A 61,761-nucleotide genomic window follows, 5' to 3' on the forward strand; every position below is an offset into this window, starting at 1 on the left:
TTGGCCGTGCTGTATGTGGTGCACCCCAGGACACCATTGGCCGTCTTGCCACCAGGATGCACCGCTGGCTCATGTCAGCCTGGTGGCCATTAGGACCCCTAAGTCCTCTGCAGAGCTCCTCTCCAGCAGCTCAGCCCTTGCCCTATACTGATGTGTGGGGTTATTCCTCCCACGTGTAGCACCTACACCTGCCCTTGTTGAACCTCATCAGGTTCCTCTCCACCCAACTCTCAGCCTACCCAGGTCTTGCTGAATGGCAGCACGGCCTTCTGATGTGTCAGCTGTTCATCCCAGTGTTGCATCATCAGCAAATTTGCTGAGGACGTACTCTGTCCCTTCATCCAGGTCACTGATGAGGGTATTGAACAAGACTGGGCCCAGCACCAACCCCTGGAGAACACTGCTGGTTACAGCCTCTGACTGCACTCTGTGCCACCAATAGCAGCTCTCTGAGCTCTGCCACTCAGCAGTTCTGCATCCATCTCACTGTCTGCCTGTCTATCCCACAGTTCCTGAGCTTCATTACAAGGATGTTTGTGGGAGACAGTGTAAAAAGCCTTGCTGCAGTTGAGGTACATGGCATGCACCACCTCTCCTCATCTCCTCAGCCAGTGATGACATCATTCCATTGTGCATCTCCTCTGAAAAAGCACTGCATGAAACATGGGAGTTAGTGCTTTGTTGTAATGGTGTCAACGGTTTATGGGCTGGTCCGGCCCAGTTCCGTGACCAGCAGGGCGGAGGGATCTGCGGATCCGCGCCTCTGGGAAAGGGGAAGCAGGGGACCCCAAAATACTTGAAAACAACAGCACTGATCTGAGGTGAAACAAATGATTTTACTAAATATAGTATTAGTAAAATACAATGAGAGAGAGAGAGAGTCTGTTTGAATTGTATAGACCTCACCACAATGCTGGGGTGAGAAGTGCAGTCCAGTTGAGTGACTGAAGTACAGATGGCGAAGCGCAGGCGGCGAAGCGCAGGCGGCGAAGCGCAGATAGCGAAGCGCAGACAGCGAAGAGCAGGCAAAGAAGAAGAATCAGGTGACCTTGCTTGGAGTTATATCCCCTTGCTGACCGCAAAGTCTCCTGGGGAAAAGTAGTTCTTCTCCGACGGACGAACATTCGGCAGATATCAAACCCCACCCCCAATGCATTACATGATGTTATGGTGTGGAATACTGATGACCAAAAATCATAAAACCATGACAAATGGTTTCCTCCAGTACTGAGAGAACAGCAACTAACAGCAAGGGTTCCCTCATCTTCAACTTGCAAGCCTTCAGCCAAAGCACTCAGAGGTAAAGTGTTCCCTGTATGCCAGCGTCTGGGGCTCTAATCTGGGGCCCTAAAGGTGGAGGCCTCTCTGCCTCCACAGATCAAACAATTCTCATTCTTACTGGTTTGGTTTTTGGCCATCTGGCTCCAGCCAAGCCTCTGTGAAAGGACAGGAAAAATACATGAAAAAAATGTAAATTGTGATGCCACTTCCTTAAAAGTTAATGTGATTGTTTTCAAAAGTAATATTTTAGATTGATATGCAAGAACTGTGTAACTAGCTAAATAGAAGGTTACAATTTATTGGAGGTGGAGAAAGGTTCCTGAGGAATGGAATTGGTTCTAGGGAACAAGCTTCTATTAAGGCATCACATGACGTACAAGGATGGGAGTGTGTGAGTGCAGAGTCAGACAGGATGGTCAGGATGGGTTTGATTCAGAGCAATCAAAGCAGCACAGAGTACAAACTCTTGAAATGAAGAAACTTTTAAATAGTTTTTCCAGTGTATTACCAAGTATTTCCACTTGGCTGGAAATAACAGAAGAGCCTGGGTGCCTTTGTGGATCACAACATGACTAATGGGCATTGTGTGATGTGAGCTGAGTTGTGTTGGATACGGTGTTTGCAGAAGGCAGTGTGTGTGGCACGGCAGCTCTTATCTCTGCAGCCCCATTCTGATGACAGGGCTGCAAAGAGTGGGTCAGAGCAACAAGGCAGTAGAGCTGGAAGTTTGCTGAATGTTGCAGCATTTGGGTATGGTCAGATGATATCAATATCCCTCCCTCAGTGACCCTTATCTATTCATGTTTAAATCCAGAGATTATGCTGTTGAAGAGCAAGCGGCTCCCTTGTATAATTCATTCAAAATAATTCAACACTATCTTTCTGAGTATCTGCGCAGTTCCTGTGGCTGCATCTCCTGCTGAGCACAGCAAGAGAGCCGTGTCGTGGCTACCACCCTGCTGCTGGCTGCTTTCCTTCTTACTGCTGTAGCTGTCACTACGTGGCTGCTTCTGCCGCACCTACTCCTGCAGTCGCTCTGCAGTGGCTTCGCCTCCAGTGGGCGCTGGGTTTCCCATCTGTGGATCCATATATGCGTCTCCTGCAAGCATTCAGATACTTCCCTCTGTAGTCTTCTCTTCGGCCCAGCTTGAAATATCCCCACTGCAGACTTCCAGACTTCCAGAGCACCTGCTGCTGGAGCTGAGCACCTTTGTGCTGAGGAAACAGCACCGTCCTCTGCAACGTGTGCTTTCATACAAATGAGAAAACCCAGCATGCTGCAGGGCAGTGCCATGCTGACTCACAGACATCAAGAAGCCACCAGCTTGTGTCAGTCAATGGTGAAATGGATTTTTGCACCCTTCCAGCTGCAGGAGTGACCTTGCTGCGCTGCAAAGAGCCTTCCTGGTTACCATCACCATAAAACAGTATTTTCTGCTGACCCTTGCAGTGCCAGTCCCCCACTTACTTAACCCAAATGAACCCATGCCATTTCCCTGTGTTGTGTATTCTGGACGATATGCAGAGAGCCTTCACATATTCCCAACAGCCTTGAAATTGCAATTTGTTCTCTTATGAAACCATACTGATGGCTCTCCCCTATTTTTGCTGCACTCTGCAAAATGACCCTCTTTCACCTCTTCGTGGCCCTGAAGCTGAGCTGTGAGTGCAGTTTGCCAACGTTCTTTTTTCCCATATTTTATTTTTTCACTCAAACTGAACACTGTTTGGTTTTGTTTTGTTTTGTTTTGTTTTGTGGTTGCTTTTTTTTTTTTTCTTCAAAATCTTTCCCCCAGTAATTTCCAAGTTCCTTAGCAGTCAAATTCCATTCTTCAGTGGAAGTCCATTTGCATGCTGAGCTGAAGCACCTTTCAAGAACACAGAACTCAGACTGACCTCTGGGGTGTCACTTCTTGTCCCTCACTCTGCATTTAGGACAAAGGCTCACTTCTGGCAGGCAGAGTGCAGAGGTGGGACAAGAATTAAGACAGCCGATCGTTACGTGTTCCGCACCCACACAGAATTGGTCCTCTGAAGGCTTCCAGGTCCTTCCTACTCCCAAGCTGCAGTGCAGCCCCTCGTGAGGAGCCTGCTGGAGGTGGCACTGAGCAGGCTGGGCTGCCACCTTTTCTGGGCTTGGGCTTTTTCCAAGCAGCTCACTGGCACCAGAATGTCAGCAGGAGCTGCTGCTCCCTGCAAGCCTGCAGGACTGCCAGCAGTGCTGATGCTCAGCAGCTTTGTGCCAGCACTATTAATCTGCAGCTCTCTAAGCTCTTGACAGCTATTGAGTTAATTAAAGTTTACGCTCTCCCTTTGGACTGAATGAGCTAAAACCCATTTTGGTTTGATGGAGATCTTTTCAGTGGTGCTCGCTTATAGCCTGGCTCTCAGGAACACAGAAGCCTTTTCCCATCACTCTCACGGCATGAAAAGACCCTGGAGGGTTTGTAACTCACCGCTAACTTCCCTCAGTGTGATACAGGAGGTGATTAATCGGATAAATTGCCACAGAGCTGTGTTACCTGTTCTAAGCTGCTGCCAAGTGCTCCCATTAGTTGCCTTGTGCTGCGCCTCACTGTAACCCAAGGTGTCAGAAAATGTCAATTTTCTGTTCCTGCAAAAGTGTGTATAAAAAAACTTTATGACTGCTTAAATGCGATTCTGCAGCTTTTATTTCCGACAGAGAAGTCTCTGTGTTTCTATGGAAGATGTTATGGTGAGAAAGAGTAGCAGAAGCCAGCTTATTTTGATACTTTCATGGCTTCTCCAATACTTCTTCCCCTTAGCGATCCCTATGATGTATAAATGAAGCTATCCCATCTAGCAGCTCAAACCTAGTCAGAAATGCAGTTCAGTTCAGGGTAAGTCAGAACAGCTCCGATGGCCATGGGAAGACCAGTCTTGAGGCAAAGCTCAGGCCTCTGCCCTGTCTCCAGCCATGGGAGCCCGCTCTCCAGGCTGCTTTTTTTCCCCATCCTTCTGCTCCTTGCCAGCTGTGAGGCACCCGAACCCCTGTGCTTCCACCCATACAGGTGTGGGGTTTGGCTCATGCGGACGTAAGAACTGGGACCAGAGCTTGAGCAACTGAGCCAGAGCTGTTGTCCATTTCTGCAGCATCTAAGAGCATCAGCATCGCGCTCAGAGGCACAGCTGATGGGGTCACCGTCCATGGAGGTGTTCAGAGCCACGGAGATGTGGCACCGAGGGATGTGGTGATAGACATGGTGGGTGCATTGGGGTTGCTCTTAGTGATCTTAGAGGTTTTTTCCAACCTTAATGATTCTATGATTCTATGAAGCAGAGAGTTCTGTGCTTTGAGTATCCTTTGACATGCAGAAATCAGTGAATATTTTTATATGGTTGTTTAACAGGCTGGAGAATTTGGTAATGCAGTGATGCCCAGCACTGGATGTAGCTACAAAGGCATCTCTTTCTCTCTCCACCAGCTGCAATGCATGGATCAAACAGTATGCTTGGAGAAAGGAGATGGTACTGTAGTGACAGCAGAAATCAGATCCAGCCCAGATGCTTCTGTGTTGCCAGAGAGGTCCCAGGTGCATCAGCCCACTGGCTTCCTGCCTTCCTGCTGCCACCTCACCACACCAAGCAGAGAGAGATTAATACATTAATAGACCACTACTGAGAAAGAAAAAAGCTTTGTTATGTTTATGCTTGCCCTTACTGGCTGCTGCTGCCAGAACTGAGATTAATGCCATAAATCCAGTGGTGAGTTTAGGAACTGCTGTTGAGGTTTCCCATTACCTCTGTGAGATGCTGTAGGAGCTGTAGGAGTTATTTTCAAAGCAGTGGGGTTGCAGCCGGTGGAAGAGAATGGCATGGGGCATCTTGTAGGACTTGTTTTCATTGCTTTCAGCTTTGTCGTACACCAGCTGCTTGGGTTGGAGTTCCTCGTGTCTCGTACCTGCCACCCTGGGCTGCAGGGGAAGGTGAGGAGGAGAAAGCATGGGTTCAATGACTGCTGGTAGGTGGTGGGATCTTGGGCATCAGGTGCAGACCTGGGGCACACCAAAGGTTGGGCCAAGAAGGCAGAGCCCATGGAGAGGTGGGGAGATCTGCTGCCCTCTGTGCCCCTCACTGGGCCGTGCCTCCATCCCAGTACCCATCATATCCACACATTCTCGACCACATGACATCAAAACTGTTTGGGGATGGTTTCCAGGGGCTGCTGCAGACCGAGTTTCCCGGTTGCCCAGGAGATGGCAGTCCTGCATTCGGACAAGATATGCAGGCAGTCCCCAGCCGGCGCCCGTCATTTACTGGAAAAGGATCCCGACTCGTCGGCTGTGTGTTTGGCTCTGCTGGGGAGGGAAAGGGCTCTGTTTGCAGTGACTGGTGCTCTATCCTATTCTGAGCTGAACAAGAGACACTGCGGTTGGGAGGCGAGTCCTGGATGTGCAGCCCGGGAAGTGCAGCCCTTCACAGAGACTGCTGGACATTGGCAGCAACAGCTTGGGATCTAGTTCTCATCATCCTCCTACTCTAGGTACTGAGTAGGTACTAGGTGAGGATATGATACATATGGTGGGAAATTCAGGATTACTGCAATTTGTCTTTGCTCTTACAGATCAGGAGGCACTAAAATTTATTTTATTTGGATTTCTTTGATGTTTGCAAGGCAGAAAGTTGAACCTATCAAGGGAACCCATGGTTGAACCAATCTCTGTTCTTTCTCAGCAAGGGGTGGGTAAGTGATGTGCCAGCCAGGGTGCCATCTCCATGGGCACGACCGATGTGTGCCACCTCCCAGCTGCATGTCCTGGGCTGCAGCTTCAAAATTCCTCTTCCCTTTATTCTTCTCCTTGAAAGAAGCAGTCAGTGTTGGTGGTGGTGAGGTGGTGCTGCACAGAGCCACTGCAAGGAGACTTCAAATGGCAAACGTGCCACAAACAGAGCTGGTACCTGTGGGGACAGCTGTGCCCAGTGGGTTTCACCAAAAAGAGCATCTTCTCAGATGAGGAGTTCCCTTGTAAGAGAAATCAGCAAGGGAAAGAACTGACCTTCAAAGCAAGAATGAAAACTTGCCAGGATTGTTCATAGGGCAAAAACAGGACTTTCCCTTTTCCACTCTGGTGCAAAAGGCTGTTGCAGTGCTCTGCTTTGCAGTGCAAGGAGTGCCAGTGGCAGTCATGCTGCTGAGCTGTAAGCTCCCTTGGGAAATGAGGATTCTTCATCCCTTTTCTCTTTAAAATCACAAAAGCAGCAGCTCTAAGTTCCTTTATTTAAATTCCATTCTTTAATAAAAGCTCTGTAGTCTTCACTCTTTAAACTCAGAAAATGTTTACATGAAGTTAACTGAAGTTACCAGTTATTTCTTTGTCACTTTTCTAGTGGATGGCAAATGTTCTTCAAACTCTTGCAAGTCTAACATCTTCTTTCCAAATGTTTCTTTGCAAATGCATAAGATCAGTGCCTCTATGCAATCACCCATAGATGAGCATGAGATGACTCCATGTACAGACAGCATCCAAAAACCTGCCTGGAATGGCTACTGTAGAGAACCATTTAGCAAGGATTCCCTCCCTATTAGCTGGACAAGTTGTTATTTTGAGATTCCTTTGCAAACTCAGGACAAGAAGGCAACCTGTTCCTCCCTGACCCATCAGTTCTTCCATTGTTGCCTTCCTCAGGCTGAGGGCTGTAAGAAGCACTGGCATTAACAAGCAGTTTTAAAGTTGGAAGATGTAGGTAAAGGAAATAGAAATGTTTGCATTCATCTGGAACAGCCTTCCTTTTAAATCCTGGTGTGACTAAAAGGATTTATGTGAGCAAATGAATTGAATACAAGAAGGAGATAGAACTGCCTCTCGGAGGATGTTCTCATATTACCCTTTATAGAGACAGAAGCAGAGCTGCAGGTTGGACAGATGTGTGTTTAGAACGTGAGCCTGGGGAGCTGGTGACCCACAGGAGCAGGCAGCCAGTGAAGTGTGCTGGAGCCATGCTGCTGGCTCCCAAACACGGGCTTTGGCTCGCAGATCTGCTGGCTTCTTGCACTTCCTTGGGGCATTTCTTTTCTTTCCTTTTCTCCCTGATGAACCCTTGAATTCACGGGACTCTGGACACCACATTACAGTATCACAGAATCGTAGAATCACCAAGGTTGGAAAAGAGCTCTAAGATCACCATCCAACAGTCCGCCTATCACCAATATTTGCCACTAAGCCGCGTCCCTCAGTACAACATCTAAACGTTTCCTGAGCACTTCAGGGATGGGGATTATTCAGCTGTTCTCGGTATCTGCACCTGAAAACTCTCTCCTCTTGTCTTTCTGCAGCATGACAAGTGATGAGCAGTTGTTCCTGTGTCACCTTCCCCTCCTTCCCATGACTCAGCCCCCTCTGCTCTTGCAGCTGCTGGCAACCCCACTGTCCTGCAGCACCATCCCCGGGCCCATTGCCCTGGGTTGGGGGCCAGAGTTCCCACCCACCGTGCCCACGTTTGCTGGGAGGCAGCATGGGGCCCTCAGTGCATTGCGCCCGGAGCTGCAGGTAGCCCAGGGCCCATCTTTCTGATAAAAAGGAGAGAGCCAATTAATTCTGGAGCCAGAACAGCCACAGAAGAGGAGACTTCAGGGAGGATTTAGCGAGCAGTGGCCCAGATACATCAAACCGTCTGCAGCACAGCGCAGTATCCCATTAGGGCTCCTCTGTGTAACAGCTGATGTTACTTATCCTATTAGATGACTGACGCTGCTTTGATGTATTCCCAGGAGACTGGGCCATGGTTTTCCCAGGTGGATTTCTGCCACCCCTGACGTGAGGTTCGTGCCCACCAGGCAGGGTTCTGAAGTGAGGATGAGCTGCGTGGCTCTGCTCCTTCCCTTTGCTTGGAGGTGTTGTCCCCAGGCGTGCCAGCATCACTGCTCTTTCCCTGTTGCACTGGGCAGGCTCCTTGCTGACCAGGGAGGCTGCTTTGCTCTGCTGGGTCTGCTGGCCTTGCGCTGGAGCTCTCCTGCCTCCAGCCTGGAGTTAATTCTGCTGATTCCCGGTTTCTTCCCAACAACATGAGCTGTTTGCCTCCACCAAAAGGTGGAGTGTTTAGCTAATCAAAATCCATTCTGAAATTAGGGACTGGTCTGTTTCTGTTGGCATTACCTCACCCACTTCCTCCAGGTCTGCTTAATGCAGATCCCCACACATCCACTGCGGTTTTGCCATGCTGAGGGTCTGCTAGGCAGAATGAACTTGAACTTTGTTCACGCTCAGCTGGGGCTTGGCTGAGCCCTGATAGAGCAGCAGGGCTGGAGCTGTTCTCAGATTAATGGGACAGAGCAGAAAGAAAAGTCACATTGCTGCCTACCACCTGGGGAGCTGTGAGATGCAGCCTTGACCTCAAATAGTTCCTATCTGCAGGCAGAGAGAAGGGAAGAGGCTGCTGTGATCAAGTGCTGGAGCACTGCAAAGAAGCAATGTTTTGTTAAACTGATAAAACCTGGCACCCACATCGCTGCAGGGCTGCACATACTGTGAGTGCAGATGAAAATTCACTGGCTTGGAAGTAAAAGGGTGTTAGAAGTGCCTCTTTGGAAGATGGCCGCGGGGTGACATCTGTATCATCTTCTGTGTGTGGGCTTGGAATGTGAAAGATATTTCTGGAGAGCTGAACCTTACCAATAAAGCTGGCTACCTCCAGCAGCCAATAAAGCTGGTGAGCTCTGACAATCAATGAAGATGGTAAACTCAAACAACCTCGTGTCGTGTCCTTGTGAACCCATCACCCCACAGCGACCTCACATCTGCTGTGCTGTGGGGTGATGCACGCAAACCCAGTGAGGAGAGTCCATCCAGGAGAACGTGGCAGAAGTTTGGCTGTGGAATGGGACCAAAGCTCAGCATAGCTGCTGCACTGCAGTGTCATTAAACGTGGTTTGGGATGTGCAGATAACCCTGCACAGCTGGGGGACAGCGCGGTGGTCAGCGTGCAGGGAGAGGGAGAGATATGACTAGAGATCCCAGCCAACATTTTGAGTTTCAACCCCAGTAAGATTCCATCCCCAAACAGCCCTTGTCACTCTCAGCCTGGTGCCAGTGCCACTTTTCAAAAGCCACATTCCAACCTGTCCCTCTGCTGGGAGAAAGAAGAGGACAGACTCTTTAGTGGGGTCTGTTGTGACAGGACAGGGGGAATGGTTTCCAACTAAGAGAGGGGAGATTTAGATAGGATGCAAGGAATAAGATTTGTACACTAAGGGCAGTGAGACACTGCACAGGTTGCCCAGAGAGGCGATGGTGCCCCATCCCTGCAGACAGCCAAGGTCAGGCTGCAGGGGCTCTGAGCACTGATGGAGCTGTGGGGGTCCCTGTGCACTGCAGGGAGTGGGACCTGATGGCCTTTAGGGGTCCCTTCCAACTCCAGTGATGCCCTTGGCAGAGGAAACTGGCCAAGGAAACAGGAAAGGACGATGGTACAGGAAAGTGCTGCAGCACCCGTGCAAAAAGGGACCAGCAGAACATATGCAGATAAGAAGGCAAGCTTTGTCTTCTGAATTAAGGATCAGGAAATAGCAACATGGTCATAAATACTGCTTTTCAATAACTGCGCTTGCAGGCATTGAATCCATCGAAGCCTAAGAGGAAGGAGAGGTTCCTCCATGAGTGAGATTGGAACCAAAAGCCCCTTCCTCATCGTGCAGATGCTCATAGAGCCTGTAGGTTATCACGAGAACTTAGTTCTGGCCCATACTCAGATGATAGTGGATTTTTAGTCCTATCTTCCCGATACATTAATGTTTGCTTTAAACAAATCGAATCCCTCTTTATAACACCATAAGAAAGCACAGAATGTGGCATTTATATCGCAGTAAAATTTTATGTGTTTGCACAACTACTTGACAGCACAAACATCGGTGTTTCCTTAGGGGATGTGCTTTGAGGTTTCCTGTGGGGAAATGGGACCACTCACAGCTCGCAGCTGGGAGACAGGCATTTTCCCTATTGCAGATGCTCCAGAGGCCAGTAAGGAAAAGGAAATTGTCAAGGGCAAGAGCTACCTGTACAACAGGGGATTGTATCTCGCCATCAGCACACAGCTCCTCGTCCTCTCTGCAGTCACACTGGGGATCGACTCCCTCTGAATTTGTTGCTCCAGCACTGTGCAGGGGTGCGAAGCAGAGCCTGTGCTGGTGGGTGAGCTGCCCTATGGCTATGGGCATGGTGCCTCTGGAGAGCAGACTGAGTTCTGGAGAACTCATTCTGTCATTTTTCTTAGCTTGGATTTTGGCAGAGAGGCAATTCCAGGCACACCGTGCCCTTCAGAACTCTAAAAGTTCGTCATCTTCCTCATGATCCTCCACGGGTCAGAGACTCCTGGCTCCTTGGATGGGACTTTTGCGAGCCTGGCGTGGCTTCATGGCCACCCCAGTGATCAAAGATCTGGTGACTTGTGGCATCCACACGGACCCATCAAGAACCATGAAATGCTGGGCATGGATAATGTCCCATCCCTATCAGAGATGCTGTTCAACCATCTCATCTGTGCGAAAGTGATTTTGAAACATCATGTAAGAGATCATGCAGGTGGGAAAACATCCCATTTTTTGATTCACACAGTAACTTTCTGGAAATCTCCCTGGTTGCTCTGATCCAGTGGCTGAGCTGCAAGCTGGTGCCCAGGAACAGCTCTGGAGATTTCCTGAGGAGATCTGGACTTCTCCATGCAAGCAACACAATTCAATTCTGCACACTCTGCCTAAGGAGAAGGAGATTCTCCTGGCACCAGGTGCTCCCCAGGGTGATGCTTGGGATCTGACAGTGGGATACAAACAGTCTTGTGTTTCAGCTGGCCCCTGATATGACAAGGTAGACCATTTCCACCATCGTTTTGGTTCTGCTTCATGCCTGCTGGACTCCCGTTGAGCCACACAACATGTTCGTTCCAGAAGGGATCTCACTGCACCCAGCTCCTCGCCACCTCGGCACAGATCCAGCAGGAGAGACTCTGGCATGACAGGGCACTGCACTGAGCGGGGCTGCATCTCCAGCATGAACACTGAAGCGACAGGAGGGAGCTGAGCAAACATCTTGGAAAGCAGTTGGTATGTGCACAGGAGACCTGCATGGCACACAGGGAAGCGCACCGATGAGCTTTTCTAAGAACTTGCTTGCCACTCTGCAGCTGGAGCGATATTTGCTTTGGTCCTGATAAAGGCTCTTATCAGAGAAGATCAATCTGCCTGCTGTGGGGAAGTGACCGTTTGGGTTACAGCCCTGTTACTGGCAGTCATCTGTGTGCCCCAAGGTGAGCACAGGACCGGCCCTGGGGCAGCGTCAGCCGCACTCCTCCCCAGCATCTGCAGCTATAAATCCTGTGGTTCAAAGCGTGTCTCCAGACACATCCTGGGCTTCTGAGTGTTTCTGTGGAGGCAGCATGGGTGAGTGCGTGTGAAGAGCAGGGTGGGTTGCCCCCTCTAAACCCACTGCACCAGCAGAGCCCTCCCTTTGCTCCTGTGGATGGAGGACTGGCTGCCAGGGCAATAGGATGGCACCAGGTACTTCACAACAGCAGTGGAACTGTGCTCTACACTCACCTTGTCCCTTCTTCCCACAGCTTCCCAGTGTGCTCCCCTCCTGCTGCTTGCCTGTGTGGTGGCCCTGCCTGCCCTGAGTCTCACTGGTGCTGCCCAAGACCTGACCCTCCTCAGTCGATCTGTCTCAAATAGCAGTCCATCAGCTCTCAGCGTGCTGACAGACGGTAGGTACACGAAAGGCCTTCATCTCTGCAGGCAGAACCATGCTCGGGCCCCTGCACAGATGTCCTGCCCTCTCTCTGTCTGGTAGGACGGGGAAGGTTGGTCCTGCAGGGAGGTGGAAGTTGGGCTGGCTCAGCAAGCAGGTCAGAAAACCTCTGCAGGCCACAGTGGTCTGGGGTAGGGAAAATCGGGTCCACAAATAGCACCAAGTGCCACCAGTGGTAGAAGAGCATGACTGATACCCATTTGGCTGGAGGCACAGATTGCAATGCCATGCCCAATCTCTAACGCAGCAAAAATATTTGGAAATGGGGACTTTAGAAGATAAAGGCGCCTTCTCCATCTAGGAGGTGTTAAGGCTTTACATCTTACTGCTTGGGCTCCACCTCTGGAGACAGAAAGCATCTCCTGATCTGAGTTCCAGCTTTGCTGGATCTTCCCTACTTCTTCCAACTCTTCTCCGTGCTGTTGGTTTCCATGTCACAGGTAAGATCCGCCTGGTGAATGGCTCCAAACCCTGCTCTGGACGGATGGAGGTCTGGTACCACAATGAGTGGGGAACGGTGTGTGACGACGGCTGGGACCTGAAAGATGCCTCTGTGGTCTGTAGGCAGCTTGGCTGCGGGGAAGCAGTGTCAGCTCCATCTCAAGCTTTCTTTGGAAGTGGATCCGGACCTATTTGGCTGGATGATGTGAACTGCATTGGGAACGAGAGCCTCCTCACTCAGTGCACGCTGAGGGCCTGGGGACAACACAACTGCAGGCACAGCGAGGATGCAGGCGTCGTGTGCTCAGGTAGAGCGTGCTGCTCTGTGTCCCTTACTAATATCCAACTGCAGGTGTGCGATGGGATGCACCTCTGTCTTCTTCGACGGGGTCTTATTAGATTCCCCTCTCTCCTGCCACACTGGCCAGTATGGGGTGGGTCCAGTGCCACTCTGTGTGGAAAAGGGCCTCACAGCATCTCTCACCCCAACCCCACTCCAGGTTTAATGCTGACAGAGGTGAGGAAGTGCCCAGCACAGGCTGCAGTGCTCGTGTGTGTGTGTGTGTGTATGTGCACCATGCAGGTGATGAAGGCACCTGTGTGCTGGCAGAGGCTGTTCTCTCTCCTCAGCCACAGGAAGGGGCAAGGTCCTTTTCACATCCCTGTCCAGTCCAATTCTGTTTTAGCCACACAGCCCCTTTCAACATCTATATTGTTCTCCGAGTCTGATACCAGCATGGTCCAGTGGGACTGTTGCCCTTCCCTTGGGGCCACCTCCTGCCAGGTCCTGTTGGAGAAGATGAGCAAAGGTCTGAGGCCAACCCAGTCGCACTGTCAGGAGAGCGCATTGACCTCTCTGGGCTGGGACAGCTGAGAATCTGCGAGGTGCTCTGGCCAGTTGTCCGTCTGTTCTTCCACAAGATGAAGGCGTGCTCTTTTTCTGTTGCACAGCCTTTTGTTAAAGCATGCTCTCTCCTGCCCCAGGTTGGCCCAAGGACTGCAGTGAGCTCTCTGCAGGCAGCCCCAGCGGCGTCTACATCATCCAGCCCTCAGGGCTGCACCCCCTCGTGGTGTACTGCGAGATGAACGTGACGGACGGGGGCTGGACGGTCATCCAGAGGAACAGCCACAACACAGACATCACCTGGGCCGAGTCCTGGAGCACCTACAAGTACGGCTTTGGGAACGTGCGCGGCGACTACTGGCTGGGCACCGAGTACATCCACCAGATCGCCAAGCAGAAGGTCTACCAGGTCAGGTTCGTCATCTCAGACAACGCCAACAACGTCAAGTTTGCAGACTACAACCTCTTCAGCGTGGAGGACGAGGCCCAGGGCTACCGGCTGCGGCTGGGCTCCTACGCGGGCACAGCGGGGGATGCCATGGCTTTAGCCAATTCCGCCACTGTGCACGACAACATGAAGTTCTCTGCTAAGGACTTGGATCAGGACACCAACAGCGGGAACTGTGCCTCCGCCAATGGGGGCGGCTGGTGGTATTCGTCCTGTTACTCCGTACGGCTCAATTTCAAGGGCGGCTTGACGTGGAGCGGTCTGTGCAGCGGCAACTGCAGAGCTTCTGCCATCCTCATCAAACCAGCTACCTACTGCTAGCTGCATTTTCCTTTCCTTTCTGTCCAACCTGTGGCTAAGACTTGCTCGGCAAAGGGGTAGAAAAGGTAAAACGTGCCATGGCCAGACCTGATGCGTCGTGGGTCTTTGCTGAGGTTTGTGTCCCAGCTACTGAAGAAAATGAGCCGTCCTCCACTTCTCCCTCCTGTAGGTCTCTTCTGCTCCTCAATTCAGCCTTTATTCTTTTGCTCAGATCCGGGTCATTTTAATTGTGTTAATAATCAGAACAGTTGCTCCCAAAACCTGGAGTTTCCAGATGTGCAATGTGCCTCAGATAAAATGTGAAACAGCCAAACTGCAATGCATCTCTATGGCTGTGTGAGCTGATTGACATCTTTAACTTCAGACAAACAACACAACTTTCACTTGTAGAAAGATTAAAATCTCTCGATCAGGATTGCACAAATTCCCACTCTTTGCCTTCTGTACTTCAGGCTTAACGCTTGTCAAGTATCAAAATAAATCTGTATTCAAAGAACTATCCCAAGTGTTAACATCTATTTCAAGTCTCTGCTGTGCTCGCACAGGTCACCGTGTTCAAAAGCTTCCTCTGCTGAAGCCCTGCTTTCCCATAGGACAGGCGTTTGGGAAGGAGCTATGAATTAACAGCTTGTGTGCTGCGCTGCGAAGGGCAGTGGAGTTCAGCCACTGGAAATGGGAGGGGATGTCTTCTCTCACCTTCAAAACAGAGGGCGCTGTGAGCTGTGAGCTGTGATTGGAGCCATCTACACACATAATTTGAAGGATTTCAGCGGCACACAAAAAGATTGTCCTGCTGGAAAAACCGACCAAGTGTCCCCCTGGCTGTGCGCTCTGCCCTCCCCTCCAGGCAGCCAATGCCCAAGTGCACCTTGCCATCTTCAATCTTAAGCTGCTGTCTAATGATAAAGCTTTGTTATATCACCATATTACATTTCTTTCGGGTCCTCTTCAGCAAGCTAGAGCGAGTTGTTTTTAATGAGCTGCTTTGTTTGTCTGCAGTCTGGAAAAGCAAATGTGTCCTTGTGAATGGCTTTAAATGACAGCCCCAAATCCCAGGTGCACCCAGTGCAGGGTCAGGGAGCCCAGAGGTGCAGAGCTGTCCTGCTGCTGTGGAAGCACACGGCAGGGGAAAGCTTTGTGCAGCAGGCACGTAGCAGCAGATACATCAAGTCGGCCCTCTGAGCACGAAACAGTCTCAAATGTGCTTCAGTTACGGCACGGACCAGTAGGAAGCCAGAAGGCTCTGACTGGTTCCATCCCCCTTGTCGGCCACTCCTGGATGCAGCCGTTCCATCCATTACACCATCAGCCCGCCGGTGCAAAGCAGCGTTTCCCATACAGATCACAGCTTGCGTTGGTCTTCAAAGGATCAGTGTGTTTCTTTCTTTGAAGGAAGATGCTGCTGTGCTCCCTGCAGTTTCTGCCGTCCCCAGAGAAGCCCAGCCACCTCGTCCTGTGGCAGCACTGATGTCAGAGGGCGCAATAAAACGTGACAGCAATGACCAAGAAGTGATTGGAGAAGCAGGGAGTTTTGCTGCTGACTCTTCTCCAGTCTCCAGAGGGTGCCCTTGTCCCGGGGCTCCCCAGGCGGCCGTGGGGAGTGAAGAAAGTGTGGCCGTGCAGGGATGGGCAGGGAGAGCCACGAGGTATTGCCTGGCAGTTCAGCTGCAGGTTGCGATTTGCTCTGCTATTCGCCCTGCTCTGTTCCACTGGTGCAGGGTGGGATACATGGAGAGAGAGACTGAGACCTCTGGAGGAGGAAAACACAAGAATTACATCGCGCGGGTGTCAGAATTCTTTCCAAGAAGAGGAAATACAACCGTCTCTGAATTAGGGTTTCCCAGCCCTTTCCTGGAGAAGGAATGGACCCTACACCTTCCTCCAAAAGGCCTTGCTGCTCTCTCAGTCAATACTCTGCATTCTGACCCATTCCCTTCTTTCTGCCCATCTCATCTCCAAGAGCAACGTGATCCCTTCTCCTCCTCTCTGGGAATGCTGCACTGTCAGCATCCCTGTGGCTCTGCAGTGTTCTCTCCAGCCCAGGCCTCCCTACGCTGCAGGACCCAGAACTGCACACAGGTCCCCAGATGCAGCCCTACCAGTGAGGGGACCTCACCTCTCCGGCACTTGGCCACAGTGGAGCAGAGCCTGCCTGCGTGCCAGGACTGTTCAGTGACTTTGGAGTTTGTCCTAAGATTAAGGCCTTAATGTGACCCATATAACACAGCACTGAGCCATCAGATTGCTGTCTAGGCAACAAAACTGCAGCACTGCCTCCTGCTTTCACTTTCTCTATCCTCTGCTGAGTTCTGGGTGGCTTCTGAGATACTTGTTGGAATTTTCTTAATTAGAGAAAATCCTGAGAAATGGGTAACAGTGGGCAGAGTGAACCGTTTGGGGTGAGCATGGCTGCTGCTGTGGCACTTGGAGATCCAGCCTTCCCAAATGAATGTTTTCACAGCAGTGCTGTGGATGATGATGCACTGGAAGCACCGCTTCGAGTCCTCAGCTCCAGATGTGGGGCTGTATCAGCAACACCTTCATCAGGATTTCACAGACTTGTAAAATTGGAAAGTAATAGAATGGGTTGGGTTGGAAGGGACATCAAAAATAATCTGTTTCCAACTGCCTGCCACAGGCAAGGTTGCCAGCCACTAAATTGGGCACCAGCTGAGGCTGCCCAGAGTCCATCCACGGCCTGGGGCACCTCCAGGGAGGGGCACCCACAGCTCTGGGCAGCAGTGCAGCACCTCACTGCCCTCTGGGTGAAGAATTTCCATCTCGCATCTAATCTACATCTCCTCTCTTTTAGTTTAAAGCCATTCCCCCTTGTCTTATCAGCAAGACACAAGCAGCACGGCACCATCTCTTTCACCTGCCAAGGAAGAACCTCTGCAGGTACTGCTGGGTGGGCTGCATCCCTGTGCCATGCGCCAGCATCATGCAGCCCACTCTTTGAATATTAGTCACAGCTCCTCTCACCAGCTCCTGTGCATGCAATGGAAAACAGAGTATGAGTTTGGAGAGAGTTGCCTGAGGGTAGGAAGGCCCCACAGAGGGATGTGGACGGGCTGATCAATGGGCAGAGGCCAACGGGATGAGCTGCAACAGGACCAAGTGCCGGGTCCTGCACTTGGGTCACAACTGCCCCATGCAGTGCTATGGGCCTGGGGCAGAATGGCTGGAAAGATGCATGCAGGAAAAGCATGTGGGGGTGTGAGCTGATACCCACTGACCATGAGCCAGCAGCGTGCCCAGGGGGCCAAGAAGGCCAACGGCATCCTGGCTTGTGTCAGCAGTGCTGCAGCCGGCAGAGCAGGAGCTGCCCGTCCCTCTGTGCTGGCCCTGGTGAGGCTGCATTCAGTGCTGCGTTCAGTGCTGGGCTCTCACTGCAAGAAAGACGTGGAGGCCCTGGAGTGCGTTCAGAGAAGGAATGGAGCTGTGAGGGCTGTGGAGCATGCGTCTGATGGGAGCAGCTGGGGGAGCTGGGATGGGTCAGAGTGGGGCAGAGCTCAGGGGAGGCATCACTGCTGCCTGCAGCTGCCTGAAAGCAGGTGGTGGGGATGGGGGTTGGCCTCTGCTCCCAGGTAACAGCGATAGGGTGAGAGGTGATGGCCTTAAAATGCACTGGGGGAAGTTCAGGTTGGATATTAAGAAAAATTTCAAAAAGAGCAGCGATGCAGTGGCACAGGGAACCGTGGAGATGTGGTACTGAAGGCTGTGGTTATGCACATGGTGGGGTGGGTTGGGGTTGGATTGGGGACCTTAAAGGTTTTTTCCAACCTTAACGATGTTGTGATTCTAATAAAAATTCTATCACCGTTCCTTTTCCTGGTCCCCCCAGCTCTCGTGTTCTGAAAACTGCTGAACAACCATTATCAAATTATTCCTTATTCCCCTGCAGCCCTAGGGCTTTCCACGGCCTCAATCTCCTTCCGAACACGGGCATTCTGATACAACCAACCTTCTATCGCCGTTCTCACTTCTGATTACCCAACTTCCTCACCTCTGACTTTTTCCAACTGTTCATGCCGGGAACCAAACCGGCACACACCTTCTGGTTAAACAGCAGAAGCGATGTCTTCTGCTGTAAGGCCTGGGGCACCGGCAGGGATGGGGCACCCGCCGCTCGGGGCAGCAGCACAACGCCTCACCGCCCTCTGAGTAAAGAACTTCTTCCTTATAGCTGTTCCAAACTGCTCTCTGTTAGTTCAGAGCCACAGTCAGCCCTGTCCTATCCCCAATACCTGCCGGGTGTGACCGCCCGGCCCGGCACTGCCAGCCCCCACATCTCCGCACGTGCTTTCCCCTCGGCTGTCCGCAGCTCCGCAGCACGGCTCAGTGACTCCGCGAGCGTTGTGCAGAGCTGGATGCCCGTTGCTATAATTTGAGTTGTTTGCGTCCCTTAATCTGTATTTGTTCCCTCGGAAGTGCAGGGAGACGCACGAGGGCAGAGGCGCTGGGTAAACACCGCGCTGCTCTCCCTGCCGGCACCCCATCAGCTCCGGGTAAACACAGCCGACCGCCAGCGAGCGGTGGGCCGGGCGCCGGGCCGAGGGAAGGGAAGGCGAGCCGCGCCGCGGAGCCCGCAGCCACGAACGGCGGCCGTGGGCGGGATCAGCGCGCCGCTATAAGTGCGGCTCAGCGCCAGGAGCGCCTGCGCAGCCGGGCCGGGCCGCACCGCGTGGCTGGCGGTGCTGGCGGGCGAAGTGCGGTGAGCCGCAGCTCGGGAGCGCGTTGGCCGTGCCGGGGGCCGGAGGGGCGCGCGGTGCCGCGGGTTGGGCGCTGCCGGCACGCGGACCGAGGGCTCGTGACGGCGCCGGGCGATGGCTCGGGCTCAGCTGGGGCTGCCGAGCCCCTTCGCGCAGCCCCCGGTCGGACCGTGCCCCGACTCCGACTTTGACTCCGATTCCGAGGACGCGATCGCGGGCGGTGCGGGGCCCGGCGCCGGGCCGCAGAACCCCTCGCAGGTCATCCATAGCGGCCACTTCATGGTGTCATCCCCGCACCGCGACGCGCTGCCCCACCGGCGTCAGCGCCGCGCCGAGCCCTCGGCCGCCGATCCGCGGAGCATTGACCCGACCCTGACGCGGCTCTTCGAGTGCATGAGCCTGGAGTACAGGTGAGTCCCAGGGCGACTCGCTGATCCCCGGCTCTTTGGAGGCCCGGGCCCTGCTGATCGCCCCGTTGCTGATTGCTAAGTGCGAACCGATGGATGGTGTCCCGTCTGCTCTTCTGTTGGGCTGTGATGTGATGTCTGCTCACAAAATGCCGTCCTGGGAGGTTTCGGGGGGAAGGAGCTGGTGCTGGGGCAGCTGTCATGGAGCAGCTGGGGACTTCTTCCTGTCTTGGCACATCTTACCCGCTGTCCTCCAGGAGAGCTGTCGTCACCTCCTGCAGCTCTCGGCCTTTGGCCGGCCGGCCCAAAGCTGTACCCACTTGTCATGTTGCTCCAGTGCTCTGGACAGGATGGCTGCACAGTGCTTTGCCCAGGGCCTCCCGAAAGCTTCTCCCCTTTTCTCCAGCGAAGTCAGATGAGTGACTGTGCGTTCCTCTGGCCACGCACATCACCCAGGCCCGTGGGGACAGAGACCTGCCATCCCACACCTTGGTGACAGCAAGCTCCTGTTCCTTGCGTATTAGTGCCTGGGCCCGTGACCTTGGACCACATCCCCTCTTTCACCAAGACCCCTGAGCACACTCCGAACCTTACAGCAAAACTGTTGGTACAGCTTTCCCAAAAAGTCCCAGTGAAAACCTGGGATGGCAATCTGCTATTGATGCCTTGTGAAAACAAAGCCTGAGCAAAACAGGAAGTTCTGCCCATCTCCTGGTCCCACATCAGGTCTCACTTTCAGTTGCATCTCTGGCGTGGTGCACGGTGAGGTCACTCTCAGGAGCTGGTGAGAGCAGAGCTCTGCAGGAACTGGGTGATGCAGCCCATGTTCGCTCTTGTCATCGGCGTGACAGCCAAGATGTCCCCAGCTGAGTCACCCTGGGTGCCACGTATGGGTGGCACTGATGCACAGGGTAGCCCCGCTTCCCTTTTCTGTCGCAGCCCCACAGCTGCCCTACTTGCTGCATGGGGCTGGAGATGCCTGCATTGCCTTCATGTGCACTCTGAGCTCCAGAGCTTCTGGGGCAGAAAGGAGGGGGGCAGGTACACGTGGCTGGGGGTGGAGCAGACAGGAGCTGTATGCCGTCCAGAGCTCATGCTGCAGACATGGCTCCATCCCTTCAGGTGTCTTCTGGCCCCTCCTGGGCTTCTTTTCCCTCCTGCACTGAGCATGACAGCCCCAGGGCCATCACCGTGCCAAGCCGTAGCTGAAGGTAATGGCAGCCCTTGGCGAGGAGGATTCACAACAGCTACAAAGTGTTAATGGCACCCTTATTGGCCATCCCAGAGCCTGGAACATCAGCAATATCTCCTGGCTGCATTGTTCAGCATCCACGGGAGCAGATTTTGGTTGGCCCTGGATTAAGAGTAGCTGTGAGTAGTGGAATCCAGCCAGGGAAATTTTGCCTCTGGGTTGTACCCAAATTCACCCTTGGTTCTTCCCTTTCATGGATGCCTTTCTGTCCTTCCATGCTACCCCTCTCCATCTCACAGACATCATGTTCTGCAGCTCTCCAGTACCCTAAGAAGAGAGTCATACCAATCAGAGCTCAGGTTCTGCCTCCTCTGGAGGCTAAGGACTGAGAAATGGTCACTTTTCTGCCCACCCGGACTGGCGCTGTCTCTCCTGCCACAGAACAAGGAGGGGCTCTGCTGCTGCTACCTGCTGCTCCATGTGGTGGGAGGGCCAGGGGGGCTCATGTCAGCAAGGAGGGCCGTCCCTTGGCCTTCTCCCCTGCTGCAGCCCGTTTCCTTCACGCACCAACTCATTCCTTCCCCCTCCTTTTGGCGTGGACAGGGAGCAAAATACTCATTTTACCGCTCCGCAGGGGCGGCAACACTTGAACTTCTGGGCAGGCTGAGTGCATCACGGAGCAGACAGGAGCTGCTGGCTGCAGAGCCAGGGCTGGGCACAGGCTGAGCTCTGTGTGCCACAGCCGGTGGTGGGGCTCGTGATCCCATCCCTGCAGGGCAGCAGGACACCTGTGCTGGGCCAAGGTGCTGCCGCATCCCAATCCTCTTGTGGCTCAGTGCAGTGTTCACATCCATCTCCTCTGGGCAGAACTTCAGTAAAGGGTGGGGCCTCCTTCAAGGCAAACCAGTGTGCAAAGATCAGCCTGATAAGCTCCAAAACAGAAGGGAGAGATTCTCAATAATGGGAGAAAGAAAGCAGGCTGTGGCAAGGCCCAGAGGCATCTCCCCCCGTCCCCAGGTCCCGCAGCACACTGCAGCCCCACCAGCCCCACGCAGGGCCATGCACCCTGCTGCAGTGCAGGGCCGGGGCTGTGGGCTGGGGCTGCTCCTTTAAGCCAGTGGGCGGCGTGGGCAGCACCAGAGAGGAGTGTGGCTGGTAGCCTTGACCAGCAGGAGCTGGCCACGTGCCGGGGAAAGCCGTCCTTTCCATTGGCTCCTCTGCTTGGCAACGCTATGCTGTTTGTTTTGTGCCATGGGGAAAGTTCAAAATCCCTGCTGATAGCAGAGTGGCCAGTGCAGAGATAGAGCCTTAACCCTCTGCAGGCCAGAGTGGTGGGGACAGGGTCCTTCCTGGGCCCCAGGACTGAGCACAGAACCATATCTGCATCTCTCCCTGCCCTTCCTGCGGGCAAGAGCTCTGGCCCCCGGATGTGTTCCTACGTCAGCAACTGGGGGACCTGAGGGGTCTCTGCTCAGTATCTGCCTGTAGCAGGAAGAGCAGCCATGTAAGCTACTTTGCTCCACAGAGCTGAGGGACAGGATGCCCTGGGGTCTTGGAAGCAGCAGTGGGGGAGCCCTGACAGAAGCACTGCAGAGATGGGGCCGAGCAATAGCAGTGCTGAGCTCCCTAAGGACACCCTGCTGTCACCTGCTGAGTGCTCCAGAGATGTTGCGTGGGGTACGGCACACCTACCAAGCCCAGCTGTGACCTCATCTCCTCCCTGCATGCACAGGGGTCAGTGGGATCCAGAGCAGCACAGAGATCATTAAGGGACAACCTTTTGACTGGGGAGGAGTGCATGCACAGCCCTCCATGTGTGGATGCTGCCCATCAGAAGCAGCTTTGGTACAGCCGTGGGAGCAGCCAGCATCACCTGGGGAAGGTCAGGAATCCCGCAGCTGGGGATTCCCACCTCGGAGCCACATCTGCAGACTTGGGCAATCAGTGCCTCTGTGTGCCGTGCTGTGATCCCAGGGGCGCTGGAGGCCTTGCAGGATCAGCAAAGCTCCCAGACTGGAGTTGTGCCAGGGGTCCCAGCATGGTCCCCTTCAGCTCCTCCTCTCCTCGATGTTGCAGTGGGAAGCTGGTGTCACCAAAGTGGAAGAATTTCAAAGGGCAGCGGCTGCTTTGCCGGGATAAAATCCGCCTCAACAATGCCATCTGGAGAGCGTGGTACATCCAGTGTGAGTACAGGGCCGGAGCCTCTCCTGCTGAGCACCCGGCTACCCTGCAATGGCACAGCGGGTGCCCAGCCCTGCAGGCAGCCCACCATACCAGCACCCAGACACACGGGTACCCTCCCCTGCGCAGGGAGGGAGCTGCGGACGAAGCCAACTGTGTTTTCCCCTGAGCAGATGTAGAGCAGAGGAAGAACCCTGTGTGTGGTTTCATCACCCCCCTGGAGGGGTCAGAAGCTGATGAGCACCGCAAACCAGAGGTAGAGTATGGGCTCTCATGGCACCTGGGGCTGGGAGTGGGTGCGGAGGGCACAGCGAGGAGCTGCGGACACCGCAGAACTCCCATCCTCGCTTGCTGTGTTCGTGCACTTTGAGGGAGAAGGTGTTGGTGGTGTGTCCTGAGGACACATCAGGGTGCCGGGGGCAGGCATGGGCTGGCTGTGGGTGCAGGGCTGGGACCGGGGGTCGGCCCCGGGGTGCCGTATGGCCGTGAGCCCCAGTATTGCCCCTGCAGGCTGTGGTGCTGGAGGGCAACTACTGGAAACGGCGCATCGAGGTGGTGATGAGGGAGTACCACAAGTGGAGGACCTACTACAAGAAGCGGGTGAGTGGCTGTGCGCCTGCTGCTCCTGGTGGTGGTGCAGTACCTTGGCGTGCCCAAAATGGAGCTGATGGTTGTTCCCACGCTGATGGTGGCTGGGTTTTGGTGGCCCCATCCCCGGCCATGCGCAGTGCTGCAGCGCGCTCTGGCAGCCTGGATCGGGCTGGCTCTGCCCGGTGTGCTGCTCAGCCAAGGCTGGGCTTGGCAGCGCACCTGCAGTGCACGTGCTGCAGTGGGACGAGCAGCACTCGCTGCAGGGCCTGAGCTGGGCTGGGATTCGCTGGCAGCCGCAGCTCAGCCAGGCAGCACGTGTAACAAGGCCTGGTGTCCTGGTGTCACCCCGGTGTCACTCTCGGCCGTGATAATCTAGTGGTGGTTTAGGTGGCACCAGCTTTGGCTGCCCGCCACACGGGGTGGAGCGTGGTGCCAGCCTCCTCCTCGCTCATCTTGAAAAGGCTGGGGCGCAGCCCTGCACTGCTGCACTTAGCATTGAGGGCAGATGTGAAGCGGTGGCAGCCCGGGCCAGAGCCTGAGCAGGCAGCACGGTCCTGCAGGCTGCCAGGAGGTGACCGAGGGCCGGAGGACATGGCCTGCTGCTCCCTCACCCTGCCCAGCTCTGCCCTGTGCCCATCCCTGCTGGGGGCCGATCCAGGCTTTCTTCTCCTTCCAGCTCCGAAAGTCCAGCCGGGAGGGAGAGCTCTCCAGCCCGAAGCAGGTGAGTCTGCTGGGGAAGAGCCAGGCAGGGACGGTGGGATGTGGTGCACATCCCTGCACCAGGCAGCCTGGGAGAAGGGCAGGTGAAAGCTGTTGTTGGTGATGACCCCAATGGCTGTGGGAGGCATCGGGGTGCTGAATAGCTCTTTATGAGCACCAGCGAGCCAACCTGGAGGCCTCAGGCTGCCTGCAAGAAGTGCCCACTGGCTCCTTTGCACCATCTCATGCAGGACGAGGATGCCTGGAGACCAACAGAGAAATGGTGCAACCAGCTCTTCTGCAACGTGGTGCCCATGCTGCTGGGGGACCAGGAGGAGGAGCCGGGGGGTAGGCAGCACTTTGACTTGGACACATTCCTCTCGGACATCTCTGACACCCTCTTCACCATGACACAGATGCCCAGCGCCCACCAGGAGCTCCCTGAGGATGGTAGGTGACCCCCATGGGGCTACGCTCTTGCTGGAGGAGGAGGAGGAGCAGGCAAACAGCTTACTCATGGCACGTTGCTGCCTCTTGGCTTCGCTCCAAAAGCTGCAGCCTTGCCCAGAGGTTTCTGGGCCCTGAATGAGGCCTCAGACTGCTGCTGGGCAGAATGGTGGGAATGGGATATCTTCAGAGGTTGGGTCCCTGTGCTGTGGGGCAGAGTGCAGCCATGCAGGGTGAGGCTGGGTACTGGGATGGCTGTTGGTGAGGTCAGCAGTGCCAGCCCTGAGGTGGGGAGCTGGGAATGCAGCACCCTAACACTGCAGCTCTGTCTTCTTCCAGCATATATCGGGAATGCTGACATGATCCAGCCAGACCTGGCACCTCTGCAGCCCAGCTTGGATGATACCATGGAGATATCAGGTAAGAGCCAGCCTGCACACCTTGCAGCCCAACACAGAGCTGAGCTGGCCTGACAACAGCAGGTGCTGCTGGGGAGCCAGAAAGCACATCTGCTGTCTTGATCAAAGCAGAGGGATGGGAAGGGGCTGGGAGCCATGGAAAGGGGCTTCTGCAAGCAGAAGGTCACATCAGGAATATGAAGCTACCTGGGCTTGGCTGCAGACAGAGGACAGCTATCCCCACAGATGGAGGAAACTCAGGTTCTCTGACTCTGTTCCTCTCCTCACTGCACTCTTGCTGGAGGCCCTGTGCAGAGCTGCTGAGACCCCACGATGGGCTGTGCTACATCCTCTGAGGACGGGTCACGGTCCCTGCCAGGTTGGCCTTGAAAACCAAGTGGCACTGGTAGCCAGGACAGGCAGAGGGGCAAGCAGGGGACAAGCAGGCCATCCTGGCGGCACCTCCTCCCACAGTGCTACCACCAGGACCTGCCTGTGACACAGGACACTGCTGGAGCAGTGCGGTGTCCGTGAGCGCCGCAGAGTCAGTCAGGATGTGTCCTTGTCACGTGTGCGCTGTGCAGTGTACCCACGGCTGTGCCAGGGCCGGGCACTGCTGGTGTGGTGCCACATCGGAGACCTCAGATGCGCTGGAGCTGGTGGCATGGGCAGACTTTGCAGGGTGGGACCCCACAAGTGGCCTCAGGCAGCACCAGGCCTTGGGAGCCCTCGGAACACGTCCATGCCCTGCACACAGCCTGCCCAAGGCTCCTGCCGTGCTGCAGCCGCCTCCACCTCCCACTTCCCTCTGCTGGAGGAAGCACAGGCCCTTGCACCACACAGCCGCCGGCTGATGCAAGACCAGATGCTGGTGGGGAGCAGGGCAGCCATGGGGCAGGCTGCTGTGCCAAGGTGGGAAGCCCAGGGCTCAGCCCTCACAACTTCTTGCCCCCACATGGCCCTTTGGGCTGAGCCACAAGCAAACCTCAAAGGGGTCAGAATGACACCTGAGAAGTGTCCTTCCCCTCGCATATCCTGTGTGGTGCCGGAAGGCTGTGCTGACCCCTGAAGCAGCACCTCCTGACAATGACGCAGACCCAGTACCTCTGTCCGTGGGCAACGTTCCCTCATGCTGCTGGTGTGAGAACAGCGTGGCACAGCCTGGGAATGGCACGTGGCACCGTGGTGCCCATCCAAAGCAATGTATTTCTATGTGCATTTTCCCCAGGGTGCTGCCTGGGATAAAGCCCCTGCACTGTGATGCACAATCACAGTGGAGGTGTGGGTTGTGCAGGGTTGCAGCTTTGGCCACAGGACTGTGGGGTGAGAGGATGAAGAGCCCCTTTCAGGAAGAGGGCTGCTGCCAAACTCTGGGCGCTGCGTGCCAGAGCTGAAATGCCCCCAGCCCTGAGTGATGCCCCCGTGGCCACTTTTGCTGGCACTGTACACAGGGCCTGGGTCTGTGCCTCACAAACAAGGCCAGCGGGGCAGAGTGGGGGCTCGGGGCTCCTGTAGGGTCACGGGGCCATTCTGTGTCTGGGGACCGTCACCGAGCTCAGTGCCTGTCAGTCAGCAAGCACAAGCCAATCCCTAAATGAGGAACCACGTCGTGTCCTCAGTGGGTGCCAGAGCACAGTGTGGGGCGGATGGAGAAGTCCTGATGGCAGAAGCGAGGGAGCAGCCCAGCCCAGTGCCTGAGTGCTGCTGGCACTGCGCTCCAGGTAGGACCTGCACTGGGGCCCTGGGGCCAGGCTGTTGGTGTGGCATGACCCCATGGCACTGCCGTGCTCTCCCGGAGCCAAGGGCCAGCAATGGAGTGTCCCAGCCTTGGGAGCAGGCTCTGCAACAGGGGTCTCTTTGGAGAGCAGCCTGGTATTGGAGCAGAATGCTGAAGGCATGGTGTGCTGACCGCATGGGCTCTCATCCCCCAGGTGGCATCATGCTCTGGCCGCACTGCACAGCTTGGCAGCAGGTCTGGGCAGAGTGAGCAGAGAGAAGCATAGGTGAGAGCTGCAGGGTGGGGAAGGGATGGATGAGGTGGAGGGCAGGGGGCTGCCACCTGTTGTGCCAGGCAGCATCCACCACCCACTGTGGCAGCACAGCAAGCGAAACAAGAGGAATCGAATCTGCAGAGCTGGCCATCAGAAATGCCTTAAATGCATGCATAGCTTCAGTGCTGGTAGCAGGAGATGGCACAGCATAGGCACAGATGAGGGCTGGGGGCAGTTTGTGGGGCCAGGTGCTGCACCCCATTGGGCTGCAACCATGCCTGGCTGTGCCCCTGGAGGGCAGCTGTGGCTCTGTGCTGCTCTGAGTGTTTGCTGTGTCCCAGCCCCAGCCTGGGTGGGACTGGGACCAGGCAGAATTCCGCTCTGAGGAGGATGAACTGCTGCCCTGGAGGACAGTGGAGCTGGGAGGCTCTGAGTGTCTTGGAGGCCATTACGAGCATGGGAGTGCTTGGCAGTACTGCATACAGCCGACTGCCTGTAGCCGTGGGCTGGAAGAAGGAGGGTGGCAGTGCTGCTGCCCGCCCCTGTGAGGGGTGTGCAGCTGAACACCATTCCCAGACAGGGCACATGGGCTGCAGCTGCTGTGTGCAGGGCGGAAGGGAAGGGGCCGTGTCAGGGCTGAGCAGGGCAGGTGCAGCGTGCTGTGTGGCACTGCTGGGATGGTCACGGCATTTCCCTCTGGAGGAGCATTTGTTCCTCAGGTGTAGATTCAAAAAGTTGTCAGGTCCAGAGGCTTTGGCTGTCCCAGCCAGGGCGCTCCAGGCATGGGAGCCTATGCCAGAGCCTGGAGGAGCCCCTGCAGCACGGTTGGCACCAGGGGCATATTGGATGGGCAGGAGCAGCCCAGATGGGCTCAGGGCAGTGAGGGCCTGAGCTTGCACTGGAGCACGCACAACGGAGGTGTGAATGCTCATGAGCTGGAGAGCTGCTTGGATGCAGACCCTGTGCCAGAGGCTGTCAGGCGGCTGCCTGCAAATCCACCTATCACTCCCACTCTATCTTACAGGGAAATGCGTGGCCAGCAGCCCCATCCTCCCCAGTCACCTTCACCTTCTCCTGGTGGCAGTGAAACTGCACTGGCACGGTGCTGGCGGGCCCCGTCACTGAGCAGAGCTGTGTGGGGTGATGTGCCTGCAAAGCGTGTTTCAGTGGGGAGGTGATGCCCCAGGCAGCAGGCAGCGCTCCGTGCCACGGCGTCTGGGCCTGCGGAAGCATCAGGGCTGTGGGAAGGAGACAGGAAGGGAGAGGGAGTCGTGGCTGGGTCACGGGGCTCAGCTTCGGGAAGGCCATGGGATGTGGTTAGCCACAGGCAGCACGCACTGCAGCACTGGGGCTGGGAGGCAAACGCTTGCCCCAACTCCAGTGGGACCGTCCCCTGCGGCTCCAGGACAGTGCGACCCACAGGGCTGCCCCACATCTGCCCAAAGCCAGCTCTGCCACTGCCCCACAGCACAGGGGCTCAGTTTCTGCGCTGCTCAGGGCTGGCTGTGGGGGTGCAGGGAGAGCCCAGACCCCTGAGATGCGGTCTCAGCTGGGTGTTGGGGACGGGGTCTCCACCCCTGGGTGGTGTTCCTGGGCGGGTTTTCCTGTCCCAGTGTGCATGGCAAGGCTGGGCTGAGCGCGTGAGCTGCCTCTTCCCTCCCACCATGTGAAGCTCTGATGTTTCACAACCAGAACACCAAATCTGCCTGCAAAGCCAGGAGCTGATCCAGCTCTGCCAGGTGAACGTGAGGCCAGCAAATCCCTGCCAGTCCTGGATACAGCATGCGGCTCCCTCCAGCGTGCCCCAACCTTGCATCCCCCTCTCCAGGGGCAGAAGCACTCCCCAGGCCCCCACCACCCATCACCATCTCTCTGCTTCACCCCGCAGATATTTTCATCAGCCATCGGCCGCTGCCTGCGCAGATGCCACTGGGCTATCAGGAGCCGCCCTGCTTTGAGCCTCTCTATGGCAGTGGAGGAACTGTGCCCGCCAACCCTGATGCCCCGCTCCCACCCAGCCCTCTCCTCCAGGTGAGCGGGACCCTGGCCCGTGACCCATGGCCACCGGTGCCCGAGCCACCCCTCCTGACACAGCCGTGTCCCCCACAGCCCGGTGACGCCACCCAGCTCAGCCTCCACGGTGCCTTCTTTGGCCCTGAGCAGCCGCCGCTGGCCCCCGAGCCCCTCACCGCTGTGCCTGGCTGCCTCAGCCCCCAGCTCAAACCCAAGCCCTTGCTGCAGTATGGTTTCCCCAGCAAGTGCCTCGGCACGGAGCCACTCGGCCTCCCTTACACTGCCCCCAGCCAGGCCCCTGGCGCACCATTACTGGGCTCACAGCCGCCGTTTTCCCCTGCCTCTGCACCCCACTCCAAGTTCCCCTTCACCACCTCGCCCAGCCCCTCGCTCCTCGCCCACCCTGCATCCCCGCTGTCCGCGCCGTGCTTTGCCCAGCACACCCCGGGCCTGGGCTACGCCATGGACGTGGTGCCCCTAGGGTACCCCAGCCCAGCCGCGCCCCAGCACCTGCCCCCCGCCGCACCACCTGGGCCCAGGTTTGCTACCCCAAAAGGGCCGACCCCAGGCGAGCGGCCGAAGATGAAGGCTGGCAGCACCAAGGCAAAGAGGCCGGGTCCCCCTGTGACTACACAGCTGACAGTGTCCAATGCCTGCCTGACTCAGCTGCTGGCCACAGGTGAGAGGCAGCTGGGGAATCGAGTGATGGGGTGATCTGGAGGTAAGCAGGGGTGCTCGGGGGTGCTGGGAGAGGTGGGCTGCTTCCTGCAGCTGTCACAGCCTTCCCCGGGGCACATGGACAGATGGGCTGGTGCTCAGGGCTGGCACCGCCATGGAGCAGGAAAATGTCACCAAAGCACTGACAGCCTGATGCAGAAGTGCTCTTCTGCTCTCTGACTTCTCTCAGCCAAGCAGGAGCCAGCCTTCGATGCCCCACAAGTGCACGGCCCCGCACTCACGCCTGCGTCCCCAGCCTCTCCGGTAAGCACCCACCTATCTCCAGGTCGGGGACTGCTCCTTTTGGCGGGGAATTGCCTTCCTGTTGCTGAGGAATGAGGAGAGTGGAGAGAAAGCAGCACTGTGTGAAGCTCTTTGCAGAACAGAGTTTGATGCACATGGGGCTTGTGGCCAGGGTGCTGGGGGGCTCAGAGTGAGGCCGGGTGGGAGTCAGCCCCAGTTAGAGAACTGGCAGAGCAGGGACAGACCTCACCTTAGGGCCCTGTGGGGCTCCCTCCCCAGTCCCACTGTGGGTTTTGAGTAACCAAAGGGGCTCTGTGAACCTGCCACACATGGAGTGCTGACCCCAATCTCCTTCCTGCTTTCCTGTCTTCTCTCTGCAGCAGAGCGGAGTCCCCGATGTTCCTGCTGTCTTCCTGCCCAGAATGGCCCAGCTGAGCTCAGTGCTGTCTCCTGGCTCCAGCCCTTTGCAGGAGGTGCCTGTGATGCAGGCAGGTGCTGCACCAGGGCCGCTGCGGGTCCCCAAAGTAGAGCGGCTCTCCCCAACACCGGTGTGTGGTGAGTCTGGGTGCCCGCAGGATGCCCCATATCCTGCAGGGAGCTTGAACCAAACACAGTTGTTGGTTTTTTTCCTGAGAAAGCTCAATTTATTTTTTATTCCTACTGCTTTTAATTAACCACCTGAATGACAGTGATTTCATTCTGCTGGGGAGGGTGCCGACCTTTCGTCTGGCTCCTTCTCTGGGGAGCAAAACCATAAACAGGAAAAGACAAAATGTAGCAAGTGTCAGAATGTGGTTTTGAAAACCAGAGCTTGGTTTTAAGGCCGGAAGCACCCTGCTTTCACCCACAGAAACCAGACTGGGGCAGGAAGCTCCCTGCTCATTTCCGCTTCCAGTTGACTGCTGTAAACCACAGCCCTCAGGACTCTCTCCAGGTGGTTTCCACTCTGCTGGAAATTTAAAATGTCATGTCACAAACGCTTCCATTTGTTGTAAAAATGAAAGTGATTTGGGATGAGATGGGGCAACAAGACGTGGTCAGACACGGGGCCATCACTGAGGGGTTGACTGCCCCAGAGCCAGGGCAGTACTGCAGTGCTCGCACTCTCCTCAGCGCACCCCCTCTCATCCCCCAGGCAGTGACTGGCCCAAGCCTGGCCAGGTGTCCCCAGGAGCTGCTCCACCACCCGGTACCACCACCTCCCTGCACCACCCACCATCCCGTCGGGGCAGGCCCGACTCCAGCAAGGTATGGTGGGAGCGAGCGTTGCCTTTTACAGGGGCAGCTTCTCCTTGTGCACCCCCTTCCCACTGACCCCACATTCATCCCCACGCTTGATGCATGCTTGGGGCCAGCCTGTCTCCAATGCAGGGAGAGGCCCAAGGCCATCTCTGCTGCCTGCAGATGGAGAGCCGGCGCATCACACACATCTCTGCTGAGCAGAAGAGACGTTTCAACATCAAGCTGGGCTTTGACACACTGCACAGCCTGGTGAGCACGCTGAGTGCCCAGCCCAGCATTAAGGTGAGCACACAGCGCTGCACGGGCTGGCGCTGGGCATGCAGGGACGCGGGACATCGCTCGGTGATGACATGGCCGTGGCTGCGCCGGCGTGCACACATTGTACCTAGGGCCTGCTGCCCGGTGCCAAGGCTCAGCAAAGGAGCACGTGGCCCCTTGTACCCTGCCTGCCCCAGGAGCTCCCTGTGCCATCCCACCTCTGCCACCCTGCAGGTCAGCAAGGCCACCACCTTGCAGAAGACTGCTGAGTACATCTGCAAACTGCAGCAGGAGCGGGCGGCCCTCCAGGATGAGGCGCAGCGGCTGCGGGAGCAGATTGAGGAGCTCAACAGCTCAATCAAGTAGGGGGGCATGGCTTGGGGGGGCAGCAGGGAGCTGCTGCCTGCATCAGCACAGCCAGGCAGGACAGATGGCAGTGCCAGGGGCAGCAGGCTGCAGCATCTCTTCTGAGCACTGCCTAGATCCTGCGTTTATCTGTGTTCCCTGTCGTGGGGCAATGCTCAAAAAGCGGTGCTGTGTGTGATGTGCTGCCCTGAGAACAAGATGCTGTCTGCTTGAGACGTGCAGAGCTACTGAGCCCTGCTGCACACTGGGGTCCTCTTCCCGTGTGGGGCAGCTGCCGTGTGCCCCACAGCCTTGTACCTGTGGCCCCACAACACTGTTTGTGCCCTACAGCCTGTGCCAGGAGCAGCTGCCAGCCACTGGGGTGCCTATCACGCGCCAGCGCTTCGACCAGATGCGCAGCATGTTTGACAGCTATGTGCGCTCCTCCACACTGCACAACTGGAAGTTCTGGATTGTATCCTTTGGGACAACATGGGCTTCTCACTGCCCCTTCCACTGTACACCAGGTCCACTCTCCCCTCCAGCTCCATGTGGGATCCCTCCTGCTTGAGAGGCTCTGTGGGCAACGTGGAGGAGACATGCTCAGATGCTTAGAAGAAACTCCTGTTACAAGAGAGCAACCAGAGTAGGAATAAATGGCCACTCCTTGGGGAGCAGGGGAGTCACCACAGATCTGAGCTTGGGATTGCCATGCAGGCATTTGCTCCCAGTAAGTTGTGTTGAGATGCAGCAGCCATCTGTTAGAGACTGGGAAAGGATCAGACACAAACCCAGGAAAATAATGGTTTCACCTGGGTGGCCACCATGGCTTACCCTGGAGAATGGGGATTAAGTTGGATACAAATCTTTGCATGTTGGAAGGATGGAGGGGAAAAGGAATGGTTGCCAAGGAGGTCAGAAGGCCGGGCCATCTTCTCCATGAAGGGGGATTACACACATTGTAGCCAAGTCTGAAAAGACCATGAGGTCTGCAAATTGCCTGGCGGTAGAGGCACACGCAGAACATGCACAGACAGTAGCAAGCAGCCCCTGACACAGGTTTTGGGAGATAGGGTTCCTTCCACAGTACAGTGAGGGTACTGAAGAGGATTCCAGGATATGGGTATGGTGGAGGCACCTGCTGGGGATTACTGCACACACAGTCACCACCCCCCAGCATTGGGTGCACCCAAGGGAGCACACGTGCTGGGTGCTGCACCCTGCTCTCAGGCACCTGCAGAGGGCATGGCAGGAGCTGGCTCTAGGCCTTGTTTAGAAGAGCTGTCCTGCATTGGGGCAGCCCTGGCTGCAACATGGGCTGTGCCTTTCAGCCTCTGGTTCCCCACACACTGTGGTTCCTTGCCTGCGAGCAACAGGTGGGGCTTTGAGGGCCCCTTCCTGGCTGCTGCCACCCTGGAGGCCACCGAGTTGTACAGGGCACCCAGCACAGCTGCATTGCAGGCAGGAGAGGGCTGTTCACACCAGACAGGGCACCACAGCCATCACGATGCTTATCTTTAACCACTTCAACAGTTCAGTGTCATTATCCGGCCCCTCTTCGAGTCCTTCAACGGCATGGTGTCCACGACCAGCATGGAGAGCCTCACGCAGACGTCCCTGGCCTGGCTAGAGCAGCACTGCTCCCTTCCGGCGCTTCGGCCCTGTACGTGGCTCCGTGCGGCCCCGCCGCTCCCGATGGAAGCCGGAGGCCCCGACATAGGCACCGCTCGGTCCCTCGGCGCTGCTGCCACCGCTGCTGCTCATTTATGTGCTCGGTGCCCTCATAAATGACTGCGGCGAGACCGGGGGCTGCCACCCGCCCCTGGCCGGGTCCTGACGTCCCCGCGTCTCCCCGCAGCCATCCTGAGCTCCCTGCGGCAGCTGAGCATCTCCACCTCCATCCTCAGCGATCCCGCCCGAGTTCCCGAGCAGGCGGCGCGGGCCGCGGCCGGAGGCGGCCCCTCCTAGCGCCCAGGGACCGGGCCGGGCAGCGCCGACGAGAGACAACGGAACAATTCGGGAGAGAGAGAGAGGGAGGGAGGGAGGGAGGGAGGGAAGTGCCACCGCAACACCACGCAGCGCTCGCGGAACCCGGCCGCGTCCGCACCATAAAGCCCTCGGAAGTCCGCAGCGCACCGCTCCTCCTTCCGGCCGCGTGGGGCCAGCGGGGCGGGGCCAGCAGGGGTGTGGGCGGGGCCAGGTGGGAGGGGCGCGACAAGGAGGGGCGGAGCCGCGGCTCGGCGGAGCCGCGGCTCGGCGCACGCGCGCTGGGTGTCGCCGCCCGGCGGCGCTGAGGTGGCGGCGGGAAGATGGAGGCGGTGGCGCTGGGAGCGGGGCTGGGGCTGCTCCTCGCGCTGCTGCTGCTGGCGGCCGCCCTGCGCCGCACCGCCCCGCGGGGATCGCCGGCTGCCCCGCCGCGGGATGAGGGTGAGTACGAGTACCGCTCCCTTTCCCCCTCCGTCCCGTGCCCCCCGCTGAGCCCCGCTCCCCGCAGGCGCCGGGGCGAACGGCCCCTCCGCCGCCAGGCCCGAGGGCCCCCGGAGGACGAAGCCGCCGGTTCGGGCGCGCAAGGAGAAGCCGGGACAGCACAGCTTCACGCACCGCCTACTGGCCGCCGCCCTCAAGGTACCGCGCCGCCCCACCGGAGCCCCCCGCCCCCGCCCCGCCGCCCCTGACCGCCGCTCCCCCGCAGGGCCACAGCGGTTCCGTGAGCTGCCTGCACTTCAGCGGCGGCGGCAAGTACCTGGCGTCCTGTGCCGACGATCGCACCGTGCGGCTCTGGAGCACCCGCGACTTCACGGCGCGCGAGCACCGCTGCCTGCGGGCCAACGTGGAGCTGGACCACGCCGAGCTCGTCCGCTTCAGCCCCGACTGCAGGTGGGGCCGAGAACCCGCCCGCCCCTCGCAGAAGTCCCGTGGGGGATCGGCAGCGCCGCCGATGCGGGACCCGCCACGTTAACGCGGTGCTCGCCGCCCCGGTGCGAGGGCTGTGCGCGGGGAGCTGTGAGGGCCGCGGGCTGGGAAGGCTGCGTGGAAAGCTTTCCTTGGCGCTGGTGAAGTGGCTCTGCAGAGTGGAAGGGAGGTCGCTTTCAGGTGTTCCTTTCCATTTCGGTGCCGCGGTTAAGCTAACGCAGGGAAAGCTCGGTGCCCTCATAAAACACAACTGATCTGTCACCTTTCCTCCAGGTGCCCCGAATGACTGATAACTCACCTGCCGTAGCTAGGCTGACAGTGGCAACCTGCTGCTTAATGGCTCAGTTACCGTCCTTCCACTTAGGGCGATCATTGTCTGGCTGGCAAATGGAGAGACAATTCGTGTCTATAAAATGACGAAGAAGGACGACGGCAACTTCACCTTCACTGCTTCTTCTGAGGACTTCCCAAAGAAGCACAAAGCTCCTGTCATTAACATAGGAGTTGCAGAAACAGGTATGGTAATGGCGAGCTGCTCACCTGCCGCGGCCCTCCGGATCCACCTTGGTTTCCTTTTTGAGCAACAGCTGCTGGGTTGAAAATGTTAAGAGTTCTTGATTTACTCAAGGGCTGCTTGATTCTCTGTTTTTCTGGTTCTTATGTTTTAGCCTTTGCTTACTACTAAGTGAGTTGGAAGACATAATTGGAGGAGAGAAATTTCTGTGTAAGCTCAGAATTACCTGATTTGTACAGGTATTATTTTAGGCTTTTGGGAACGCTGCTGAAAAGAGATCTGGTCTCAGTACTGAGAGCATTGCTATTCTCTGGCTTGGCAGTCTTGCTTTAGCCAGTGAGAAATGTCTCCAGTGAGTTCCGGGATTCAGGAGCATAGGATGTACCTTGGACTTCTGGTGTCTCCTAGAACAGAGCCTGAGGAGGGCGAATGTTGATGGCAGAGGGCTTGGTGGATTCATGCTTCAGCTGTGTGACAGTGAACAGTTGGCAGTGGGTGGATGCATGTTCCACTCTGTAAGAAAAAAGCCCATAAAATTTTAAATGAGGTCTTTGTTTGGCTGCAAGAGTGAAAATTGAAACCCTGTAACAAGTAGCTTGAAGGTAACTTTGCAACTCAGTGTCTATGCTGAGACAAACAAGGGGAAGCACTGCAAGTGGAAACCAGCAAATACCCAAAATGCTGACACCGCCAGTAATCAGGGACAAAAGTAGTGTGACTTCTAATCAGCTACGAGTCTACGATCCCTGACTTGAAAGCTTGAGATACCTCTTCTGGTTAAAATACAACTTGATCAAGTCTGCTACATTACCTGAGCATAGTACTGAGCTTGGCAAGTGGGATCTGAAAGATACTGGGCAGGAAGCTCAGGGGGTCTCTGGGTTGGCAGCTGTGAGCTGCTGAGTCCTGACTGAACACTAACGCGTACCCAGGAGGTGAGCCTGCTGCCACGGCTTTTCACTCTGTGCCAGGACAGAAGCACTGATGTTTTGGTGCTGCTTTTTGTTTTCTTGACAGCTCTGATGCAGACAGGTTGCTCTGCTCAGGACTGTTACAGCTGTTGGTGACTGTGGCAGCTTTAGGCCTAGGAACTCTCCTGATCTCTGCCTTTTTTCCCTCCCTGCTCTCCAGGAAAGTTTATCATGACAGCTTCCAGTGACACCACCATCCTGATCTGGAACCCGAAGGGTGAAGTCCTTGCCAGCATTAACACTAACCAGATGAACAATGCCTATGCTGCTGTGTCACCCTGTGGGAGGTGAGGAACATGCAGGTATTCCAGGCTGCTCCTGCTGAGTGGGAAGCCATGACAATAACCAGGAACCACTCTCCTTCTCAGAGGACATCATCAGTTCAGAACATCTGCAGTTTGCTGTCACTGTAATGCAATTTTCTGAGGGTTCCACGTTTTTCTAATGATTCCTGCTCCCAGGAGGAGTCTCTCTGGGAGTGCTGACTCCCACCCGTGGTCTCAGACATTTGGTGCTTTGTTGGAGTGTCTCAGTACTGCTGCTCCTGCTGACCACCTTCTGAAGCACTGAGGAGAGCAAAGAACATTGGCAGTGATGGCAGAGCTGGGCCAGTGCAAACTGTTTGTGCAAAGCGAGTAATGTTCCTAGCAGTTGTTTTTAAATTTCTAAATATTAATAACAAAATTGGAATTTTTACAACCAAGAGGTTACTTATCAGGAAAACCTTGTTCTTGGCTCTGTCTCTAACCTGTTGCTGTAGCAGGACAGTTGTTATGCACCAGTTGCAGTGACTCTATGGGTCAGAGAACTTAAGTTTCTTAATTTTTACTAAGGAGTTTCTCTTAAGGCTGTTAAGTTGTAGAGTTGCCTTGTCCCCCGGTGGCCTTCCATAGTGTTCCCTTTACCAGCCTGGTTTCAGTGAAAATTGGAAAACTCTTTTCCAGCAGACCAAAGCAAAGATTTGAATGTAGGTGTCTGGTTAGGACTGATTCACAGAGCACTTTCTCTGCAGCCCTCGAGAGGCAGGAGGGAGAGCTCTGCAGTGCTGTGGCTGAGAGCCAACCCTATGACCCAGCCACAGCAGTGGTCTGTAAGAGCCTGGCTCTGTTTTTTATTTTATTCAGGTTTGTAGCATCATGTGGCTTTACTCCTGATGTAAAGGTTTGGGAAGTGTGTTTTGGCAAGAGCGGAGACTTCCGGGAAGTGACCAGGGCTTTTGAGCTGAAAGGCCACACTGCTGGTGTATATTCCTTCTCCTTCTCTAATGACTCGAGGCGGTAAGCGTGCTATATCACTGTGTGAAGGAGTACCCTGAGGACACGTGTGCTCACCCCCTTCCTGTGTGCCTGAATTGCCCATCCATACTCAAACCTGTGCCCACTCCTGCCCCGGGGGCCTCCCTGGGTGTCCAGGGACTGCCTTGGTCCATCCTCATCCTCCCCATGGGTTTCCTCCTGTTGGTTGACCATCCTCTTTGCTCTGGGAGGGGGACAATAACCCCATGTGTACACACGTTTCCAGGCTCACGTTTTGCAAATCTCTGTCCACAAAGCAAAGGATTCCTGCTTTGCAGAAGTGGAAAGCGAACAAGTGTGACCCAACTTCCTCGCAGTAACCTACGGTTTATGTCCCGCCTTTAGGATGGCAACCATTTCCAAGGACGGGACGTGGAAATTCTGGGACACAGACGTGGAATACAAGAAGCAGCAGGACCCGTACCTGCTGCTGACCAGGAGGTGCGAGGTGTCGGAGCCGTGCCGCATCGCGCTGTCCCCCGACGCTCGCGTGGTGGCCATCTCCTGCGGCACGACCATCGCCGTGTACAACACGCGCCGAGGGGAGGAGGAGGAGCGCTTTGTCGGCGTTCACGGACAGCACATAGCAGACTTGGCTTTTGACACCACCGGCCGCTTCCTGGCGTCCTGCGGCGACCGGGCCATCCGCGTGTTCCACAACACCCCCGGCTTCCGCGCCGTGGTGGAGGAGATGGAGACCATGCTGAGGAAAACCACCACCAAAGCCACCCGGGAGCGGCTGGAGCAGCAGATCGCCGGTGCCAGGAAAGCGCTGGCTGCCATCTGCGGCAGGAAGCAATAGCGGCTCCGTGCGGGAGCGGCGCGCTGGGTTTGACCGATAAAACAGCGAACAGATTGCAATAAAAGAGCGCTCACGGCTTTCCCTGCCTGCTTTCTGCCCCTGGCAGCACGGAGGGCGCACGCTCCTCTGGCGGAGGGAGGGGCGGGGCGGGAGGAGCCGGCACGGGACCGCTGAACGGGCCGAGGCTGCGAGGAGCGGCTCCGGCCCACGGCTGCCGGGCGCGGGGCGGCGCGGAGCGGCGGTAGAACCCTGCCGCAGCGCCAAGCCCCGCCCCGCACAAGATGGCGGACGCTGGCCCCACCTTCGCGCCTCCTCCTCGCGCGCTTCGGGCGGGGCGTGCCGCGCAGGCGCAGTGCGCTCTCCGCGCGGCGGGCGCCCCTCCCCCGCCTCCCTCCCCCCGGGCGTGGCGTGCCGTGCGCCGTGACGCTGCGCGCAGCGCGTGGGCGGGGCGCGCGCATGCGCAGGGGACGGCGGCGGGTGCTGCGGAGCCGGGGCTGCCGGGGCTGCGGGCGCCATGTCGGGCCGCTCGGTGCGCGCCGAGACCCGCAGCCGCGCCAAGGATGACATCAAAAAAGTGATGGCGGCCATCGAGCGCGTCCGCAGATGGTGAGAGGCGGGGCACGGGGGGGTGGGGCCTGTCGGCCCGCAGCCAATCACCTCACCACCCGTCTGCCGGTGGAAGCGCTCCGGGAGCGGGCGCCCAATCAGAGCGCTGCATGCGGCGGCGGGCGGTGCTAGGGGGGCGGCGGCCAATCGGCTAGCGAGTGTGGGAGGGAAGCGGAAGGGCGGGTGACGGACAGGCCGGTAGACCAATCACAAGGAGGGGCGGTGGCCGAGCGGCGGGGCGGGGCCGCGGTTTGGACGGGCGTTTCCCTGGGCCTATCAGAGCCGCCTGTGCTGCGGGCGGGGGCTGTCAGGTGTGGGCGGGGTCTGCCGCCGCGGTGCCGGGCGCGCTCTGATGCCGTGCCTGCAGGGAGAAGAAGTGGGTGACGGTGGGCGACACTTCGCTGCGGATCTTCAAGTGGGTGCCGGTGGCCGACAGCAAGGAGGTGGGTGCCGTGCTGACCTCACCCTGCTGCGCTCCGCGGCTGCTGCCGGAGAGCTGTGTCCCACCCGCCCCTGACATCGCCTTTCTGCTTTCCTTCCTTTCCTCAAGAAAGAGAAATCCAAATCGAGTGGCGGCGTTGCACGGGAGCCCAATGGTTTCCCCGCTGACTCGGCTGCCAACTCCTCGCTGCTCCTCGAGTTCCAAGGTGAGTGCAGCCTGCGGCAGTGCGGTGTGCAGGGACACAAGGTGCGCCCCTCTGATTTGCTCTGATTTGCTCAGACTGCCTCTGTGAGCCTACAGGCGGTGTGTAGCAGAGCTGAGCAGCACGCAGGCCGGTTGCTTGAGCCGAACATGGGTATATACCTGTCCCAGGCCTCCCCGCTCAGCCCTCAGTGTGTCTGAGGAGCATCAGGCTATGCATTACACTTCCAGTACATGCAGGGCGTAGGTCAGTCTTGCAGATCTGCAGTTTGGCCCCCACTTTACCAGGAAAACCAGAGCTGCCTTCTCTTCTGGGACAGAAGTTGAGTGTTGCTCTGGCGTTAGATTGCTACCTTGCACACAGAAGAGGCACAGAGCTCTGGTACCAAAGTAAGAGGCCTCATCCTTTTGAATGTCTGTGCAGTAGGGAGAGTCCACGGTGGCCTTGCACAAGCTGCAGGTGTAAGATCTGACAGAGCAGAGCTTTGTGTTGCCCCTGCACACTGCGTTTATTTTTCTGAATTGCTCAGGGTCACTTCTCCTCTGCTCAGCCTCTGCATATCCCCAGGTAGAATCATGCACTGTCCTGTGCGTCAGCTGTATCTTAATGGGGAGTGCTGCGTTAGGAAGCTCTTGCTGCTGATCAGTGACTTTGTGAATCCTCTGTACCTTAAACACTGTGCTCTTCCTTTTCCATGAGATCCCAGCTCTCAGTGCTGCCCTTGGCTGCTTGTGCTGCTGGGTCAAGGTACTCTTCTTCACTAGGTGCTGTTTCTGCAGATGAGAACAGCAACCAGAGCTCCCTGTCAGACGTCTACCAGCTCAAGGTGGACAGCAGCCCCAACTCCAGCCCCAGTCCCCAGCAGAGTGAGTCCATGAGTCCTGCCCACACATCTGACTTCCGTACGGATGATTCACAGCCACCCACACTGGGGCAGGAAACTCTGGAAGGTGAGCTCCATGATATCTGGGCATGGCTGCTTAGCTGGGGAGAGGGAGGCGTCCAGCTGGACCAGGGAGCCCAGGGAGGGTGCTGCTGGGTCCAGGACAGAGCTGCCTCCTTTGTGCGGCTTGTGGGGCAGGAAGGCTGAGGCACCTCTGCCTGAGGGCTCAGCAGGCTGCACCTGAATCTGCCATATGTTAACTTTCTCTTCCTTCCAGAGCCCTCTCTGCCTTCCTCGGAAGTTGCTGATGAGCCTCCCACTCTTACAAAAGAAGAGCCGGTCCCCCTTGAGACTCAGGTAAGGAAGGGAGAATAGAAACCATGTCTAAATGCATGTCACCCATCTTAGTCCTTTCCCCTGGGCACCTTTCTTTGATTTCTCATTATAGCAGAAACATCAAAAAGTCTGAAACTGCCCCCAGGAGCTCCCCAGACCTCCTGGCAAGTTGTGTTGTGATTCACTTCAGGTTTTAGGGCATACATTGTGTGCAGAAACTATGTGGAGGTGGATTAAAAAATTGGTTATAGTTGGCTCCAGGGCTGGAGTGGATTCTCTCTCTTGATGCCCAGGGGCTCATTTAGCAGCCTGACTCACAGAGGAGAGCCCAGGCTGTCTCCACAGGGTGACACACAGCCTCGTCCAGCAGCTCCACGTGGCCTTGTAGGCGTGCTGAGCTCCTGTCACGGCTGGTGACCTCTGGCTCTTGCAGGTAACTGAAGAGGAGGAGGACTCTGGCGCACCGCCTCTGAAGAGATTTTGTGCCGATCAGAACTCTGTGTGCCACACAGCCTCGGAGAGCTAGCCTGCCCATCCCCGGGGAGAGCCTTCGCCAGACCCTCGCAGAGCTGCCTGCCCTTCCCTGGGGAATGGGGTGCTTCCCTGGCCTGCCCTTCCCAAGGGACAGGGCGCTCCTGCTGCCTCGCCATCCAGCCTGCCCTGCCCTCAGGGGCAGGAGCCTCCCACCAGCCCCTGCAGAGGCAGCCTGCAAGTGATTTGCCCAGCTGAATGGGGCTGCCACCAGTACCTGCAAATTTGCCTCTATTTATTGGCTCCCACTCTCCCTGCTGATCTGTGCTGTAGTGGCGTGGGGTCTCTGGTGCGTGGTCTGCATGCTCAGGGGGAGGGATCCTTGGGATGCCCCGCTCTCCATCACCCCTAACGCGCTGGCAGATGCTGTTTGCCTGCTTCTGGATCCACTGTCCACCCTGTCCCGCGTGCTGGGAACAGAAGAGCCATGTCCCATCTGCAGAAAGTGATGTGTCTTCTCCCTTGTGACCGTAGTCTGGGGCGTTCCTGCTGTAGGTGCGAAGGGCAGAGGAGGGAGGGGGGAGCGCCCTGAGAATGAAGGCAGTGGCCCTCCGTGCCGCTGGGACACCGTGCAATAAGCTGCTACTAAGCCATTGGAAGAGAGAGGAGCGCTGCCATTTTGGAGGGCAGGTACTGAACACATCAGCCGTGCCTGCCGCTTCTCTGCCTCCAGGCCCTCACAGAAGCTTCTGCCCTCACAGGACAGGCAGGGGCTGGAGTGATGTGGGGCTGGGAGGGAGCGGGGCTGCCGGCACTGCCGTGTCCCATCTGGTCCTGCACCCTGCTCCTCTCCTGCCCACTGTGCTCCCCAGGTACGCCCCGTCCCCTCTGGACAGGACACAGGAGGGTGCAGGAACCCCTGGAGAGCCCTCCCGTGCCCCCATTCCCTGCTCCCCGCACCGGCACCCCGCTGGGCCCCCCCCGCTGCCACTGCATGTCCCGCCATCTGTGATCGAGCCTGGCGAAGCTGAAGGCGCGGCCGCGCGTGGAAGTGGAAAGATATTTTAGCACTGAATAGAATATTTTTAAAATTAAACTATTTGAAATACAGTGCTCAGTGACTGCAGGGTGCGCGGGCAACAGGTGCTGCTGGGGTAGGGGCTTAGGAGCAGATGGTGGGCAGCGCCAGGCTGAGCCGAGGAGAAGTGCCCTGCTCCCAGCCTGAGCTCAGTGCCAGCACTGCGGGCTGCTCCAGGCCAGGCCTGATGCTCCCCAGCGTGGTGTGGGCTGGGGCCTTGGGGCTTTGCCTTGCGCGGGGCTGGTGCTGTTACCCTGCTGGCGTGGTTGGGCTGGGAGTGGAGGCTGCAGGGCCTCACCGTGGGCAGCTGGGCTCCTCCAGGCTGCATCCCTGAGAGCTGCCCTTAAATCCAGTGGTGTCACACACAGCCATAGTCCTGTAGCAAAATGTGCGGTGCTTGTGCTAAACGTGATGAGACAGAAATCTGACGTTATTCCATAGCTACAGCTGTGCCTGAGCATTCTGAGAAGCCAGGAGAGGCTGCTGCTGTCAGGTCACCCAGAGCAGCCCTGCATGCAGCCGAGATGTCGGAGCACAGCTGTGTGATGGCAGATGCACACGGAGCCGTCCAGACCCAAAGAGCTGCGCAGGGGGAGCCGCCCTGAGCACCCCTGCCTGTCTGCACACCCCAGCCCCTGGGTTTCCCACCTCAGCCTTACCTTATGCGAGAGGGTCCATTCAATTAGGTTAATTAACACAACATGTCCACAGGTATCTTTGCGGTAGTCTTTGGTTTGTCTTTGTGCATTGCAAAGAATGATTCTTATTTTCCAGTTTATTAAATTGAATGTATAAATCTAAGCCCAAGGTGTGCAGCTCCCTCTGTGTGACCATCACGTGGGGTTCATCACTTCTCCTTTCAGGCTCAGTATGGACAGATGGGGCAGCAGCTGTGGGTTAGAGAACAGCCATCTCGGAGTTATGGATAATGGGAAAATATTTGGGGGAGGGGAATGCAGAAGGGGTGCTGCTAGTTGAGGGAGGGGAGATTGAGGTTGGATGTCAGGGGGAAGTTCTTTACAGAGAGAGTGGTGAGGAACAGCTGCCCAGAGAGGCTGTGGATGCCCCGTCCCTGGAGGTGTTCAAGGCCAGGCTGGATGGGGCCCTGTGCAGCCTGGGCTGGTATGAAATGTGGAGGTCGGTGGCCCTGCATGTGGCAGGGGGTTGGAGATTCGTGATCCTTGAGGTCTCTTCCAGCCCTGGCCATTCTGTGATTCTGTGATTCTGCTTCAGACCGACATCCTGAGCGCCTGTGACAGAGCAGAGCAGCTGCCAGGCTGCGTAGTGCTAAGAATCGCACCATTTACTGCGTTGTTTTCCACGTCTCTGAATCCTGGTTTGCTGCAGGGGACCGAGCAGCCCATGATGACTGCAGGCCCAGATAACATCTGGGGGAAACCTCCAATAATTTCAGTGCCAACTTCATTTCTGCCTTGCTTTGTAAATCTTCAGGAGTGACCAACTTCAGTCTCGTGTTCTCAGCAGCTCCAGAAAAGGGGCTTTTCCTCCAGCACAGCCACAGGCACCAGTGGTGACTGCATAGTAAAGGGCCTTCAACCTCCAGTCATGGCTTGGAGCTCTCCGAGTGGGGTCGACAGGATGCTTTGAAGCACAACCAACTGAAATGAGATTTCCTGGGAGCCTGTATTCCTCTAACCGAAGCCAATAGATTCAAAATTGCCCAGGAGCTTCCATCCCTCTTAATGAGAATTGCAAAATACTTTTGAAGCTGACTTTGTTAAGATGCAACGTTTCTTCTCCTTTTCCACCTTCAGTGCTAATAACATCTGTAACGATATCAGCAGCACTGCAGTACCTACTGAAACCTCTCCAGAGAGCAGCGAGATCTCATCAGAGATCAGCCTGAGGCTGAGAAAAGCCCTCTGAGTTCTGATGCCCAGTGAGCGCAGTGCTCAGCAATGGCTGGTTGCTGCTTCCCCTTTCTGAAGCTTTCATGCACTTCAGGTGTCAACTAAAAGTCACTCTGCATACCTAGTGTGGCTCACCCTTAGCCCTAATCCTTACTCTAAACCTGACTCCTATGCCTAATCCTAACCCTAAACCTCACCCCTAGCCCTAATCCTAACCCCTAACCCTAACCTCTAAACCTAACCCTCCCAATAACCCTAACCTGACCTCTAATTCCTACGCTAAATTAAATGCCTAAATCAACCCCTGAATCTAACCCTAACTATAACCCTAACCCCTAAACCTAACTCCTAATCCCTAACCTTAATTCTAACCCTAAATTCTAAAAACTAACCCTAACCACTAACCATAACCCTAATTCTAACATCAACCCAAACTCTAACCATTAACTCTAACCCCTAAAGCTAACCGTACCCATACCCTTACCCATCACCCTAAACCCTAACCCTAACCCCTATCTCCAACTCTAATCCCTCACCTATTAATCCAAACCCAACCCCTAACTCCCTAACCCCTAACAACCAACTCTAACCCTAATCCTAACCCTAATGCATACCCCTAACCCTAACTCTTACCCCTAATCCAAACCTCTAACTCCTAACAATAACCCTAAGCCCCTGAACATAAATCTAGTAACCCTAACTCTAACCTGAACACTGATCACTAAAGGCTGACCTCAACCCTAACCCTAATAACACTAACCCTAATAATCCTAACCCTAACCCAAACCCTAACCACTAACCCCTAGCCCTTACCCTAACCCCATCTCCCAGTCCTAACCCTGATAACCCTAACCCTGATCATTAACCCCTAACCTTAACCCTAGCTCTAATAACCCTAACCCTAATCATCCTAACACTAACCCCAACACCACCCTTAACCCCCAACTCCTAACCCTAACTCTGACCACAACCTCCAAGTTTCACCCCTAACCCTAACCCAGCCATTTTCCATTTCACTCTCTGGCCACACCACTTGAGCCCTGCTGACCTCACAGCTGTTTGCCATGGACCTAGCTTGGCACGCAGACACAACATGGCCATCTCGAGAAAGGAGTAAATGCTGAAAACAGAAGGGATTGGTGTGAAAACCCCAGTGAGCTGAGCTCTGTCACACACACAGTGTGTGAACCCCGTGCTAATTTCCACAGACTGAGCACAGTTTGATGTAGCTCAGGTTTATCCTGAAGACAACCAGCACTGGCTAGGAGATGGTTTGGAATCACAGAAGTGTTTTCTGGGTCTTCTGCACCTCTCCTGGTCCGCTCAGCACAGCACTGGCTGTGGCTGCATTCATCCAGAACTCAGGGAGAGCTGAACAAAGTGGTGCATAATGTGGAAGGACCGTTCAGTGCACCCCTAACGGGGATCCTGCCGCAGAAACGCAAACCCTGATGAAGTGAAGGAAGGGTCGCTGAAGGAGGCTAGATGTGCTCATTCGTTGCCAGGTGACCACATAATAAAAATACACGGGAACATCTGAAGAGCGTGTGACCATGCAGAACACCAGTGGCACTGGGAACGCATTGATATGCAACACCCCCCACAGGATTTAAACATTCCAATACAACCAGTTTGCCGGGCAGAACGCAACATTTTCCCCTCACTGCCACGCAGAGGCGGTGCTGTGGCGGGGGGATCCATCCACTCACGCTCCCTTTCGGTCAAACGCGCTCTGCAGCTCCTGCTAGGGATGCACAGCATTTTCTAACAGCGGGTTTTTCTGCAACCAATCCTAAGGGAGACGCCCCCCTCAGGGTCGCTCCCAGCGGGTCAGATGAGCCCCTATTGGCACAGGCTGCTCCTGGCATGTTTTCCTCATCTTGCTTAACTGGTCGGACTCGAGATGAAAGTCCCCTTTCCCATTCTCAACATCGTCGTTCAGCTTCTATAAAGGTGGCTGAGTTAGGAAAGACGCTGCTGCCACTGCTTCCCTGCCTTTTTCCAGGGAGGTTCCTTTAATTAGAGTGCTATTTATATATTAGGGCAGTTTTAGCTCTCCTGGGAGCTGAGCCGCGTGCAGCACGCGGAGCATCAGCGATTGTGAGAGATTCGGTTGTGTTTCTGAATCCGCTGCAATCCCAGAAGCCCAACCCCTCTGCAGCAGAACTTCGGGCATCGCGGCACTTCGTTTTTTGCACTAAAGGAGTGGAGTGGCCGCGTTTTCTCCGTACTTCCACAACCTACCGTTGCCGCACCCTGCCAGCTCCGTACTTCCACAACCTACCGTTGCCAGACACGCCAACGCCGTCAGCGCGGCTCTCCGCACCGTGGCAGCCGGTCCGAAGCTGTGGAGGCGGCGCGGTCCGCATTGCCCGCAATGCCCGCAATCCCGCAATGCCCGTAATGTCCGCCGTGCCTGCAATGCCCGCAATGCCCGCAGTACCCGCAATGCCCGCAGTGCCCGCAATCTCGCACCGCTCGCAATGCTCGGCTCCCCGCGGCCGCCAGAGGGCGCTGCCGCCGCCCCACGTCCCAGGCGACGGAATGGCGGAGCCGCTGTGGAGCGCGGAGGCGGGCGGCGGGCTGTACCGCTCCCGGGACCCCGTGCGCAACCTGCGGCTGCGGTGAGCGCCCGGCCCGCCCGGCTCCGGCTCCGGGCCGCGCTCCGTCTCACGATCCCTCCCTCCTTCCCCGCAGGGTCGGCATCCAACGGGTGACGGCCGCCGGGCCCTTCCCGCCTCAGGCCGCGCCGTCCCCGAGCGGCGGCCCCGAGCTGCCGGAGCTGCGCGCCCGCACCGCGCACGGAGCTGCCGGGAGGCCCCCGGCCGAGGAGGAGCGGGCCGAGGTGGGCTGGCAGCAGAAGCTCTTCAGCCAGGTGGGTGCCCTTTGCGGGCCGTGCCGGCTCCCCGCGGCCGCCCTTCCCGGGCTGTGCGGCCCCTCGGGCCGCTTCCCGTCCCCTCGCTGCTTTTCTCTGATCGCGTTTCCAAAACCGCGCCCGGCCCCCGAGTGTCTGCGTGACCGACGCCCCGTGTGTGCGGACAGAGCCTGTGCTGGCTCCGTGAACCTCTGGGCTCTGCCCGTCTCGAAGAAATGGCTGGAATTGACTCCTCTGTGATGCTTTCAGTTTGAGGTGGATCTGTACCAGAATGAATCCGCCTGCCAGACTCCCCTGGACCGGCAGTACCACGAAGAGATCCTGAAGCTGGAGAAGGCCGGAGGTCGGAAGAACCGCCGCATCTTCACCTACACCGATCACGACCGATTCACCAACCTGGAGGAGGTACGGCTGGTAGCTCTGCAGAGTCCACACAGCAGCACCAGGCTCACCGCAGGGGGATGTTTGTTGTTTTGTGGCCGTGGCACAGTGTGCCAGGTATCCCGAGAGCAGGAGAACGTACTGCTTCTGCAGGGCAGCTTTGCTCGGTGTCCCAGACAGGATGAGGTCTTCACACTTCAGAGCGGTGGGCAGGGACAGCATGGAGGCACTTGGCTCTGCAGAGTTGTGTTGTTACAGAAATTCTCAGCTGGCACATCGCTGACCGAAGTGAGAATTCTGGACACTGATTGTAGTCACAGGGCACCAGATTCAGTTGGAACCCTGAGCAGACTTGCTTACAGGTTTTCTGCACTTTCAGATACGTAGTTACATGTGGTTATCTCATCTCTAATTCATAATATTGCTGAGTGAAACCTAACAAAGCAGCTTTCGATTTATCACTGCAGTGACTCTTGGAGTCAGCCTCTTAGTTGTGATCACAGAATCACAGAATTGTAGGGGTTGGAAGGGACCTCCTGAGATCATCGAGTCCAACCCCCTGCCAAAGCAGGTTCCCTACAGCAGGTCGCACAGGTCAGCATCCAGGCAGGTCTTGAACATCTCCAGAGAAGGAGACTCCACCACCTCCCTGGGCAGCCTGTTCCAGTGCTCCGTCACCTCACTGTAAAGAAGTTCTTGCGCACATTGGTGCAGAACTTCCTATGCTGCAGTTTCCAGCCGTTTCCCCTTGTCCTGTCTCCACTCACCACTGAAAAGAGTCCGGCCTCGCCATTCTGCCCCCCACACCTTAGATATTTATAGACCTGGATCAGGTCCCCTCTCAGTCTCCTTTTCTCAAGGCTGAACAGACCCAGTTCACTCAGCCTTTCCTCATAGCAGAGATGCTCCAGGCCCTTCACCATCTTCGTGGCCCTCTGCTGGACTCTTTCCAAGAGATCCCTGTCTTTTTTGTACTGGGGAGCCCAGAACTGGACTCAGTGCTCCAGATGAGGTCTTACCAGGGCAAAGTAGAGGGGGAGGATCACCTCCTTTGGCCACGCTCTTTTTAATGCACCCCAGTAAGCCATTGGCCTTTTTGGCCACAAGGGCACGCTGCTGGCTCATGGCCAACCTGTCGTCCACCAGGACACCCAGGTCAGACAGTGATGCCAGACATTGGACACCACAGGCTGTCAAGGACATGTCAGAGGGGCTGGGATTCTAGGATCTTAGCTGTCTGCAAGTCTGCTTTGTTCATTGAAGTGGCAGAGCAGCAAGGTCTTTATCCCACGGGTTGGGCTGTCTTTCTGGTCCTTGTGATCAGCAAGCATCTTTTAGTTTGCATGCTGTTTGAACTAGCAAAATCTAGTAAAATTCCACTTATAAACATAAAATGTAAACTACTATATATATATATGCACATACCAACAAAGTTAACAGATTTTCGTGCTACAAAGACTGGTTGGTAAAATAGTGAGGGGAAGATGACAGTTATAGGTAACCTGCTGGGTGGAGCTCAGCTGTGCTTTGCCACAAGAGCAGTGAAGGAAATCTGCAGTCTTTAAGCAGCTTTTCCTTACACTTGCATGTATAAATACTTATTCTGACTTCCAGGGGCAGAGTTGCATTTGAGAGAAAAGTCCTGTTGTAATTAAGCTAGTTGTATTCTGTTTCTCTCTTCCAGCACTGCCAGAAGGTAACTGACTCAGACTGTGAGATGCCATCATATCTGGCAGAGAGGATGGCCAATGTGAGGAGGAGAAGACAGGACCGTAAGCCACTGTGAGTTCATGCTCAGGCTCAGAACTTGAAGCAGGTTTCCCTGTGTCCCGCTGCAGGGCAGCCTGTTCTGTGCAGCTGTTGCCTTGAGCTGTGCTGGATTCAGAATCTGGCAGTTTGACTCCTCGCTGGGGGGGCTGTGCCAGGCTGCTGGCCTGAGCTCTGCTGAGCCAGAGTTGTGCTCTTCTGTTACTGACAGGGAAGCGAGTTCTCTCAAGTCAAAGATCATCACCTGGGAGCCCTCAGAAGAATTTATAAAGAACAATCATGTGATTAACACTCCTGTTCAGACTATGTACATCATGGGGGACTTGGGACCTTATGGGAAGTAAGTAAAATCCTGAAGTGATCCTAATTTCCCAGAAGCAAACCCATCTCCCACTTCTCTCTTTAGTTGAGGAAATTCCAAGTGCAACTCCAGCTGCCTTTTCTCTGGTGTTTACCTCACTGGGGGGTACTGAATGTGTCCCTCCAAAAGGTTTTTTAAACTAATGTAGGGAAGTATGGGTGTATTTGTGCCTTTCTGTGCCCCCGTGTCCCTTCACAGCTCTGCTGTTCCAGAGCAAGTAAGCGTGTGCTCTGTTGAGACTTCCTTTGTGCTTCTTGATGTCTTCCATTAGGCTTGGTCAGAGGGAATACGAACACGTTCTTTGTACAATCAAGGTGGATGGCAATGGGGTGATCACAGTGAAACCTGACTTTACTGGCAGCAGAGGAGCCTACTGGTGAGTGGGGCAGGGCTGGTGCTGCTCATGGGGCTGAAACTGCTGTCTCTTGATCAGCAGGGTGGCTCAGCGCTGAAATTGAAGCATATTATTGAGATTTGTTCCTAAGGCTGTCTAAGGCTGTTTCATTCTGGTGTCACTGTGCATGTGATGTGTTGGGCTCTGGAGCCTGGCCCTGGGGGTGCAGGCTGTGTGTGCACCGCACAAAACGGAGTCTCTTTTTGAGTCACTGATGCTGGCAGGCACTTAGCAGTGAGGAGAGGGCCGTTAGTGCCCTTGTGCTGCCACACAGGCCTTGCTGGAGGGATTGCTGCCTCAGGAGGCACAGCTGATGTTGGTGCTCGGGCTGTTTCTTGTGTAATGCAGTTTTTCTCCATGTGGTTTGGGTTCTGCAGGATTGAGCTGGGCGGACAGAAGCGTGAGTTGTGGAAATACACCATTGAGAATGCTTCTGTGCAGGTGCAGCAGGAGGAGGAGGAGCGCGAGCAGCGTGTGCTCAGAGATGTAAGAACTGCTCTGCACTGACGACATTAACCAGTCCAGATTTGACAGAGGGATCTCAGCCTCTCACATAGCACGTAATTGTTAGTGCTGCAGACACCAAAGAGTGGCAGAATGAATGTTGCTGGCGGTGAGTTTCACCGTGCCCAGTGATTTCAGAACTCCAGAGTTCTGTCGCTGCTCTGTTTCTTACTCTGGGCAGATGGCCGTGTCCGTCTGCTGCTGCTCTTGGTTGTGTTGGCCACTGGCTGCAGCTGATGGATGTAGTCAGAGTTGATGCAAGAAACCACCCAAACTCACGCCTTTCTAGAGTGCCCTGCCTAAGGTTTTCCTTTCCTTTGGAGCAGTGGGCAAACCCTTTCCTTCATCTTCCTCTTGCTGCTGTGTACTCATCAAATGATCTCTTGTTACCTATAATGGCTTCAGCTGTTTGGATCTCACTTTGTGCCTTGTGTTTTAGTGTTAAATTTGTAAGCTTACCTGTTGTTTTTGTGGTCAGCAAGGGAATCCTAATTTACCTGCACTGATCTCCCATTGTGTTTTTTGAAATTTGCTGATTGCAGCTTCTTTTTGTGGTGGATTTGGCTTGGTGAGGTCTTTTCTGAAGCTGGTTTCATGTTATGCAGTTAGCATGTTTTATTTTGTTTGATTCTTATGTCTCTATATCTGCTGTAACAACAAAAAACCTGTTAGAAAAGTCCACGAACAGTTTAACTAGCTTTTAAGTTACGATTTTTTGCACTAAGTGTATGGGAACTGCTGAGTCACGGCCTGAACCTCTGATTGATCACCTGAGGTGAGCCATGAGTCAGCCAGAGGAGCACAGGTGAAGGCAATTCACCCGTGCTGCCGGAAGGGGTGGAGCCAGGCTCCAGCCCTCCTGGACCTATTTAAGAGCTGGCTACCAGAGGGGAAGGATCTCTTCTGGAGATCCTCCTCTTTGGTATCTTCTAGTGAGCTCAACCCAAGGGTAAGCTCTTCTACTTATTCTCTTTTGTGATCCTTGTTTGCTTTGCCTTACTCTTTTGATTATATTGCAATTATAACATCTTGATATCTATTGATTATACACAATTGTATTGTGATTATAACATCTTGGTTATACAACTAAGTAATAGCATATAACCCCAAATACCCTTTTTCTTATCCTGTTCTGTGTTTTCAGCTGTACAGTCGGCACAGGGAGTACCTCAGCAGCCTGGTAGGCTCAGAATTTGAGATGGTGAGTCCCAGCAGTGCTCAGCAGGGATGTGGTGCTCTCCTGGTCAGTGTGGCTGCCGGTTGTACCCCAGTCTCAAAGATGTCCTTGTTCCTGCGGTGCACAGGCAGCTTTTACTTTGTGGCCTCCTGCTGAAAATTGGGCAGAAAGGTACTGATTTCAAGGGATATTGGGGCCTGCAGAGGTCATATGCATCCGTGAGGCTTGCAGCATACTGAGCACTGCATGCATTGCTGAAGACCTTAGACTGTAAAGATGGTTTATGTATTCAGGGTAGAGGTTGCTGTTAAATTCTTGAATGTCATGTGCATCTGTGTATCAATTTGTTCATATAAACAGCTCTCCCCGTCCCTCAAACTGATGCAGTTTCCTGCTCACTAAGTTATCTGGACTGCAATTTTTTTTTAGCAAAAAAGTCTTGCTTGCCAAAATGGCAACACTTGTGTAACACTGCAGAAGAAGCAGGACTGTGATTTCGTGGTTCCTGCAGTTGACTTCTCACTACATTTTACATCCATCTTGAAGTCTATCAAAAACTGATTTACAGAGCAGTGAACTCCTGCAGAATGGGAATTTAGTCTTTGGGGGGAGCCTCTGTCTGGGAAGAGCTGTCACTTCTGGGAGGGATGTCAGGACAACATGGGAAGTGATGGCTCCTCCCTGACAAGCGAGCTGAAACACTCAAGTACAAGTATTTGTGAAGTATCCACGTGAGACCTTGCAAGGACTGTGTGAAGTTCCAGCAGTGGTCCCTGAGCCCTTTCTCTCCTTCACCTGCTTGTTCTTACAGACACTTCCTGGCACGCTGCGGCTTTTTGTGAACGGAGAAGTAGGTGAGTCTCACTGTGAGCTGTAACTGGGGGCAAATCTGCCTGCTGGGCAGCTGAAGCTGTGAAGGGTCCAGAGATTTCTGGTTCGTGTCCTGGTCCACAGTAGGTGTTTCTCTAGAAACCTTTGCTGTTTCCCTCTTTTCCCCTGCTCTTGCAGACAAATCTGTTGTGTGGCAGTTGCAGGTTAGGGGTTACAAATGCTGCAGCTGTGCTGTGCAGACGTACAGACGTGAATAAAGGGCAGCGGTTTGGGCAATTAATAGACATGATTAAAAAGAGAGCAGTTAAGTATGTAACCTCCCTAGTCTTGTCAGTTTTATGGGGGAGGGCTAGACTTGAGAAAGAATAATCTCTGAGGGCCACATCTGTTACTTTAAGGACCCTGGCCTTTCCCAGCTTCCAGCAGTAACTTTTTCCCCAGTGCTTTGTGCTGCCTCTCTCAGCTGTCTTCAGTGAATTCTGGAGGAGTTTATTTGGAAGTGAGTGGCTGAAATTCATTTTCTTTTCTCAGTTTCAGCTCAAGGCTATGAGTATGACAACCTTTATGTTCATTTCTTTCTGGAGCTGCCTAAACGTGAGTATTCGTGGTTCTAGCCATGTCACAACGATGTAAGGAGTGAAGCATGCTTTGGCTTATCCATCAGATCAGCTTTGCTAAAAGTTGATAAAAGTTAATGTAGGGGCTGGGATCTAATCAGGGATCTTCAGAACTGAAGTGCAGAACTCAGTGGTTTGAAGGACACAGACATGCTGGGGAACATCAGCATCTTCCCTCTGTGTCCCTTTCAAATTGGGCTGGGTTTGATCCATGGGCTTTTCAGCCAGTGATGATGCTGTCTGGCAAATTACTGCAGGTTCATTCCTGGTGCTGTAGAGAAGATCCATCCTTTTTCTTTGTCTCAGCAATGGCCTTATCTGATTTCAGTGCCCACCACTGTGTGTTCACGTTTGGTGCTCTTTTGGCTGGTCACCTTCCCAGCACTAACGTGTACATCTTGCTTTCTTTTTAACCCCCCTGAAGCAATGGCCCTGGCTTCCCTCCGGTTATGCCCTGATGTTTGATACTGCCTGTGCTGATAGGTACCTTTAGATAAGGTGGTAGTCTCATGGTAAGGTGGAGTTGGTGTTGTCAGTTCCAGGGTGATCTGGGAGCAGTCATTGCCTGGAGCAAGATGGAGCAGAGTACACGTAGGGAAATTCAGTGTGGTGAACATCTGGGTCTGGCTTTGTCCTTCAGGCAGCTCTGGTACACGAGTCCTTCCTCCACCCAGAGCATTCACCACTGTGCTCATGTTCTCTCCTCCCAGACTGGTCAAGCCCCGCATTTCAGCAGCTGTCAGGAGTGACTCAGACCTGTGCCACCAAGACAGTGGGCTGGGTAAGGACACTTTAAAACCTGCAGAGCAGAGTTGGAACAGACATTCTCTGAGGTGAAACGTGTAATGAGCTATGGATTTATCCTCACGACAGCTCCTTACAAGAGCAGAGCATATGAGGAATCTGCCTCATTCTGGTGGTACTTGACATCTTACACAGTGTTGCTGTGTTCAAATTAAAATTCAGAGCAGTTTCTGTAAAAGCAGTTTCTCATTTTTTTTCTTCCTGCTGTCTGATTGCTTTTGGATCTTTGATTTTTGTGTGCTTTAATGCTCAGAGTTAATGAAGCATTGTTCTGGCTTGCCTGGGAATGGAGTGCACAGAGTCTCTGAGCTGATTTCTCAGAATGTTTCCCTCCTCCTGTCTGGGTAGTTCAGTTGCTCCAGCTCTGCTCTCGGATGCAGCCACTTTTGAATGCTATCAACTTTCTGGTGTTGTTTATGTGCTCTAATTTGGATGCTATAATATTCATTGTCATGCAGTTTTTCAGTAGGAATGTTGTTTGAGGTGTTCTGTAAAGACCGAGGTGGTGTGTAGTAGCTATGCAAATAGCTGAATTGTCTTTTGAAGTGTGTTACTCTTTCTCCTTTTCCGTTCTTTTTAGCAGCCTGTTCTATTAACATGGCAGTGAGAGTGCATGCAGGTCCTTTGGACGTCATTACTTCTGCCTTTTATCTTTTTCTCCCTGCAGTCTGTGCCCCTGCAGTACCAGTGATGAACTCTCTTGACAAGGAATCTGACCTCTGTGCTGTTCCTTCCCCAGGATAACGTGGCGTACTTCTGCTACCCCTTCACTTTGGAGATGTTTTTTACCCAAGAGGACGAATCAGAAGGCGTGTCTCCTTGTTTCTCTGTGATATGAAACTGACTTCTCTTGATTGCATCGTGCCACTCAATATGTTGCTGCTCCGTTGCCAAGGAGAAAGGACAGGAGTAAACAAGGGAATTGGGGAGTCGTAGAACATTGCTGGTTGGAAGGGGCCCATAAGGATCACCAGCTCCAACCTCTGACTCCACACAGGACCACACGGAAGTCAAACCATCGTTCTAAAAGCGTTGTCCAAATTCTTCCTGAACTTTGGTGGTGCTGTGACCACTTCAGGGAAATGTTCATTCAATGACATGCTCCCCATCACCACACAGCCTCTGCACACATGCCATTTTAAGCCCTGCGTTCTGTTTCCATGTATTCATTGACACTGCTTTGCTTCCAGCTTACAGTCAGCTCCATCTGTGTGCAGAACGACGTGGATCTTAGTCTGTGTGTCTCAGAATGCCTGGTGTGTTGGTCTGCACTGCCGTTCTGTCGTACTGCACACAGGGGTGGCTTTCTGCAGTGGAGGAAACAGGCACATTTTTGTACATAGCTAAAGCTCTGTGCTGAGTCTGATGTTTGTAGACGCACTCAGTGACCTGTATAATCTTTGTACAGTCCTTGTCACTTGGAAATTTCCTGCTCTATTTTCAGCAGGGCTCCTCTGCTTCCTTTTCCTACTGCTTCGCTGCCTTGCTGCTGCTGCTCAGTCTTCGCCAGCCCTGCTGCTCTTTGGTTTGCAGTCGCTCTGGGCAGCTTTGCAGAATGTCTTGCCACTAGAATCTAACATGTGCATCAAACCAACACTAACAAACTTCCTGCCTAGAATAAATATGATGGGTTTGTTTCACTGTGGAGAAAATAAACGCTTGGAGGCCTGTAAGACAATCCCAGTTAATAGTCCAAGTTAATAGTCCCCAGCAGTGATGAGAAAGATCAGAAATAAAAAGGCTCCTGGTTTTTTCATCAGTTGTTTGTGAATATTGTCATAACTGCCCAAAGACAACTGAGAAATCAGTTTGATGATTCTCAGAGACTCAACAAAACAAAGATTTTTTCCCAATTTTTTAGCATTTTAGCAATGTGTTTTCATCCTCAAGTCTGAGGGTTCATCTTTTACATGAAAAAATAATCGTGGATCCATCTAGGTTTGTCATTTTGGGGGAAGTAGAGAAAGGACTCCTTGGTGATGGAGTTTAAGCGTTCAGGAATGTTTTGTCTCTCTGATAGTCTCCCTCTTCACCATTCAAAAATTGTAATCTGCACCCTTTCCTTGCAGACTGTCTCCCTCAGTGGCCCGTTCTCTACTTTGAGGTTCTGTCCCTGGATTTCTGGCAGAGGTATCGTGTTGAAGGATATGGTTCTTTGGTGCTGCCAGCATCTCCAGGTAAAAAAAGCAGGCGTCTTTGGGGCAGCATGTTAAGTGTGTAGGGAAATGGGAGTTCAGTGGCTCTCAGGAACAGCTGCACCGAGTTCTGGGAGGCTTTGCATTTTGAAGTGAACAGCTTGCCGTCTGCGAAGCAGCAGGGAGTGCTGTGATGTGTCCTGCACCTTCTGCCATGTTGAGAAGCATTGTGTTGTGCTGTACTTGCTCTGCCAGTGGTTCTGTTGGAGAACTGTGTGTGATAAAGCGCTGCATGTCCATCTTCACAATAGCAGTAGCCCCTCCTGTCCCACATGAAATCCCAGGCTCACAACTAGTCTGACATCATCATGTAGTGAAGGGGATAGTGGCAGTGCTGGCTGGGGCTTGCTCATTGGAAAGCCCTGGGAATCAGTAGGCATTCATCAGCAGGTATCCATACACCGTGATGTCCTCCATGATTGTTGGTCAGTACTGCTAAATTGTCCCGTTCTTTTGTCTCAGGTCTCCACATGCTCACCATCCCTACCTGGCGCCCTGCAGAGCTGGGTGCAGTTGCTGAGATGAGGAGATTTTTCATTGGTGGGTCTCCTGAGCTGGAAGACATGACCTACGCCAGGATACCAACAGCCTTCAAGGTAGGCTTAGGTATGGGATGTTGCTCTTGCTGGGAAATGGTGGATTATGCTCTTGGAATCATAGAATCATAGATTATCCCAAGTTGGAAGGGGTCCAAAGGATTAAGTCCAGCTCTGGGCTCTACACAGGACAACACACAGCTGAAGTGCACGTCCTGTGTCCAGACACTTCTCCAACTCATAGAATCATAGAATAACAGATTCACAGAATGGCCTGGGTTCAAAAGGAGCACAGCGCTCATCCAGTTCCAACCCCTGCTGTGTGCAGGTCGCCAACCTGCAGCCCAGGCTGCCCAGAGCCACATCCAGCCTGGCCTTGAATGCCTGCAGGGATGGGGCATCCACAGCCTCCTTGGGCAGCCTGTTCCAGTGCCTCACCACCCTCTGGGTGAAAGACTTCCCCCTAATATCCAATGTAAACCTCCCCTGTCTCAGTTTAAGACCATTCTCCCTTTTCCTATCACCATCTACCCTCACAAACAGCCGTCTCCCTTCCTGTTTATGTGCTCCCATCTCCAGCAGCTCCAACTTCAGCAGCATGTTCCGTGCCCAACAAGCCTCTTAGGCTCCTCACTCCTCACCATCTTTGTTGTCCTCCTTTGGAATCTCTTTAATAGGTTGATGTCTTTCTCCTGTTGTGGCACCCAAGCCAAACACAGTGCTCAAGGTTGAGCCCTTCCCCCAGCACTGCACTGTCACCTTCCCAGGGGTTCTGCCCTCAGCACAGCCTGAAACTGTCTGCCTGTTTCTCTGACGTCAGTTTCTGTTTGAAGCAGGGCAAGGAGTGATTCTGTGCCTGCAGGAGTGCTTGTCCTGGTGGGGCACACTTATTTCTGCGGGGCCAGCCTGCTGTAATAGGTTACAGGCTGTAGGTACTCGAACTTGTTCTGTTTCTGCAGGGAAAGCATCTGAGCCGCTTTGGTTTTCGCACAGAGACAACAGGGAATGTCACGTTCCGGCTTTACTGCCTGCAGCAGTCCAAGTGAGTGCAGCACCATGAGCACAAGCTCTGTCTCGTGTGCTGTGTTCTTGCAGCCCTGACCTCGAGCTGTACTTTTGTGCAGAGCCTTTCTGGAATCCAATGCCTTGAGGCATCGCATGCATAGTGTTCTGGACCGGCTTGGAGGCTTCAGCCAGCAGAGCTCTGTCTACAATGTTTTGGGTAGGGCCTTCAGTCTTCCTTTTTGTGGGGGGCCTTTGGCTCTCTTTACCTCCTTTTTTATGGGGTGGTCAGGATATTTCAGGAGATTCCATTGCTGGCAGTGGAATTATCCCCCACTGCGAGCTCTCTCTGAGTTAAAGCCGAAGTTTAATGTTCTGATCTGACATCGCTGGAAATTTGAGGAGGTGTCAGCGCTGAGCAGGCAGGAGGGATACTCACTCCAAGAGGGCAAAGCCTGGGCTGGGCTGCCTGGTCTGGCACCGAACACAGCTTGTGGCTGCGGTGCACGGGGTCGATCCCTGGTCCGTTATGCACACAGCAAAGACAGCGCTTGGAAGTTAAGAGAGCAGCAGCAGGCAGGTGGTACTTAGAGAGACTTAGCGAGATTCCCGATAGCTGCTGTGCACTGGGCAGAGTTGTCCTTCCACTTCCCTGTGGCTGTCTGATGCATTCTGACTTGCTGTCATTTGCTGTGCTGCAGAGGCTTTCCAGCGGGCTCGGCGTCGGATGCAGGATGCCCGTGAGAGCCTCCCCCAGGACCTCATCAGCACCTCTGCCTCCAGCGTGCAGCAGCCACAGGAACCCAGACTGACAGACAGACAAACTGACAGCCTCTGCTCCACGGCTGGGCAGCCCACACCTCTCTGACGGACCTCCCAGCGCCCTGCCCTGAAGGTCTTTGCAGCCCTTCCTTTGCAGCTCTCTGGACGTGGGCAGCAGTCTGTAGCCCATCTGTTCTGAGAGTTGTTGTGTTTCCACAGGTATGCTGTTGTTTCGAGGCATTTTGTTACCAGGCCCTAATGATAGAGCCAGTTGTTCATGTTTCTGCTGAGCAGACTGAAATACTTACATGAGACCTGTGAGCCTTTTGAATACTGAATTGTAAATGATCAGAAGAATTTCAAATCTACTTGACTTGATAGATTTACTTCTTAAAGAAGAGAGTGATGTTGAAGGTCATACGAATGTTGTTTGAGATTTAATTAAATGAGTAGTTAACTTAATGATAGAGCATCTGTAGCTCTAGGTCATTTTTCAGTAAAATCTGACCACCTGTGATTTAAGACTGGTTCGTTCCTTGAGAAAGAGAGGGTCCTCATCACATGGAAACCAAAGCAAGGAAGTGACGTGTGACGGAGTCCAGACTGGAGGAAAGGGTTGCGTTCTGTATTTCTTTGTGTCTGTGGAATTTCTGGCTCTTCTATCTGCAAAGATGAGCAGAAGGACTTTGGGAATATAACTGAAAACAGATATTCTTTTTAGTTCGTAGAAGAGCTGGGTTGGATGTTTTGCAGATGAGAACGGATTGTAACGTTTGCACAGCAGCTGAACTTTGAACTGTTAAGCTCTTCATCTGAGCTGTGGCTCATTGCTCCAGCTCTGCAATACACTGCAATGTTTACCCAGTTTTTACCCATTTTCTTCTTCTTTTCTCAACCTTTTTTATTCCCCTGTTTTTGTTCCTGACTCATGTTCACAGGAGTGAGATTACCTGCAGACCAACAGTGATAGGAAGAAAAATCTCAGGCTGAGCTCACGCAGGGCTGAGTACATCTGAAAAGCCAGAATTCACAGGCAGGACACAAATAGGAACTGGTTTCCTCCTCTTGTTCCCCATGTTCCTCCCTAGCAGGGGATGGCTGTCGAGGAGGAGGTGCAGCACATGGGCTTGGGGTCGAGGGGTGAACTTGACCATGGATGCTGCCACAAAAGAGGACTTTGCTTGCCTACCTCACCTGCTACCCCTCCTTTTCAGCAGAAGAGCTGCCAGCCTGGATGAGGAAGCACGGCCTGTTAGCACAGCAGTGTTCTTGGCCTGGCACTGGGTGATGTCTCGTGAATGAGTCAGCTCTCCAGTCGTGCTGGGCGATGTGACGTGGCAGATAAGGCATGATGGATATGAATGCTGAGCTCTGGAGCAGCAGAACTGAGCCTTCTGTGGTCCCTGGGGATGCAGTACAATCCAAAGGGACTGACCCACGCTGTGCCTGGGATGAGGGGTGCTCATGGCACAGAGCTGCTCAGTCTGCTCAGCCTTCTACCTGGGTTTCATGGCTCGTGTTGTAGCCCTGTATGTTTATTGCCAGTGCACAAACAATAATTAATTTCTGTTGGACTATTTCCGTGTGCTTATCACTGGCAGCTGAATCACATCTCTCTGAAGCACTGCATGGGGTCTGAATCAGCAGGTCTGAGAATGTCCATTTTGTTGGGGTGGCACGGAGTGCAGAGGACAGAGCCCTCTGACAGCGCGTGTTGCTGCTGTGCTGAACAGTAAGGTTATGCAGCTGCAGTGAAGTGCACACAGTAATGCAAGTTTTGATAGTTAAAACCCTGATCTTACAGAAACGTTAGAGCAAAATTAGAACATAAAAACCAGCAATAACCAAAGAGGCATTCTTTCAAAGCAGGACATGGGTGATTCCCACCCCACTGCTCACAGCCTCAGCTGGGCACAGTGAAGTGCTGCTGCTCCTAAGGATGTTTTAGGGAAAGCCTTCAGCGAGTGCTCTTTGAATTTCCCCTTTTGCAGATGAAATTACAGCATTTCCAAATGTGGGCACACATAGGAAGATGTCACCCATCTTCTAATCAGAATGGGCAGCTGGTGCAGGGCTGCGTTCAGGGCTCACACAGACACCCGGCCGGGGGAACGGGGTCACGTGTCTGCCGGGTACCACAGATCACAGTGGCAGATGGGGACAGACAGCATGGGGGGCCACCGATGTTCCCTGAGGAGGAGCGGCCCTGGGTTCTGCACGGGGGGGCACCTCTGTGGCCGTGAGGACTTGAAAGCAACGGGAGGGGAGGGAGCTTTGGCGGGGACGGGTTACCGGGGGTAACTGCCTGGGGGCAGCTGGGGGAGCCGGGGTGCTGCGAGCTGGGGGCGGAGGCAGGGGAGCGGCCCCCGGTCCTGCAGCACGAAGCTGCTTTCCGATCATCGCCTGCTGCTGCTGCTGCAGACCGGCCGGGGCTGCGGTATCGGCCGCGGTGTCGGCGGAGCTGCGGCTGCCCCGCGGGCCTCCGTGGGAGGCTGCGTCCTGCGGCGCTCCTGCTGATGCGCTGCGGTCCGTGCGGGACTGAAGGCGCTCGGAGCCCCGCGGGCCGCTCCGTAAATAGACGTCGCAAACAAAAGGCGAGGGCAGAGACGTAGCCTCGGCGGAAGAAAAGGCTGCGGGCAGTCGGCAGGGCTCGCAGGATGCGAAGCGGCAGCCTCTGGAGATCCCGGCGCGAATGGAACAGAAAAGGAAAAAACTGGAAATGAGTCATTCGGTGACGGGGGGACGGCTTCGCACCGCCGTCAGATCCCGGCAGTGGGTTTTACTCAACAGAGGAAGACGCGGGGTGCGATAACCTCAAACCGCGCCGCGCCAGCGGAGCTCCCGCGTACCCCCGGCCCCGCGTTTTGTGCGGCGGGTGGCGCTGCGGGCTCTGCGGTGCTGCGGCTCCGGGCGGGGAGGGGCGCGGAGATGGGGGTCCGGAGTGGGTCAGTGCGGTGCGTGGGGACGGAGAGCCCCGGTCGCGGCCGCGCGGTGGCTGTTGGCTCCGCGCCGGGGCGAACAGCGCCGGCTCTGCCTGCCGCCCCCGCCGCCGGTGATGCTCGTTGTCTCTTCGAAGCACCGCCTGCGTTTTGGGAAGCCGAACCCAACGCTTCAGCGCGCGTCAGAGCGCAGCTGACCGGAGAGACGGCGCGCTGCATCGGATCGGCCAAAAAATAAATGGCTGTGGACTCCTTCTGCATCGGAATTACGCGGGTCTTTGAGCCCTCCCACCTGGCGCAGCCCCGTGCTAAAGCAGACGGGGCTGACGCAGTCACAGACTGTGATTAATTCACAACGTCTTAAATGTTGAAAAAAAAAAAAAAACAACTGACTTTCAAAATGGTTGTGAGGTTCTGCAGTGTAAGAGGAATTCCTGTTTGGGTGTTCCGGGTGGGTTCTTGCTGAGCTACGGGAACGAGGATCGTGGGAAGGTGCGTTTCCCACCGTGTGTCCTGACCCCGGGGAGGCATCCAGATGTACTCCCGCGCGTCGGCTCAGTTAAGATCACCCCAACATTGGCCCGAGAGCCGTTTGTTCAACTGGTCTTGAAACGAAGATGGAGACCACAGATCGTGCCTTCCAGATGTTTTGTTGGCAAGGGGCACAGCTCTGCCCTTTTGCTCACATCACACAGACACCCTCCTGG

At 55.0% G+C, this 61,761-nt stretch overlaps 5 protein-coding genes across 13 annotated transcripts; all 5 read left to right on the top strand.

Annotated features, from left to right (window-relative positions):
• The first annotated feature begins 369 nt into the window (after positions 1-369).
• Positions 370-16,118, top strand: LOC125703003 (fibrinogen-like protein 1-like protein). The gene is made up of 5 exons (XM_048966939.1): positions 370-1,300; positions 4,728-11,671; positions 11,848-11,991; positions 12,476-12,784; positions 13,461-16,118. Exons 2-5 carry the CDS (start codon positions 11,668-11,670, stop codon positions 14,087-14,089), a joined length of 1,086 nt encoding a protein of 361 aa, XP_048822896.1. The 5' UTR covers positions 370-1,300; positions 4,728-11,667; the 3' UTR covers positions 14,090-16,118.
• A 2,619-nt stretch (positions 16,119-18,737) lies between these two features.
• MLXIPL (MLX interacting protein like) lies at positions 18,738-33,669 on the top strand. Of its 5 annotated transcripts, none has more exons than XM_048966855.1 (16): positions 18,740-19,211; positions 22,477-22,583; positions 22,755-22,837; positions 23,092-23,181; positions 23,849-23,893; positions 24,123-24,321; positions 24,658-24,738; positions 28,596-29,399; positions 29,628-29,701; positions 30,061-30,235; positions 30,816-30,928; positions 31,052-31,204; positions 31,415-31,542; positions 31,877-32,000; positions 33,059-33,188; positions 33,384-33,669. In XM_048966855.1, exons 1-16 carry the CDS (start codon positions 18,916-18,918, stop codon positions 33,491-33,493), a joined length of 2,712 nt encoding a protein of 903 aa, XP_048822812.1. In that variant the 5' UTR covers positions 18,740-18,915; the 3' UTR covers positions 33,494-33,669. The 5 variants fall into 5 exon arrangements, with proteins under 5 accessions (XP_048822811.1, XP_048822810.1, XP_048822812.1 ...); XM_048966856.1 differs by having other exon boundaries at positions 31,085-31,204; positions 33,384-33,668; XM_048966854.1 differs by having other exon boundaries at positions 18,738-19,211; positions 30,064-30,235; positions 33,059-33,501.
• Positions 33,670-33,788: 119 nt separating this feature from the next.
• Positions 33,789-38,268, top strand: TBL2 (transducin beta like 2). Its single transcript, XM_048966858.1, has 7 exons — positions 33,789-33,952; positions 34,020-34,150; positions 34,218-34,402; positions 34,803-34,954; positions 36,084-36,210; positions 37,048-37,200; positions 37,564-38,268. The coding sequence occupies exons 1-7, from the start codon at positions 33,835-33,837 to the stop codon at positions 38,018-38,020; spliced, it is 1,323 nt and encodes a 440-aa protein (XP_048822815.1). The 5' UTR covers positions 33,789-33,834; the 3' UTR covers positions 38,021-38,268.
• Positions 38,269-38,474: 206 nt separating this feature from the next.
• On the top strand, positions 38,475-42,070 carry BCL7B (BAF chromatin remodeling complex subunit BCL7B). Of its 2 annotated transcripts, none has more exons than XM_048967021.1 (6): positions 38,475-38,626; positions 38,994-39,069; positions 39,177-39,273; positions 40,035-40,220; positions 40,431-40,510; positions 40,923-42,070. In XM_048967021.1, the coding sequence occupies exons 1-6, from the start codon at positions 38,535-38,537 to the stop codon at positions 41,013-41,015; spliced, it is 624 nt and encodes a 207-aa protein (XP_048822978.1). In that variant the 5' UTR covers positions 38,475-38,534; the 3' UTR covers positions 41,016-42,070. The 2 variants fall into 2 exon arrangements, with proteins under 2 accessions (XP_048822978.1, XP_048822979.1); XM_048967022.1 differs by having other exon boundaries at positions 40,050-40,220.
• Positions 42,071-46,432: 4,362 nt separating this feature from the next.
• MKS1 (MKS transition zone complex subunit 1) lies at positions 46,433-59,690 on the top strand. Of its 4 annotated transcripts, none has more exons than XR_007380734.1 (18): positions 46,433-46,533; positions 46,607-46,784; positions 47,034-47,189; positions 48,850-48,947; positions 49,144-49,272; positions 49,565-49,669; positions 50,065-50,173; positions 51,336-51,392; positions 52,180-52,222; positions 52,731-52,793; positions 53,527-53,597; positions 54,360-54,429; positions 55,690-55,797; positions 56,278-56,411; positions 57,311-57,393; positions 57,476-57,573; positions 58,055-58,334; positions 59,333-59,690. XR_007380734.1 is itself a non-coding variant. In XM_048966878.1 (18 exons), the coding sequence occupies exons 1-17, from the start codon at positions 46,454-46,456 to the stop codon at positions 58,219-58,221; spliced, it is 1,749 nt and encodes a 582-aa protein (XP_048822835.1). In that variant the 5' UTR covers positions 46,433-46,453; the 3' UTR covers positions 58,222-58,248; positions 58,335-58,979. The 4 variants fall into 4 exon arrangements, 2 of the variants coding, with proteins under 2 accessions (XP_048822835.1, XP_048822834.1); XR_007380735.1 differs by lacking the exon at positions 59,333-59,690 and adding an exon at positions 59,054-59,321; XM_048966878.1 differs by lacking the exon at positions 59,333-59,690 and adding an exon at positions 58,335-58,979 and having other exon boundaries at positions 58,055-58,248.
• The last annotated feature ends 2,071 nt before the right edge of the window (positions 59,691-61,761 follow it).

This window comes from Lagopus muta, chromosome 20 (genome assembly GCF_023343835.1).
Source record: "Lagopus muta isolate bLagMut1 chromosome 20, bLagMut1 primary, whole genome shotgun sequence".
Classification (NCBI taxonomy): Eukaryota; Metazoa; Chordata; class Aves; order Galliformes; family Phasianidae; genus Lagopus; species Lagopus muta.

Bases quoted from the DNA above. Each gene is read 5' to 3' on its own strand.
- LOC125703003 (XM_048966939.1), top strand. The intron at 11,992-12,475 runs GTAGGTACACGA...TCCATGTCACAG, and splicing joins TCTCAGCGTGCTGACAGACG to GTAAGATCCGCCTGGTGAAT. The intron at 12,785-13,460 runs GTAGAGCGTGCT...CTCCTGCCCCAG, and splicing joins TGCAGGCGTCGTGTGCTCAG to GTTGGCCCAAGGACTGCAGT.
- MLXIPL (XM_048966853.1), top strand. From the start codon at position 18,916: ATGGCTCGGGCTCAGCTGGGGCTGCCGAGCCCCTTCGCGCAGCCCCCG. The intron at 19,212-22,476 runs GTGAGTCCCAGG...TCGATGTTGCAG, and splicing joins TGCATGAGCCTGGAGTACAG to TGGGAAGCTGGTGTCACCAA. The intron at 22,584-22,754 runs GTGAGTACAGGG...TCCCCTGAGCAG, and splicing joins GAGAGCGTGGTACATCCAGT to ATGTAGAGCAGAGGAAGAAC.
- TBL2 (XM_048966858.1), top strand. From the start codon at position 33,835: ATGGAGGCGGTGGCGCTGGGAGCGGGGCTGGGGCTGCTCCTCGCGCTG. The intron at 36,211-37,047 runs GTGAGGAACATG...TATTTTATTCAG, and splicing joins GCTGTGTCACCCTGTGGGAG to GTTTGTAGCATCATGTGGCT. The intron at 37,201-37,563 runs GTAAGCGTGCTA...TCCCGCCTTTAG, and splicing joins TTCTCTAATGACTCGAGGCG to GATGGCAACCATTTCCAAGG.
- BCL7B (XM_048967021.1), top strand. From the start codon at position 38,535: ATGTCGGGCCGCTCGGTGCGCGCCGAGACCCGCAGCCGCGCCAAGGAT. The intron at 38,627-38,993 runs GTGAGAGGCGGG...CCGTGCCTGCAG, and splicing joins ATCGAGCGCGTCCGCAGATG to GGAGAAGAAGTGGGTGACGG. The intron at 40,511-40,922 runs GTAAGGAAGGGA...TGGCTCTTGCAG, and splicing joins CGGTCCCCCTTGAGACTCAG to GTAACTGAAGAGGAGGAGGA.
- MKS1 (XM_048966877.1), top strand. From the start codon at position 46,454: ATGGCGGAGCCGCTGTGGAGCGCGGAGGCGGGCGGCGGGCTGTACCGC. The intron at 50,174-51,335 runs GTAAGAACTGCT...CTGTGTTTTCAG, and splicing joins AGCAGCGTGTGCTCAGAGAT to CTGTACAGTCGGCACAGGGA. The intron at 57,394-57,475 runs GTGAGTGCAGCA...ACTTTTGTGCAG, and splicing joins TACTGCCTGCAGCAGTCCAA to AGCCTTTCTGGAATCCAATG.